General features: G+C 43.5%; 1 protein-coding gene across 1 annotated transcript; it reads left to right on the forward strand.

The window, feature by feature from the left end:
* Nucleotides 1-32317: 32317 nt before the first annotated feature.
* On the forward strand, nt 32318-59172 carry MFSD2A (MFSD2 lysolipid transporter A, lysophospholipid). The gene is made up of 14 exons (XM_051987769.1): nt 32318-32764; nt 35883-36008; nt 43422-43546; nt 49340-49463; nt 50037-50115; nt 50367-50515; nt 52570-52660; nt 53445-53563; nt 53910-53993; nt 54904-54987; nt 55127-55239; nt 56286-56429; nt 56590-56766; nt 58620-59172. Exons 1-14 carry the CDS (start codon nt 32675-32677, stop codon nt 58678-58680), a joined length of 1566 nt encoding a protein of 521 aa, XP_051843729.1. The 5' UTR covers nt 32318-32674; the 3' UTR covers nt 58681-59172.
* The last annotated feature ends 1894 nt before the right edge of the window (nt 59173-61066 follow it).

Below are 61066 nucleotides of genomic sequence, written 5' to 3' on the forward strand. Positions count from 1 at the left end.
CCTTTTCCTTAAAACTGCCTTCCCAAAATTAGGGTTTAAGAGTTTACGTGCTCCATTCCCACGTGCGCGTGGGAAGCCTCAGGGAGAAGCTGCTTTGACCCAGAGCCATAGTGGGATAGGGGAGAGTCCTTAAGAGACCAAACTTATTGTATAGAGGAAACAGATCGTAGAGTGGAAAGAAGCTCACAGTGAACTCAGGGAAGAGTTAAGAATTGTAGGACTTCTGGTTCGTTGTTCTTTCCCCTATATTAAAATGAAATGCTTGTTGACTGACTGAGCCCCGCCAACATGAATGTATATAGGTGGGTGGGTATATGTGCGTGTGATATATGTGTATGCATGTGTCTATTGTGTAGGTGTTGGAAGTGTATATAGAGCGAATGTGTGAGTGTGGGTGAATGTGTGCGTGAGTTTCGATGAGGGGAGGGTGGGTGATTCACTAATTTTTTTCAGGGCTATTTTCTTTTCTTTTTTTTATTAAAGCTTTTTATTTTTCAAAATATATGCATGGACAATTATTTAACATTAACCCTTGCAAAACCTTGTGTTCCGATTCCCCTCTTCCTCCACGCCCTCCCCTAGATGGCAAGTAGTCCAATACATGTTAAACATGGTAGAAATATATGTTAAATCCAATATATGTATACATAGTTATATAATTCGCTAATTTAAAAAATCACACACACACACACCCGACCCCTCCTCCCCCCCCCCCCCAAGATTCTTTTCAATAAGGAAACGGCTCAGAGCGGGACGTAAATTTCTCCGAATCCCAGTTAGGGGTGAAGTGTGGCTGCAGACACACACAGCGGGGCTCCCGACACCAGGACCCGGGGAATCTGTCGGCTGCTGGGACTCGCTGGCCGCCTCCAGCTTAACAACGTGCTTTACATTCACGGTCTCACTGAGTTAATTCATCTCTCAGCCCCGGATTTCTGTGGCTGACCTCGCCGAGCAGTCCAGACCCCACAGCCTCTGAGGCCCTGGGGCGGGGGAGGGGAGGAAGAAAGGGGAGGGGAAGGGAGAAGCTGAGGGAGGGAGAGAGATTCCACGTCTCAGCTCCTAGCAACCACCAGGACAAAGAAATTCCTTAGGGAGGGTCCGGGGGCCTGGAGGATCGGGGCCGAGGACAGAATCCTCGAGGGGGGAGGGGAGGCAGCAGGATGAGAGCCGGGATTTTCGCCCGCGCAGTCAGACCCGAGAAAGGCCAGGTAGCTGAGAGGCTGCCGGGGGAGGGGCGGTGGAGTCCCTAAAAGGATGGCTTAGAGACCTACACTTCGACACTCGATGGGTTGTATGAACGTGGACGAGTTGTTCTCGCTGGGGGTCAGTTTCTTCATCTGCACAAAGTGGGGGAGGGAGATTACTTGGTCTCTCACATCCTTCCCTGCTAAAAAAAATGTTTTGGGGGTCCTCCCCACGCGGACAAAACCCAATTTCGTGCCCAAGTCCAGACCGTAGGGAGTTTCTGGCCCGCCCCCTGGGCGGGCTTTCTCGGAAAAGAGCCAATCATCGGGAGCCCCGTTCCCACCAGGGTTTGGGGCGTATTTTTTAAAAGGAGAGAAAGATTAACCCCTTCTGCCCACGTGACTGCATTTCCTAGCTACTTATGGAACAAAGGACTTTTTCAAGCTTCCACGGGGAGGAAAGCTTCATCTAGGAAATGTTTGCTAATCATTCTAAACCAGTATTTGAAGAACAGTCTATCTGGTTTGATTTTAATTGCTATTCGGTCATTTTAGTCGTGTCTGACTTTTCATTACCCTATCTGGAGTTTTCTTGGCAAAGGTGATGGAGTGGTTGGCCATTTCCTTCTCTAACTCATTTTACTAAAGAGAAAATTGAAGGATTAAGGGATTTTCCCAGGATCACACAGCTAATGGCGTCTGAGGCCAGAATTGAATTCAAGTATTCCTGCCCCCAGGCCCAGTGTTCTGTCTGTTTCACCATCCAACTGCCACTCTATCGCGTTCATATCCCCGATTTACAGCTGAAGAAAGTGACACTACAAAGCAAGTCACTTGCACAAGGATACCTGGCTACTAAATGTCTGAGGAAGAATTGAACTCAATTCTTTCTGTACAACCCAGCTTGTTTGTATGATGGGGAAAAGTGGAGGGCATTTCTGGGGAGTCCAAAGCAGCCATCCTGATTTAGGGGGAAGCATGTGACAGCAAATGGGGAACTTCAAGTTAGAGTAAATTCCTCATCCTCTCTAGGCCTCAAGTAGCAAGGTAGATTAAGATGTGGACAAGGGACTGAATTTGGAATGAGGTTCAAATCCTGACGTTGACACCCACTGAGTGATTTGGGGTAAATCACTTCATTTCTCTAGATCTCAAGTATAAAATGAGGGGGTTGGACCAGATGATCTCTAAATTTCTTTCCAGGTCTATGCTTGTAATCCTAAATTAAAAGTTATGGGAGCAGTTACCCTGGACAAGTCACTTAACCCAGATTGCCTCACAACAACAACAAATAGTAATATATGGGAGCAGAGACAGAAAGGGATCTATTATTTCTTTGAAACAGAGAACTCCCCTTGACATAGCAAATGAGTTTGTGCAATTTATGGTGGCCTGGATCACCTGGAGATTAAGTGATCTTTTTCCAATAACATCGAGACCTGAAGTCCTTCCTAGCCTTGCTCCCCTTCTGCAGAGGCTGCTCTGCTTTGAGCAGCCAGGACCTTCCTTGCCAGGACATATATCAGAATAGGTAGTCAGCTAATGAGGTGGGATTTGGCCAAGGCTTCAGTTTGGTTTAGGAAGTAGAAAAAGTCTCCAATTAGCCTGGAGGAGACCATATCTCCTGGGTCATCAGTCACATCCCCTTCCTAGGCCCAGGGCATTGGCCTGAGCTGGAGCAGAGCATCTCCTGATCGGTCTAACCAGATCTATTTCCAGAAAGTGGCCTTGGGTTGAGCTGCCTCTGGGTGGGGCCTCAATCAAGGCCACCTCCCACAGTCCTAGATTAGGTTTAAGAAGCAAAGAAAGGCCAGAATTTCAGACAAGGAAGACTGATCTTATTTTTATTTTGTATATATGGATTTATGTGATGTTCCCTTGGACTATCTTGCTCTACCCCCCTCCCCACCTCTCACCCCCCCAAATGTGAATTCCTTGAGGGCAGGGGTTGTTTTTACCTTTGTATTTCTAGCACTCAGGAGGCAGCTAAGTCTTGCAGCAGATGGAGTGCTGGTCCCAGAAGTCAGGAATACCTAGTAAAAATTTAGCCTCTCATTCTAGCTGTATGATCTTAGGCAAGTCACTTAACCCTGTTTGCCTCAGGTTCCTCATGTGTACAATGAAGAGGGAGGGAAGGAGATAAAGGGAAAAGGGAGAAGAGAGGAAGAAGAAGGGATAGGGAAGGAAAGGAAGGGAAAAGAAAGATAAGGGGAAGGGAGAAGGAGGAAGAGAGGGAGGGAGACTAGGAGAGAGGGAGAGGGTAAGGGAGGGAGGGAAATAGAGAGGAATAGAAACAGGAGAAGGGGAGAAAGAGAAGGGAAGAAAGGAAAGAAGATAGGAAAAAGGGGAGGGCACTTTTTTGACCCAGAGAAAGATTTTGAGGAAAGAGAGTTCAAGTACAGAAACCAGTTATTTCTTCCATGAACTTTTCTCTGCTCTAAGAATTGTCTCTATTTAGCCCACACCTCTTTCTTTCCGTTGCCTCTGTATAGCTTTATATCCTAAGGATCTGTGTCTTCCTTCTCAGACTGGGGAGCTCCCTGAGAGCAAGATCTTTACCATCAAGAAGCTTTCCACTGGGGTAGGGATCATAGTTGTTTCCCTCTGACTCTGCCTTCTGTCCAGCCTCAGGCTCTTCTATGAGTTTTCAGGAATGGGTTCACAATCTATCTCAGATCCTACCCCACCACTTGCCACAACCACAGACACAAATGGCATGAAGATGTATCTTCAGTGGAAGCAAACCAGCTGAACATGGAGCCAACAGGGCTTTGCCATGAGGGAGTGACATCATGAGGGGCATGCTTCCTTTATGCCCATAAAGATCATTATTCCTTGATTTAAGGCTTTCCACTGTTTCTACCTTCTGGGGACAAAGTTAGGGAGCTCTATCTAGACAAAGAATTGTCTTAGGGAACTGGATGGATAGAGCACTAGATCTGGAGTCATGAAGACCTGACTTCAAATCAATGCTAATTAGCAGTGTGGCCTTGGGCAAGGAAATTTAACTCCCCCTTAGTTTCCTCTTCTGTAAAATGGAAATGATAGGACCACTTTTCCAGCTTTGTGAGGGTCAAATGAGATAATACCTGTAGAGGAGTTTCTAAATGCTACTTTTATTTGTCTGTATCATCACCATATTCCACATACCCACCTCACTCCCCTGTGTTTATTGATGTGCTTTTTTATATCACAGTCATTTCTGGATATACTCCCCTCCTCCGTATCTCCTCTTCTTCCCTCCAAGCAAAACAATGAACCCCCAAATCACATCTAACTTCTGCAATATTCTACACCTGTGGTCTATCACTCCAAGGAGAGGAGAGAAATGCATTTTCTCATCTCTTCCCAGGGGTTATTATAATTACATGGCATTAGGCTATGTTGTATTATTCTTTGCATCTTATTATCATAGTCATTCTATCCTTCTGTGTGTTTTTGCCCCAGGTTAAAAAAAAATTCCTTTGAGACCAGAACATAGCTTATTTAGTTTTCTAATTTTCACTGACCTCATCCTGGGAAAACAAATCTCAAAGATCTCTGTCTAGCTTCATTCTTGGGATGAAAGGTGTTTTAGGAAGCAGTCTATCTAGTTTGATTCAAAAGAAATCTTCATGCTTCATATTATAGGAAGATGCTTTTATTGCCTTACACAAATTTGTAATGAATACTACTCCAAGAGGTTTGCAAAGGCATACTCAGTAATCCCAGAAGCAAGGCTTGGGTTGTTTAGTTAGGTCTGAGGCCCTTCTGGGGGTCGGGGTGAGAGGGTGCAGTCCCTCTACCTCCAGATGCCCCTGCCATGGGATCACCTGGGCTTAATTCATGGCTCATTCACCTGCAAGTACTTCCCCATGGGCTCAACCCAGCTATTTAAGGAGATATGGATAGTAATTCCTTTACGGGTCTGTCACAATCCCTCTCTCCTCCCTCCCTGCCCCCACTGACCTTGGTGGCCAATATTACCAATTGTCACAAATGTCATCGAGGTTCCTGGAACTAGCACTCCTAAATGGGATAAGAACGTAGCTCTCCACTCCCACTCTCTCGGTCTCCAATTTCACCAAGGCAGGTGCTGGCCCCAGGGTCTCTTTTCCATTCCACAACTGGTTGATATTTTCAGGCTGAACTGCTATTTCTCATGCTGTCCTTGTCTCCTCTGCTGACCCCTCCTCCCACCGCACACACGAGAACACACGTTGTTGCTGAGGGTCATATTGCTGCTCGGAGTTGCTGTCTGTGTTGCTCTTTGTAATGCTACTTTTTCTGGGCTTGGAGGGCATCTCGACCACCACAATCTGCCAGACACAGAATCATGATTCCTCTTTAGCCAAAGCAATGTGCAGAGGAAAGACCTCTGTGTCAGAGGACCTGAGTTCGAATTAGAGCTCACCTCCCTACTTCTGTAATCTTTTGGAAATCACTTTTCCAAGCCTCAGTTTCCCTATCATGAGTTAACTCAATAAAGAATTGACTTGCCTGACCTTGTTAAGAGGTTAACTAGTGAGATAGACTAGATGATCTCTCTGGTGCCTTTCAATTATATATCAATGATGGGATTCTTAGGTGATTACCTCCAGACCATAGCCCCTCCATCTTCTCCTCCATGGGATATGAAGAGCTCCATAGTGCTCAGCTCTTATCTCTTGAACAGATCTAGTGAATGAGCACCACCCCTGCCAGGGAAAGACCATTGGTTCATTGTGTTCTCAGGAAATTGGTCTACCTTAAATACACCCCTGTTTCCATGCAAGCAAATTGACCCACTTGTATTACTGTCTCTAAAAGTGACCAGCTTAGGACCATCCCCGAGAAATTTGGCATCCTGGAGCTTTGAAATCATCCTCATAAAGTGAACCTTCGGGAAGCCCCTGGGGAGGGTGGGAAGAATGGGTGAATGATATATAGGAATCTCAGAATTTTGCTAGTGCTCACCCCCCCTAAACTCCTCACTCTACCATCTATTTCAGGCTCCCTCTTAGGGAAAGAAGCACCTTCAACAGTATGGAGTAGGTCAATAGCAATCCACCCCACCCCCAGCTCATTTCTCCCAGAGGCTTCTCTGTAGGCTTGTCCTCCATAGTAAAGAACCATTCTTGCAGGAAAGGGTCTGTTCCCTGGCGGGGCAGGATACAGTCCAGAACCAGTAACTGATTGACTTAGAAAAGTACTTTCTCAAGGCTGAGTCAGGAAATGAATGACTGAGCCAATGAATGAGTGAATGGGTGTGAAAGTGAACAAGTAAGAGAATGAATGAATGAATGGACAGGATGAGTAAGTGAATGATTGACTAAGTCCCATCAATGTTACTGCTGTCATCCATTCTCACTTTTACACTCATCGAGCTCCCATCCCATTCCAAGGATCATCTCTCGACTGCTCAATTATAATTGCCCCCTAATTGGTTTTCCTGCCTCACTCCAAGTCTCTTCTCTTCTTTTCAATTCATTTTCTACACAAGTGCCAAAATATCCTTCCCTTCTTTGGAGACTGGAGATGGTCCCTCCCAGGTTGGAAGTTCAACAACTACTCATGACCCAATCCCCATACTAATCTGCACAGACACTTTAACTTGCTTTGTTTCCCAGTGACCTAGGTTAGTTTACTCCACAGAAAACCTGGTGGCCCACAGTGCATATCCCTTATCAGCTGTAGCCCTACTGAGGCTTAGAACCCCCCAGTTCAAATGATTCACTAGCATCAGGCACGCCAGAGGAAGAGATCACTGACATGTGCCAACCTCCACATACCCCTTCCCCCAATAACCTTCCCGAAGCATGTCTGATCTTTTCACAACCTTGGGTGGTTTATTGGCCAAAGGACAAAATACACATTATGGGACTAAAAATTTAAGGCCCTCCACCACCTGGCTCTAACCAACCTTTCCAGGTTAATTTTGCTTTACTCCATTTCATGCACTGTGTGTTCCAGCCAAATGAAATTACTCACTATTCCCTGATTTTGCCTTGTACTCTCCTACCTCTATGAATTCACACAATCCACTGTCCCTCACCTGCTTTGCCCTGATTTCACTCTCCTAATCTCTGGTGAATTCCTTCTCTTTCTCTAGGTTCGGCTCAGTACTATCTCCTAGTTGTCTCCTCTTTTCCTTTTCAAGCACTCTCTGCTTGGTTAAATGTTGTGAATAGACAGCTAGACTTGGAGTCTTAAAAACCTGGATTTGAGTCCTACTTCTAATAGTTATAATCTGGTCAAGTCACTTTCATCTTCCTGGGTCTCACTTCCTCATCTGTAAAATGGAAGGAGAAAGGAAGGATAGACTAGAAAACCTCTGAAGTTCTTTCCAGCTCTGGAGCTTAGATTCATTGGTATCTTTTGTGCTCCAGTGAAACATCCCCCATGGGTGTGGAAGCTCTTGGAGGACAAGAGCTGTATACCTTTGCAACTTTGTATCTCAGAAACATTTACATAATAGGTATTTAATCAACGAATATCAAATTAACTTGAGAAGGTGGCGAAGTGACTAAAAGAGAGGCTTGCCTCCTTTTCTCTCTCCCTTACTGCTGATATTATCCAAGGTTCTGTCCTTGGTCCTACCCTCCATTCTATCTCCATTATCACTTTAGCAATCTCGAGCCCTCGGGCATCTTCAGCCCTCCCACATTTCTGCAGATAAATAACACAGATCCTTTTCCTAAGCTAGACTCAAATCTCTGTCAGACGATCATGAAACTGCAAGGGACATCAGGGACCATCCTTTCCAATCTCTCATAGACATCTTTACCTAACCGTCCCACAAAGATCTCAAGTTCACACACCCCAAACTGAGCAAATTATCTCCCACTACCCACTCAAACCTGCTCCTCCTAAAGCCCCTCTTTCTGCCTGTGTCATCATCACCATTTATCCAAGCTCCCTATCCTCTTTAATTCCACAGCCTCTGAACTAATATGGGCTCTTAATTGCCACCCAAATGGACTGTTTCAAGAGTTTCCTTCTATAGATTTTACCACCTGCACTTTTAACTTTATCTTTCTTATATCATACTTCCTTATGTCATGTCAGTTCTCTTACTCAGAAATCTTCAATAGTTTCCTATTACTTTTGCCTTTGTGAGACCCTCCAGAGATAAAAGTAAAGATATATAGTACTGTTGGTACAAACTGAGACTGTTTTGCTTTTCCAGATTTATCTCATTCTACTTAAATCAATTCAATTCAATGCATAAGTTCACAGAGCTGTAAGGAATCTCAGAGACTATGGAACCTCATTTTACAAATAAACTGAGGCCCAGGGAAATTGAGGGACTTGAACAAGGTCACTTAGGCAATGAGCCACAAAAGTGCCATACCTTCCATTGCAACAAACATTTATTAAATGTCTACTAGGTCCAAAGAAGGAGGGAACAAGCATTATTAAGTGCCTACTATGTGCAAGGCATTGAACAAAACATTTTGGAAATGTTATCTCAGTTGATCTTCAACAATCCTGGGAGATAGAAGCTTTGGTTATCCCTCTTTTGCCATTCAGGAAATTGAATCAGACTTGCTCAAGATCATGATACTAGTGAATGTTTGTGGCAGGATTTGAACTTGGATCTTTCTGACTACAGGCCCAGTACTCTGTCTACTGTGTCACTTAGCTTTCCAATATACTGCACTGTGCATTGGAGATATAAAGAAAAAAATCATATCTCCCCCCACCACAGAAGTTTACATTCTATCATCATGTGTCAGTGAAATGAAGTATATGCAAATAAGTACATAAAAGATGATTTGAAGGGGAAGAGAAAATATCAGGAAAGGAAGAGTTTGATGGAGGGAATGACAAGCTAAGCCTTGAAGGAAGATAGTATTCTGTAAGATGATAATGAAGAACTGTGAGATGAGATGGTAGAACATTCGGGGTATAGGGAACAAATTTTGCAGAGATAGGCAGAAGGTCAAGGAATGCTGAGCTCAGACACATAGAATGCATGTCCATGCATTTGACTACTTGGTGTCCCTAAACGTGTTTTGTATTGATCTGCTTCCTGGTTTTTACTCAAGATATTGTCTATACTGAGTGCCCTTCTTCCCTTTTTTCTCCTCATTTGAATAGTTATACCAGTGATATTTTCATCACTTATGCTGACTGAAGTCGAGGCCCCCATGGATAGCCAATAGGGGCTTAACCTGAGATAATAGATGAGGAAACTGAGGCAAACAATTAAATGATTTACCCAGGGTCACATAGCTAGTAAGTATCTGAGGTCATAAATTCAGGAAGATGAGTGTTCCCGACTCCAGACTTGGCACTTGATCCTCTGGGCCACTTAGCAGCCCTATTATAGGAATGAGGGGTCATTAACAATCCATCTGCTCTTTCTTCCTGCTCAAATCATTGGCTTCACTATTTACTCAGCCAAAATTCTACTTATTTTTGATTACTCTTTCTACCACCTTTCCTATCCAGTCAGTTACTATGTCTTGTCTAATCAATATTAGTAATTCTGGCATTCGTTCTCTCCAAATCAGAGAACTTCTTGGTTCCCCTTGATAATATCCTTCCAAAGGGAAAGGAAAGCATCCATGTAACATAATAGCTTGTTTTTGGAGCCAGATGAACCTGAGTTCAAATGCTGTCTATGATATATGCTATGTGTAAGACATCTAAGTTCTCCATCTAAGATCACAAGCTTCAAGAGAAGGTGTTGATTAGCATAGGAAAGGGTGTTCCTCACTGTAATCTCCCAAAGACAAATGAAATCACAGGTCTAGTAAAAATAAATAAATAAACATGGAGAAATTAGCAAAGGAAAATTTTATTCTGGGTGTGATTCTCACCAACAAGATTGAATGGATTGTCAGTGTAAAAGTGAATAGATAGTGGAATGGAGATGGGAGATGGAGAGAGTGATTAGAATGCTGGAGGTGGGTGGTAGGGAGAGTGATTGGAACCCTGGAAGGAGGATGACTCCATCTTTGTGCAATACAGAAAGAGAGAAAAATCAGGTATAATGTGATTTGCACTCTAAATTTGGGGAACAATCAAAGATTTAAATAAAGAATAGTCAAGATTCCATTGGAATAAAATTCTTTTTACTCCCTCAATAGTATCGTTTCTTACAGAACAATAATATTCTAATACATTCTTATACCATAACTTATTCAGTCACTTCCCAATTAATGGGCATCCACTTAATTTCCAATTCCTTGTCACTACAAAAAGAGCTACTACAAACATTTTAGCACATGTTCCTTTTCTTGTCTTATAATCTCTTTGGGATAGAGGCCCAGGAGTGATATTCCTACCTAGATCAAAGAATATCCACAGTTTTATAGCACGTTGGATATAGTTGCCCCAATTTACAAGCAAGAAAAGAGAGACTCAGAAATGTTAAATGTCTTTTTCCCAGAGTCACCAATAAATTGTGAAATCATATTTAAATCTAGGTCTTCTGTTTCCAAAACCAATGGCCTTTCTACCATATAGTTCTCAATATCTGACACATAGTAGATACTTAATAAATGCTTTTTCACCGACTATGCTCCAGTTACTTAAAAAATGTTAGTTGAATTGGAGGGAGAGGAAAAGAAGGGGAAAAGAGAGAAGATAGAGATTGAAGGTCATGAAAAAAGAGGGAAAGAGGGAGGAGGTGGAAACGTCTGGAGAAAGGGAGATTGAAGTGGAAAAAGAAGGGACTGATAGGAGAGGTGGTCATTAATAAGTGATCCAGAAGAGCCCTTACATGGGAAGTGCTGCCTCCTGAGGGCCCTCCATGGTTCTAGAGGTTAGGAAATCCTGGGCTAGAGAGCCCTTCAAGTTACAGACATCCTCCCTGAGAAGCTCAAGGGTGCAAAAAGACCCTTCTTAGGAGTAGGTACAAAGTTGACTGGGAGATCTTTGGCCAAGTCGGGCCCAGTTCTCTCAGGCCCTTCTAGGAGGCTCAGCAGATAATCCATAGAAGATGGCTTTCATATCCCCTTAGACAAAACTTACAAAAGTGAGCCCTCACTGCCCTCTAGACCATCCAGAGACTTCCATACCCCGACCATCTCAGATGCAAGTTTAGAGAATTTCAAGACAGATTTCCTGGAAGGTGGGGTGGAGATGGGGGGATGGGGGGCTGAAGGAAAGGCAGCTCAGATAAATCCCTGCTGGGAGATGAGAAGTCACCATCTCCAAGCACCATGGCCAGCTGGCCCAGTTTAGCCTTGGCTCCAGCCTTTGGACAAATTAGCTCTAGTTTGGGAGTTTGGGGCAGGCCATTTAGCAGGAAAGTGAAAAAGTTAGAATGAGTTAGACTCTTCCCCAGTTCAGTCTGGAAGACAAAGCTACCAGACAATAACTAATTCCAAAGGGTTCAGCTCAGATCCTTGATGCAATCTACATAGGGAAGCAGAAAAGAAAGGAAGGAGAGATCTCTCCTCTGGCCCCTTAATTTATCCCTTCCCTAAGCTTTTTGTTTATGTATTGAAGGTGGGAAGAAGCCTATCTCTTCTTCCTTCCCATTTAAGTCATCTTGCTTGCTTCCTTAGCCCCTTCTCAGGCTCTGAAATCTATCTCCAACTTTTAAATTTTAGGTCACCTCCAAGTAAAGTTCATTTATTTACTTACTCATTCATTCCTTAGGAACAAGGTAAAGAAGACTAAAATTAGACTCAGAGAGCCTGAGCTTAAACCCCAAGTCTTCTATTTGCTGGCTATGGAGTCTCCAGGTAGCCCCCTTTCCCATTAAACCTTAAATTCTCTATCTGTAACATTGGACAATTGGGATAACTGGACCCTTCCCCTTCAAAAATCCTACTTGTACAACAGATTTTAGAGAGTTGCTGAGAGCCTCAAAGGAATAGAGATCATATGGTTTTTAGAGCTGGAAGGACCTTGGAAATCATTTGGTCCAAACTCCCTCCCAATCCCCGCCTTTACTTTTTCTTTTTTTTTCCTTTTCTTTAAACAAATGATAAAAGTGAAGCTCATGAAGAGAGGGGATGGGACTTGCCCAACCAAGGCCGTGCAGATGGCAAAGTGTGGGCTTGATCTCAGGTCTCCTGAACTTCTTGTCCAAGGCTTTTCCCTCTATATCACAACTTTCTTCTCTGATCAAGGTCTTGTGCTCAGCCTGTGGGAGGTAAAATGTTGACATGGAAAAAAACCTGAATTTGGAGACAGGAGCTCCAGATTTAAATACCAGCTTTGTTATTCCTGTCTCAGTTTCCTCAATTTTCAAATTGGGGCTTGCAATAAATAACCTTCCTTTCCAGCTTTTCTGATCCTCTATGATCCGCTAAAACAAGAGAGTCCCTGCTCTCAGGATGGTGTCCAAGCTTGGCCTAAATCCTGATGAGGACCTCAGGGGTGTCCAGCCAGGCTGGCCTTTTTGCTGTTCCATCTTCCATGTATTTCCCTCTTCAAGTCCTTGGACTGAATCTCTCCCATGCTAGGAATCCACTCCCTTCTCACTTCCACTTCTTGGAATCCTTCTTTCCACTCAAAACTCAGCCAGGTGCCATTGTCTACATGAAACCTTTCCAGATTCTCCATATCCCCAATTACCTTGAATTTATTTTTTATAGATTTACATTCCTCAGTCAGGAAGAGGGATAGTAGGCAGAAAGTCAGAACATTCCATTGATACCTTCAAGATGGCCAGGAAAAATGAGGAAAATCTGGAGCACATTGGATTCTGTGGCAATCTGACTGGAGGAGATAGATAAGCTTCACACAAAATGTCCAGGCATGGTGGGGCTGTGATCTGTATATCCTATCTGATTGAAGGCAATTTCCAAATTGATGAGATCACAGATATATATAAGTATTTAAATACTGAGACAGCTCAAATTCACTTTTAAATGGTATCTCCAATTCCTAACAGCCGTACGTGTTTAATAAATGCTTTTTGAGGAGTTGATTGATTCACAGCCTTCCAAGGCAGAATTCCCTGTAGATATCTGGTTGCACTGATCTAAAGGGATCTAAAGAGGCCTACAGCATATAACTGAGCAAGACCTAAGGCTAGATCTCCTTCAGACAAGGATTTACATGTATATATAAGGGTTCAAAGGCATGCCAGAGAAATGGGGGCAAAAGGCTATCTCTCTGTAATATTTCTTGCCCATGTACACACCCTATCACCAACCTTGTTATCCTCCTTAGTCCTCCCCCCCCCCACCTAAACCTTGGACTCTGCTCAGGGACACTGGGCTTTGATAAATTAGCCTTCTCCTAGTGCCCAGAACCAGGCACTCAGGTCACTTCTCAGCCATCTCTTACATTCTGGCCATGTCCACACCAGGGCCCTGAGCATAGTACAATCCTTTTTTATGTCTTTTAATTGTTGTTCCCCTTCCCTCACTAGAATGTAAACTTCTTGAGGTTAGAAACTGTGTTACTTTGCATATGTAGCCACTAGTGTATCCATGTACACTACGTATCCTTGGTGCCTGGAACATAGGAAGCATTTAAATATTTCATTCATTCTCTCATTCACAAATCCAGCTCTGGTTGGGTAACCCTAATTCCTCACCCTCATCCTCACTGATTTACCTTGGGTCTTTTTAGAATGAGAAAGATAAAATTGGATCAAGTATTGCTCCAAGAAACATAAAATCTTACAAAAATGAGTATTGAAAACTATCTTTACATGTAATTGCAAAAATGAAATACTACTGAATTTTTTAAAAGTTGCTCCAAGAAGCATGTCCAGGGCTATCTCACTTCTCTAAGGTCTGGTTTCCACTGAAGGAAGCAATAGTGATAATAAAGAACTGCTGTCTATGTTAGTTTATCAGTGGTGATCACAGGTAAATGGGTGTTTGGGGACAATGGAAGCTGGATATGTTCATAAAAGTTAAAGGTCAGACTGGTTTGCAAGACACAAACAATTCTCTTTGTCTGAGTTTCTCCACCAGTTTCCTTGACTGCAAAAAAAATGAGTTTGAACATGGTGCTTTCTAAGATTTTTTCAGCTCAAACATTGTGGGTTCTAAGGTGCCTTCTAGTACTAGCATTTTAAATTCTAAGTTCTAAGTTTTAATATTCCATATTCCATGTTCTCACACCTATGTTCTCAAACATCTTCTAACTCTAAAAATGGATGTTCTCAAATCCTGGGGACTTGGGGACTTTGTAGGACTATGACTCAAGGCTCTAAAGTCTTGAAAAACCAGGACTTCAAAGTCTTAGAAACTAAATTGCTGTTCAGTTCTTTCTTGTTGTACTTAAGTAAACCAATTTGGTTAGATGATAGAGTGTGTAGGGGAGTAGTGTGTGATCCATCCTGCAAAATGAGTCTGAAATAACTTTGGGAAAGATTTTATACAACCGACAAAAGTACCAAGTTATTTTTGCTATGAGGAATCATAGTATCCTAAGGGAAAGTTGGAATGAATACTTGTACATACTCATTGGGTTACAAGTGTTGGTGTCAGACAGTTTAGGATACACAGGGGAAACATACTTTTTGAGAATTCCTGGATTAGATAATTTCTAAGGCTCTTCCAACTGTAAATCTTATAATCAAAAAAGGCAGATCTAAATCTTATGTATGGAAACTTTTTCAAGCAATCATACTTTCCAAAAGAGGCATCGGCAAAAGACAGTAGTTTTCCATCACAGTAGTTCTTCAAGGGGGCGCCCATGTGTGAGGGATGTTATGATGGGGTTTCTGTTGAGGTCAAAGTTGAACCAACTGACTTCGGCATTCCTCCCAGTTCACAGATGCTGTGACTCTTCCACTTTTCTTTTTCAGAAAAAAACAATTCTCAAGATTAAATATGCTGGAGGATTATGAATAATGTTTATTTGACATAGGTGGAACTGTGTTATTTGATGAAGTCTCTCAGGAATGTGCTGAAATCAGTTCTAACTGACTCAACAGCTGATTGTTAAATGTTCAGTAACAAGTATTTGCACAATGAAAATCAGCAAACTACAATTTATTCTTTTGTTGATTTCTAGACTTAAGAAATTAATAGGGGATATATGTTAATACAGTTTAAACAAATGTATGTTGGTCGTACACTTCCCTTCCTTCCCCTGAGAGCTGGTTTTTAAATATTTACTAGCACATCACTGCTCATGACTGATCCTTCTGGAAAAGAGAGATATGGCTAGATGAGAATGCTTAAGTGATTTTTCATCTTTATAGAGATGACTTTTTCCTTGACCTCAAATCCCAGTTTCCTATATCCTATATCCTATATCCAATTGGATGTCTTAAATATCTTTCTGATTCAGGCCCAACACTCTATCTACTCCAAGGTTTCTTATATTTTTTCCACCTGCAATCTCTTTTTGCTCAAGATAATTTTGTGACCTCGGTTTTATAGGTACCTAAAACAAGTATACAAATCAAACATTTATTTTAAATGATTTAAATGATAAATTTGCCACCCTCACATTCATTTATGAGACCCCACATGAGATCATGAAGCACAGTTTAAGAAACTGAATACACTTACTTAAATTTATAAGAATTAAAGCCATTCTCCAATTGATTAATGATTAAAGGATATGAACAGACAATTTTAGATGAAGAAATTAAAATCATTTTAGTCATATGAAAAAGTGCTCTAAATCACTATTGAACAGATAAATGAAAATTAAGACAACTCTGAGGTACCACTACCTCAGATTGGCTAAGATGACAGGAAAAGGTAAGGATGAATGTTGGAAAGGATGTGGGGAAAGTGGGACACTAATACATTTTTGGTGGAGTTGTGAACTGATACAACTATTCTGGAGACCAATTTAGAACTATACCCAAAGGGCTATCAAACTGTGCATACCCTTTGAATTAGCAGTGTTTTTACTGGGCTTGTAGAGATCATGAGATTATGAGAGATCATAAAAGAAGCCACATTGCAAAAATGTTTGTGGCAGCCCTTTTTGTAGTGGCAAGAAACTGGAAAATGAATGGATGCCCATCAGTTATGGTATATGAATGTAATGAAATATTATTGTTCTGTAAGAAACAACCAACAGGATGATTTCAGAGAAGCCTGGAAAGACTTATATGAACTGATGCTGAGTGAAATGAGCAGAACCAGGCGATCATTACACACGGTAACAGCAAGATTATATGATGATCAATTTTGAGGAATGCAGCTCTTTTCAACAATGAAATGATTCAGGCCAGTTCCAATGATCATGTGATGAAAAGAGCTATCTGAACTCAGAGAGAGGATTGTGGGAACTAAGTGTAGATCACAACATACTATTTTCACCTTTTTTTGATAATTGCTTGCATTTTGTTTTTTTTCTCATTTATTTCCTTTTTGATTTGATTGTTCTTGTGCAGCATGATAATTGTGGAAATATGTATAGAAAAAGTGCACATGTTTAACATATTATATTAATTTATACTTTAACATATTTAATATGTATTGGTCATCCTGCCATCTGGGGGAGGGGGTGGGGGGAAGGAGGGGAAAAATTGGAACAAAAGGTTTGGCAACTGTCAATGCTGTAAAATTACCCATGCATATAACTTGTAAATAAGAAGCTATTAAAAAAAAGAAAAAAGAAAATTATCCATGTACATATTTTGAAAATAAAAGGCTTTAATTTAAAAAAAAAGAAGTTGAGTACTAGGCCACCTAGCTTACCTTAACCCTAAGCCAGGGACCCTCTTGTCCTCTCTAGATAGGTGTTCAAGAGTCACTATGGTTGCAACATAGCATTTCCACTCTTTCTGTTATTGTTTGCTTGCATTTTTGCTTTCTTTCTCAGTTTTTTTCCCTTCTTAATCCGATTTTTCTTGTGTAGCAAGATAACTGTATAAATATGTATACATATATTGGATTTAACATAAACTTTAACATATTTAACATGTATGAGACTACCTGCTATGTAGGGGAGGGAGTGGAGGGAAAGAGGGGATAATTTGGAACAGAAGGCTTTGCAAGGGTCAATGTTGAAAAATTACCCATGTATACGTTTTGTAAATAAAAAGCTATAATAATAATAATAATAAAGAATTGCTGTGATTGAAAAAACATCTTTTGGCAGTCAACCTTGTGGTAATAAGCACCAATAAACTCAGTTCTAATGACAAATATGAATCTGTCACCTGGCCCATCCCTGAAACCTTCTAGCCTAGGATACCAGCTTATGTTCAGTTAGTTAATTTTCTTTTCATAATTTTCTTGGATTGTTTTCATTTTTTCCCTTGATCTCTCTTTGATTTTTATTTGAGTACTCTCCAAAACTCTTTTGGGTCTTGTGACCACTGGCTATCTTGGATGGCTTTCATTTTTTCCTTTATCTTTGTTTGATTTTTGATTCTTATTTGAGTTCTTTCCAAAACTCTTTTTGGGTTTGTGACCACTGGACATTATGGGTGGGTTTATTGTGATGGTGTTTTTTTTTTTTAACCTCACTATCTTTCTCTGAATTTGAACTCAGATCTTCTTTCACATTGCAGCATTACAGCTATCTCTGATATAGCTATGATATACCAGATTCTTTTTCCTTTGGTTTATTTTTTATTTTGTTTTATTTTATTTTTGGCAGTTTGTTATTATAATCAGGCTTTAGTTCCGAGTTGTGGGTAATGTTGCCTTAGGCCTCGCTCCTCCCTCCTGTTATTTTCTGAATTCTGTCCAGAGGACTCCTCTCCTCCCCCAAGCCACAGTTGTATTCCTTCTGAGCCTAGCTTTAGACAGACCTGTGCAGTTCAGAACTGGGGGAGGGCTACTGAGGGGTAGGGGTAGAGATAATGCTGGCCGGCAATGCATGGGAATAAGGGGGCGCAGTTAAAGACCACAAAAGCACTCTGAGCCAACAGTGTGACCCCAGCAGCCAAAACAGCTCAGTGAACCTTGGGCAGCATTCATGAAAAGCCTACTGTCCAGACCCCACGGAATAATAGACCTATTGTGTTTCCTTCTGGTCAGGCCCTATCTGGAATAATGTGTCCAGGGTCACTGACAAGCCAGAGCTAGAGTTCTGAGGAGGGTGACCAAGACTGGGAGGGTTCTGGTGACCATGCCATTTGAGGATAGAGCCTAAAGGATCAAAACAGGTTTAGCCTTAGAAAAGAGAAGGCTTAGTAGGGAAAGACTGGTGTCCTTACGTGTCTGAAGGGCTGTTGTGACCCAAAAAAAAATTGTTTTTCTGTTTAGTTTTAGATGGCAGAATTAGAAACAATGAGTAGACATTATGGGAAGAGAGTTTGGGGCTCAAAAAAAAAAAAGGAAAAAATATTTGGAGAGGAGGATAAAGTGGATAAAGTGACAGGTTCCTATTTGGAACCAGAAAACTGAGTTTTGGTGTTGCTTCTATTACTTTTTAATTGCATCAACCAAGTATTTATGTAGGGACTGCTGTGGTCCGGATTAGGACAGCTAGGTGGTACAGTGATTAGAGCATTGTGTTTGGAGTTAAGAAAATCTGAGTTCAAATCCAGCTTCACACACTTACTAGCCCTTGACCCTCATTTGCCTGAGTTACTCATCTGTAAAATGGGGACACTGGAGAAGAAAATGGCAAATGACTGTAAGTGTCTTTGCCAAGAAAACCCCAAATGGGCTCACAGAGTCAGACACAACTGAAGATGATGGAACAGTAACAGCAACAATATGTACCAGGCACCAAGCTAAGTACTGATGATACAAAGAGCTTATATTCTAATATGGAAAATATATATATATACAGATTATTATATGGAAGATTAATAACTCACTTGTGATCCTGGGCAAGGGATCAAACCTTTCTGGGTCTCAGGTTGCTCATCTTTAAAATGGGCTAAAAATATTTGCAGTATTAGCCTCTCTGGGTTAGGAGACCTACAAAAAAGATGTCTTGGAAAATTTTAAAGCAAGCAAATGCCAGTAATGATTAGCCAAATGGCTGAGATGGGGAAGAGTATAGTTCAGTCTTTGTCATTTTTCTAACTTTATTTATTTATTTATTTATTTGTTTTGCTGAGGCAATTGGGGTTAAGTGACTTGCCTAGGGTCACACAGCTAAAAAGTGTTAAGTGTCTGAGGTCAGATTTGAACTCGGTCCTCCTGATGTCAGGGTTGGTAGGTACCCTATCCACTGCACCACCTAGCTGCCCATTTTTCTAACTCTTAACACTTTTTTCCAGGATCCTTTCCCTTCTGGTTGTTGAAGTCTTCAGTGATCCCCTTCCCTCTCTCCATCCTCCCCCACCATTCCCACTCCCACCCCACCCATACCTTCATCCCCACTCATGCCCAGCCTGGCTATCAACAACATCTTAGTGCATAGGATTTCAAACCAGAGATCATTTAATTCAGCTTTACAAAAGAAGAAACTGAGACCCAAAGAAAGAAAAGGGATTTGGCCATGGTTACACAGGTAATGAAATAACCCAGCTGAAATGTGAACTCAGGGTTTCTAATTAAATCTAAGGGTCTTGGATGAACCCCATAACCATTTCTTTCAGCACTCGGTTCCTATTTCTTTTTCCTTTCCTTCTTTCTTTCTTTCCTTTTTCTTTCTTTCTTCCTTCCTTCCTTCCTCCTTCCTTCCTTCCTTTCTTCCTTTTTCTTCCTTCCTTTCTTCCTTCCTTCCTTCCTTCCTTCCTCCCTCCCTCCCTCCCTCTCTCCTTTCTTTCTTTTTCTTTCTTTCTTTCTTTCTTTCTTTCTTTCTTTCTTTCTTTCTTTCTTTCTTTCTTTTTCTTTCTTTCTTTCTTTCTTTCTTTTTCTTCCTTCCTTTCTTTCTTCCTTCCTTCCTTTCTTTCTTTCTTCCTTCCTTCCTTTCTTTTCAATTCGAGTTAAGGGACTTGCCCTGGGTCACACAGCTAGGGAGTGTTAATTATTTGAGGTCAAATTTGAACTCAGGTCCTCCTAATTTCAGACCAGTGCTCTATCCATTGCACTATCTAACTTCCCCTTGGTTCCTGTTTCTCTTATGGTCTTTCCTGGCTCAGGATCACCCAGTGTTATTCCTTTCCATGTCTTCCTTCTGAATTGTGGACTCCCTTGGGGATAAAGACTGATTCTTATTCTGTGGCATGAATTTTCATCTAGAGAACATATGCATATTTGTGCATAGTAGGTGTTCCTCAAATGTTTATTGAATGAGTGAAAGGATAAAACAGAGGAAATGTCGAAGATGCATTCAATTCAGTATAATTTAACAGCTGTCTGCACGATGCTGTACTGGGCAGGGGCAGGGGAAGGGAGACAATAGATCATCCAATCAGCTTTTATTAAGCACCTACTATATGCCAAAGTGATTTATAATCTCTCCGTTCAAAGAATTTATATTCTAATAAGGAGAAACAGCATAAATAAGATGTGGTGGCAAGAGAAAGGAGCTTTGGTCCAGGGGCTCGTGCTTACTGGGATTGTGAGGAGGGGGAATCAGGTAGTCGATTGTCATGGCTTCTCCAGTAGCAATGGGAGTATAGATTTTATTATTATTTCTAGAGCAAGGGAGAAGGGGAGGGAATGTGTAGCAGCAAGGTCCTGGTGTCTGTCTGTCTGGATGGGGGGGGTGGAATGTGAACACACACAATTTAGCTAAAGCGGGGTTGGGCTCCTATAGGCTCTTGGTCCAACTAAAGAAAATTATGCAGATTAGATGACGAAGCCTCTTTTGGAACTTATGCATGTGGATGATAGGCCAGTCTAAATGATGAATAACCATGAGAGCAGCCAGTGAGATCAAAGGAATTCCCCCAGTCTCCCTGGTTAGCCTCAACTGGCCTATTGATGCAGTTGCATTAGAGCCCTACTTGCTTTGTCTAACTGAGTATGAAACCACGTTGCCCTATCTCACTGATTGCTCGCCTTCTGGGAGCAATTTTCTGAGAGTGTGGTTACGTTTCCGGGAGGTTAGCTGTGGAGGGGCTGTGCATGGCTTCTTACAGCCTTCTCCTAGGAGGGAGTGTGGGAATGTGGTTTTCACATTAATAATCGCTAGCATTTCTGGTGTGCAAAGTACTTTACAAAGATTATCTCACTTTATACTCACAACTCCGGGAGGTAGGTGTTTTTATTATCCCCATTTTACAAATGAGAAAATTGAGGCAACTAGAGATCTTGCCCAAGGTCACATACTTAGTAAGTGTCTGAGGCTGGGTTTGAACTTCCTGATTTCAGATCAGGTGCAGTCTCCAGTGTTACCTAGTTTCCTTCATTATCAACAAAACAAATCAATGACAATGCCTGATATTCATGTAGTTCTTTAAAGTTCACAGAATACTTTCCATATCTTCTCTTATTTCAGCTTCACAAACAAGACAGTCAACCTGTGCCAAAATGTTTGTGGCAGCCCTTTTTGTAGTGGCAAGAAACTGAAAACTGAGTGGATGCTCATAAGCTGGAGAATGGCTGAATAAACTGTGGTATATGAATGTTATGGAATATTATTGTTCTGTAAGAAATGACCGGCAGGATGATTTCAGAGGCTTGGAGAGACTTACATGAATTGATGCTGAGTGAAATGAGCAGAACCAGATCATTGTATTCAGCAACAGCAAAATTATAGAATGATTAATTATGGATGTGGCTCTTTTCAACAAATATACTTATATACACATATGTATATCAACAATGAGATGATTAATGACAGTTCCAATGATCTTATGATGAAAAGAGCATCTACATCCAGAGAGAGGAAGGACTGTGAGAACTGGGTGTGGATCACAACATAACATTCTCACTCTTTTTGTTGTTTGCTTGAATTTTGTTTTCTTACTCATTTTCTTTCCTTTTTGATCTGATTTTTTTTTTGGTGCGGCAAAATAATTGTATAAATATGTTTATACATATTGAATTTAGCATATGTTTTAATATGTTTAAGATATATTGAATTGCTTGCCATCTAGGGGAGGAGATAGGGAAAAGGAGGAGAAAATCTGAAACACAAGGCTATGCAAGGGTCAATGCTGAAAAATTATCCATGCATATGTTTTGAAAATAAAAAGCTTTTAAAAAAACAAACAAGGGATTCAGCATGATATGGTATGTATATAGATAAAAGTATAGGTATGTGTGTGTATATGTAATATATAATAATATATAAAATGTGTTATATGTGTATTATCTGTTCTTCATTCTCAAAGACAGATATGACAACAGGAAGATAATACCATGAGAAGCAAGTGTATTGGATTTAAGTGAGGAGGGCTGTGCAAGGTCACTGGCCTCACTTTCTCCTCCAGAATCATCTGGGTGCAGTGGCCAGATATAAATCAGGACAACTGGAGATGGCCCTGGATGTAATGGGAGATCTTGGCCTTTTGACTGAGATAACACCCATTCAGTCATTAAAGCTGGGTAAGAAAGAAATGAGGAAAAGAACAACCTTTTTTTTTAATCCAATCAAGAAAAAAATTGAGTGTGGGGGGAGGGGGAGAGACAGACAGACACAGAGACAGAGAAGACAGAAAGATAGAGAGACAGAGAAAGAGAGAGAGAGAGAGACAAAGAAAGGGAGAGAGAGTTCTTGTCTCAAAGATCTCACAATCTGACGAAAAGAACATATAAACAAATATGCAACAAGATAAATATAAATGTATGTATATCTACATGGATATAATACACCTACACTTTATATATGCATGTAAATGTGTATGTATGTATACCTACATGTATCCTATCCAATAGCTGGCACATAGTAAACACTTAATAAGTGCTTGGTGAAAATCCTGTTATTCTAACAATGGAATGGTTTGAGTTCTGAGATGGCCAACTCCTTGATACTGGAAGGGTTCAAGCAGAGGCTGGCAACATCCACCTGACAGAAACCTTGTAGAAGACAGTCCTTCACTGTTTGCAAGTTAATCCTCTGGGGATGAATGGTCCTTTCCCCTAAGGAAGTCCTGCGATGCTAGGATTTTCACTGAAGCTGTAGATACACCAAAGGATTCCTAACAACTCCATACCTAGCTCCTTCTGCCATCCAAGTGGTTCCTCAAGGCACCAGGGATTGGGATCTTCACTTTTCTTGTTCTATGCTCCTTCTTGGAGAAGCTCACTAATTTCTATCAATCCAACTAGCATCTCTATGCAGATGACTTCCAAACCAGTCTTCCCTGGTCTACAGTTTCCTCTCTCTAACTGCCTCCTGAATATCTCCATCTGGGTATCTCATAGGTATCTTATTTTCAACACATCCAAAAAACAAACTTATTGTCTTTTCCCCTAAATGAAACCCCTCCTCCATTTTTGTTGCTGGCACCACCATCCTTGTAAATCATCCATATTTACAACTTTCTTCAACCTCAATTCCTTCCTCTCTCTTCTCCCCACCCCCTAATATAGCTAGTCAGTTGCTAGACCTTGTTGATTTTCAACATTTTTGGCAGCTTTATTTCTACCCATACCATACCATTTCCATTCAGGCCCTATTCAACTCTAGCCTGGATTATTGCAATAGCTTCCTAATTGGTTTCTCTGTTTTTCCAATCCAGCTTTCACACAGTTTTCAAATTGATATTTCTACAGCACAGGTATAATCAAGTCATACTTTCCTGTTCAAGAAGTTCTTCCTGCTCCAAAAAGTGATTCTCCTTGCCCCTGAGATAAATTAGAAACTCCCCTGTCATTTAAAGGTTTGCCTAATGAATACTTCTGCTGTCTTACGTCTAAGTGAGATCCTCTGCCTGGATTCTGACCTCATCATTCACCTGAAACTTCTCTTTCCAAAGTTACCACTGGTCTCTTAATTACTGTTCTCTAATGGCCCTTTCTTAATCCTCACTCTTCTGGAACTCTGCTCCCTTTGAACTATTGATCACTCTTTTCTCTTTGTTACTCTAATCTCTCTAGGTTTTGGCAACACTGCTCACTCCTGGCCCTCTTCCTAATTCTGATTCTTTGGTCTGACTCTTCAATCCACTTTACTGGATCTTTCCTCAGGTTATGCCCATAGTCCTGGACCTTCTTCTCATCTGCTTCTGTACTATTTCTCTTGGTAACCTCATCAGTTCCCATAATTCAACTATCATCTCTAAGCTGATGATTTTTATATCTATTTATCTAGCCCTAACCTCTTTCCTAACCTCCAGTTTCTAATCTCCATCTGAGAAGGACCAAAAACAACAGTCTCTGACTGTTTATTGGACAATTTGAACTAGATATCTTGTAAATATTTTTAACTCAACATGTTTCATACTGAATTTATTATCTTTTTCTAAAACCTCCTCTTTTAAGTTCCCTCTTGCTGTTGATGATACCACTTATCTTCCTAGGTTCTCAATTTAGGTGTATTTTTTAAATAGTATTTTGTTTTTCCAAATACATGAAAAAAATTAGTTTTCAGGATTCACCTTTGCAAAACTTTTTATCCCACATTTTTCTCCCTCTCCTCCCTCCTCTCCAAGACAGCAAACAATTCTTCTAAACCTATTATCATATTCATCAAGCTGCACTTAAAAAAAAAAAAAGAATCAGATGAAAAAGGAAAAAACACATGGGAAAGAAAAAAAAACAAAAAATAAATAACAATAACAAAAAAGTGAAAATAGTATGCTTTGATCCACATTCAGTCTCCATAGTTCTCTCTCTGGATGTGGAAGGCACATTTCATCATAGGTCTATTGGAATCACCTTGAATCACTGTAGGAATTATTCTTAACCCTCCCCCCTTTCTTTTTTTGTGTGTATCTGTCTGTCTGTCTCTTTCTCTCTCTCCAGAATATCCAATCATTTGCCAAGTCCTGCTATTTTTACTTTCATAACTGCTCAATTATATATCCCCTTCTCTCCTTTGACACTACCACTACTCAGGTCTGAACTTTCATCACCTCACACTTAAACTATTTCAATATCCTGTTAGTTGTTCTCTCCACCTCAAGTCTCTCCACACTTTAATTCATTCTCCATTCAGCTGTCAAACTGATCTTCCTAAATCACAAGTCTGACCATGTTACCCTCCTACTCAATAAACTCCAGTGCTTCCAGGATCAAAAATAAAATCCTGTTTGACTTTTAAAGCCCTTTACTACCTGACTCCTTTCCAAGTCTCCTACTTACTTCTCCCCCACCCACCAGCTCCCATCACATACATCCTCTGTGATTCAGCAAGACTGACCTTGTTGCTGGTCCTTGCTCGTAAATCTCTCTCCTCCAGGCCTGAAATGCTCTCCTCCCTCATCTCTGCTTTCCCTGGTTGCCTTTAAGTCTGAATTTAAATTTCTCGCATTTCAATCCTCCTTAATGCTAGTGCTTTTCTTCTGAGGGTTATCTCCAATTAGTTCTGTCTATATCTTGTGAGTACATGATTGTTTGCACACTGTCTTTCTCATCAGGCTTTTCTCAATCCTCACTTTCCTTGACCTCTTTGCAGCCATTGATGTTGTTGCTACTGCTCCCTTTCTTCCTTGATCCTCTCTTCTCTCTAGATTTTTAGGACAGTACTATCTTCTTACACTTTCTTCCTTATCTTCTGTGATAGATCCTCCAATAGATCCCAGCTTCTAACCTCAGGCCTTCTTTTCTGCCTCTATCCTACTTCACTTGGTGATCTCATCAGTACCCTTACATTTAATTATCATCTCTACACTGGTGATTTTCAACTCCATCAATCTTACCCCAACTTCTCTGTTGATCTATATTACATCAACTGCCTTTCAGGCATGTCCAACTGAATGTCTAAAATGGAATTTTATTTTCCCCTTAAACATTCTCTCTCCTAACTCTCCTATGACTATAGAGGGCAATGCCATCCTCCCAGTCCCTCAGGTTCACAACATAGGAGTCATCTTGGACTCCTCATTATGTCTAAATCCCCTCCCTCTGAATCCAAACTGTTGCTCAGGTCTGCCTATTTCAGCTTTGCAACATTTCTCCAATACATCCCCTTCTCTCCTCTGACACTGACATTTCTCTAGTGGAAGCCTCATGCTTAATTTATTGCAATAATTGGGCCTGCCTGCCCCAAATTTTTCCTCACTTCAGTCTATTCTCCAGTCAGCCACCAAAATTATTTTCCTAAAGGACATTTTGATTATGTCACATACACCCTTACTCAATAAACTCCAGTGGCTCCTTATTACCTCCAGCAGCAAATACAAAATGCTTTCTCTGGCATTCAAAGTCCTTATAACTTAGCCCCCTCCTAACTTTTCCAGTCTAGTTACACCTTATTCTTCAACACATACCCACATCCAGTGACACTGGCCTCATGAATGACCCAGGAATGGGGCATTCCATCTTTCCATTGAAGGCATTTTTGTTGTCTGTCTCCCATTCCCAGAATATTCCCTTATCTATTCCGCCTATTGACCTCTCTGGCTTCTTATAAGTCCCAATTAAAAATCCCATCCAATTATAATCAACTCTCTTAATATCAATGCCTATTATTCCAATAGACTTGTGATGGAGATACCACAATTTACTATAACATCATTATATCATCGAAGGTGTGAATCTTGTAGAATAGGTGTCAATCTTGTAGAACTATATTAAGTACTAAGTACATGTACTGAACTAGAGAACTATTAATCACCATTCTAAAGTAGATAACCATTGTCTTATCAATTCCACTGAGTTAACACCTTTTTTCAGGTATGCTTCTCTAGAGTTCTGGCTCTCTACAGATGCTTATCAGTTGGAGAATGGCTGAGTAAATTGTGGCATATGAATGTTATGGAATATTATTGCTCTGTAAGAAATGATCAGCAGGATGATTTTAGAGAGGCCTGGAGAGACTTACATGAACTGATGCTGAGTGAAATGAGAAGAACTAAGAGATCGTTATACACTTCAACAACAATACTATATGATGATCAATTCTGATGGAAGTGGCTATCTTCAGCAATGAGACAATCCAAATTAGTTCTAATTGATCAGTGATGAACAGAACCAGCTACACCCAGCAAAAGAACACTGGGAAATGAGTGTGGACCACAACATAGAATTTATACTCTTTCTCTTATTGTTTACTTGCATTTTAGTTTTTCCCCCCAGGTTATTTTTACCTTCATTCTAAATCTAATTTTTCTTGTTCAGCAAGATAGCGTGTTGGAATCTTTAAAAACTGCTAACTCAGTAGAATTGATAGATTATTGATCTGATCTTACAAGAAGATGTTTTGGGCCAGAACCAGAAACAAGTTACTAAGTAGAACTAATTGATACAATGCTTGTGTTCACACCTTTAGGTTCTGGCCAGAACCTGAAACAAGGTACTAAGTAGAACTAATTGATACAATGCTTGTGTTCACACCTTTAGGTTCTGGCCAGAACCTAAAACAAGGTACTAAGTAGAACTAATTGATACAATGCTTGTATTCACACCTTTAGGTTCTGGCCAGAACCTGAAACAAGGTACTAAGTAGAACTAATTGTTACAATGCTTGTGTTCACACCTTTAGGTTCTGGCCAGAACCTGAAACAAGTTACTAAGTAGAACTAATTGATACAATGCTTGTGTTCACACCTTTAGGTTCTGGCCAGAATCTGAAACAAGGTACTAAGTAGAACTAATTGGTACAATGCTTGTGTTCACACCTTTAGGTTCTGGCCCAAAACATCTTCTTGTAAGATCAGATCAATAATCTATCAACTCTACTGAGTTAGCAGTTTGTAAAGATTCCAACAATAGCGGTATAAAAATGTATAAATATATTGTGTTTAATATGTACTTTAACATGTTTAACATGTATGGGACTGCCTGTCATCTAAGAGAGGGGGTGGATAGAGGGAAGGGAAAAGTCGGAACAGAAGTGAGTGCGAGGGATCATATTGTAAAAAATTATTATGCATATATTCTGTCAATAAAAAGTTATAATTAAAAAAAAGAAGAAGAAGAATTGCATATGTTTAACCCATATTGGATTACTTGCTGTCTTGGGGAGAGGGCAGGGAGGGAGAAAATTTTGGAACATAAGATTTTGCAGGGTTGAATATTGAAAACTATGTTTGCATATTTATTGAAAAACAAAAAGCTATTATTATTTTTTAAATTAATGTCAATGCCTTTCCTCTATTAATTATTTCATATTTATTCTCTATATAGCTTGTTATAAATAGATACATATATATACAAATACACATATTTTATATATATATATATATTTGTTTGCATGTAGTCCTCCCCCACCTCCAATGGATTGCAAGCCCCTTGAAGGGCAGGGGGCTGTCTTTTGCCTCTGATTATATCCCTGGCACTTAGCCCATAATATTAGTAAATCCTTTTTGACAGACTGACTACTGTCTTTGTGCCTGTACATAGGCCGTCCCACATTCCTGGAATGTTCCTGCCCCTTACCTCTTGGAACTCCTTGATCCTTTAAAAGCTCTACTCAAATGCCACTTTCATCAAAGGACCTTTTTCAAAAATTTTCCTCCAATCACTTTGTATTTACTTTGTATATGTCTGTGTTTACTTTGTTTCACCTTTGTTTCTGACTGCCCCTGGCCTAACATCACACATGAAACATAAAGGTATATAACTGGGATAAAATAAATTCTCCTTGGTTGAATTCATAGGGCCAAAATAAGGCTCTATTATCCTGAGTCAATGTTTCTTCCAGTGTTTATCCACATCTATTTCTACCATTCTAATGGGTGAGATTGGGAAGAGGAATAGCATCCTTCAGAGCCAAGAGAATTATAGGAAATGTGGTAGCTGTCCTGGGTATTCAAAAGAAGAGGTGTATCTCTGTCACATATCAAGAAGGGAAGTGGAAGAAGGAGGCTGGCCTTAGGAAATTTGAAGGTCTTCCAAGTTCATTCTTCTTGGGGTAATAAATTGCTACTAGGAGCTAGAAAGGTTCTGGAAAACAAAAACAAAAACAAAACAGAATGGTGGAGTTCAAAGGTTCTTTAAAGACACAGAATGTGAGAACTGGGAGAGACCTTGGAATACAGAACATCGGAGCTGAAACAACTTCAGAACATAAAAAGAACATCAGTACTATGCCCAAAATGCTCCTTTGTACCCTTTCATCCAGAAGTGTCTCTCTTGCCCCTGTATCCCAAAGAGATCATAAAAAAGGGAAAAGGACCCACATTTACAAAAATGTTTGTGGCAGCCCTTTTTGTAGTGACAAGGATTTGGAAGCTGAGTGGAAGCCCATCAGTTGGAGAATGGCTGAATAAATTATGTATATGAGTGTTATGGAATATTATTGTTCTATAAGAAATGATCAGCAGGATGATCTCAGAGAGACCATACATGAGAGACTTACATGAACTGGTGCTAAATGAAGTGAGTAGAAGCAAGAGAACATTGTACACAGAAACAAGATTATGTGATGATCCACTCTGATGGACATGGCTCTTTGATGATTCAGGCCAGTTCCAGTGGTTTTGTAATGAAGAGAGCCATCTGCACCCAGAGAGAGGACTGTGGGAACAGAGTGTGGATCACAATACAGTTTTGTCATCTTTTCTGTTGTTTACTTGCTTTTTGTTTTCGTTCTCATTTTTTCCCTTTTTGATCTGATTGTTCTTGTGCAGCATGATAAATGTGGACATATGTATGGAAGAATTAAGCATGTTTAACATATATTGGATTGTTTGCTGTCTAGGTCAGGAGGTGGGGAAATGGAGGGAGAAAAGTTTGGAATATAAGGTTTTGTGAGGGTGAATGTTAAAAATTATCTTTGCATGTATTTTGAAAATAAAAAGCTTTCTTTAAAAAAAAGCTCGCCTTGAAAAACCAAATAAAGGAAATTTAAAATTGAAAAAAAAAAAGAAAAGAAAAGACTATTTTTTAAAAAGAAAAAACATTAGAGCTGAGAAGGACTTTATAACACAAAACATCAGAGTTGAGAGAGACCTTAGAACATAGAACATCAAAGCTAAGAGAGACTTCGTGATATAGAATTTCTGTGCTGCAAAAGTCTTAGAATGTAGGATGTTAAAAAAAATTAACTTAGAATACAGAATTTTGGAGCTGGAAGGAACCTCAGCATGTAAAATGTCAGAGCTGAAATGAAACTTAGAGCATGGCAGAGGTAGAGGTAGAGAAGATATTTTTACAACAAACAATGTCAGCACTAACAAAAACATTAGGGCATCATATGCCAGTGCTGAAAAGGACCTTCCATATCATATACTCCAAGCTTTAATTTTACAGATAAGGAAACAGAGATAGAGAAGGGAAATAAACTACTCAAATTTACATAGCTACCAGTCAGTCACTGGTGTAGCCAAGCCAACTCTTATTTCCTATCCCTTCCCCATTCTGAATTCTTCTCAAGATACTCTAATTAGTAAGAATTTCTACTTCGGCTGCAAAGGAGATGGAGAAAGAAGAAGGCTTAGTATTTAGCATTAGTTGCTATTTTGATAGCATTTAACAGATTAAAAACCACTTTTTTCAGTTCTGCAAAGAATGAAATTCCTCCCCTTTTCACAAATTCATTTTTTCATATCTTCATACATCCCACAAATATTTATCAAACTGTCGCTGTAAGCAGATACTCATAACGAGTGAGATTTGTATAAGGTCCCTGTCATCTGGGAGCTCACAGTCCAGTAAGGGGATGAGACACACATAGGTAACATACACCATTACTTGGTAACTGAATTACACTCTAAACATGTGCAGACTAGATGGAAGAAGTAAGGAATAAGGTTTCCTGGAATTTTCCCGGGGTTGTTGCATTTAAGGAAACTGGGAAAGCTCAAAGTTGTCATAGAATAAGATTTAGAACAGAAAGAGATTTAGGAGAGATTGTCACACATTCCCGATTCCCTTCCCCCACTCTCATTTTATAGACAAGGAAACTGAGGCTCAAATGGGGAGAGATATACTACAAGCCTAGCTTCGACTCAAACTTAGACTTCTATCCCTAAACTTACTCTTCCAGGTGTCTCCATCCCAACGAAATGATAGCTGCCATACCAGCAACTGTTTCCTTTTGGAGTAAGGTTTTAATCTAAGTGGGGCTAAGAATGGGTCAACTTGAGTGTGAGTGATCTGTACAGAGTAAAATTCAGAGTTATCTCAGCTCAGCTGGGAGGGATAGGAAGACAATTCTTCGGGGTTACCCCTCGGAGCCGTTACCGGGAGGTACAGAGCTGGCTTGTGTTACGGGGCTGACAAAGTAGTCCTGCTTTCTCAGACTGTTGTGAGGTTCAAGTGAGACAATCTATGTAAAGTTTTTGAAAAACTAAATAAGTTCTACAGGTTATTAATTTTTCAAAATAGATCCTATCCATATCCTATGTTGACATTGCCTAGATTTCTCTTTCTCCCTCCCCCAAACAAAGATGTGATAGTTCTTATCAGAATGTTTTAACATTTGATTAGATGAAGCAGCAAACACCCAGAAGTCGCTTCGATTCAGATTTCATATAGCTCTCCAGTTCTCCAATTTGAGGATAAATGTTTCGGATCGGGACTTGATTTTTAAAACACGCTAATTAAGATGGATGGTTTTGCACCAATTCTTTAATAAGTCAGTTCGCTGCTTCTAGTTCCAAAGAGCAGTAATTACCCTTTCACTCCTCCCGTTATCTATTTCCATATAGTATCCCTCTACAGAATTGAAACTCCTGGGGGTCTGGGGCGCTTTCACTCTCACACATTATCTTGTATAATAAGCCTATTTCCATATGGTATCCCCCAACAGAAAGTAAACCCTTAAAGGGTAGGGGCTGATTTTCTTTTGGTCTTTTTATCCTCCAGCACTTGCCTTTTGTTGTTATTAAGTCCCGTAGGGCTTTTCGTGAATTTCCTTGGCCAAGATACTGAAGTGGTTTACCATTTTCTTCTTCAGAGTGTCCCCATTTTACAGATAAGGAACTGTGGCAAATGGGGTGAAGGGACTTGCCCAAAGTCACATTGCTAGTAAGTGTCTGAGGCCGAATTTGAACTCAAATCTTCCTGACTCTAGGCCCGGTGCTCTGTCCACTGCACCATTTAGCGGCCCAAATTGGTGTTCAGTAGATACTTAATACTGTAAATACTTGTAAGACGAGAGTGCCTTGGGGGGAATGAGAAGACCAGGACTGGGATTCTAAATGGTGGGTGGGCTGGCTCGTTGCTTTAGGAGATTCCCGAGACCGTAGCAAGTGCCTCAGCTCTGAGAAGGAGCCTTTCTCTGGTCCCAAGACTGGGAATGGGATTCTCAGAACTCGGACACCCGGGTCCTTTTCTCTCCCACGGTAGAATTCTACTGTGGTCCAGCTGGCTCGTTCTCTCCCGGCACTGGATCGCTGCTCGGCGTTTGGAGCAAAGCCCCCAGGCACCGCCTATGAGAAAAGTATAAAAGGGCCCAGGAAGTGGGATGGGGTGCTGAGAGGAGCCGTGGGCATCGGAGGGGATCCAGGAACCTTGGGCAACGCCGAAGTCGAGCCAATGCCTGGGGCGGGGCCGAGGGCAGGCCTCGTTGATTGGCAGGGGGCGGATCTTCGAGGCAGGTCTTTAAAAAGGGAGGAGGAGGCGGAGGAGGGAAAGTCGAGAAAAGACCGAAAGGAGGCGGGGTAGAGAAGCACTCATATACGCGCACACACACACACAGGACCCGGCGGAAAAAAAAGAAGAAAGAAAGCGGGCGGGCAGACAGCTCGTAGCCGGCTCCGCCGCGAGGCGCTTTGCTTTCGCTGCGTTTCATTCAAAGCCCAGCGCGGCCCCAGCCGCCCCAGCTCGGCTCGGATCCCGGCCATGGCCAAAGGCGAGGGCGCAGAGAGCGGCTCGGCCACCGGGCTGCTACCCCCGGGCATCCTCCGGGGCGAGGAGAACGGTCGGACTCAGGTGAGAAGGGCTCAGTAGGGGAGCAGGATGGTGTTGAGGGACTGGGGCAAGGATGGCGGCGGCCCAGGGTTGGAGAATCTTAGGTCCGGGGATGGCAGATAACTGGAGGATTAGAGTGGCGCGGCATGTAGGGGCAATTGTGTGTGGGAGTGGGGGGATAAATTGGGGAAAGGGGGGCATAGTAAGAACAGAGAGGATAGAGCGGGTACAAACGTGGAGGCCAGAGGCTGGGAATGGGGAGTCCCGGGTCTGGGGGGTAAAGTCAGGGACACAGACCTGAGAGAATTGGGGACGTACAACACGGTGAGAGGGGCAGAGATTTGTAAGGGAAAGGGAAGCAGGTGGTGGTGGTGATTGTGGATCTGGGGAATAAATTTAGGGTAGATGGGAATGGGGAAGGTAAAGGTCTAGGGAAAGAGGATCAGTTTGAGGTTGAGGGGGAACTATGAAAGGACACAGGTGGAGGCAAAGAACTGGTGGAGATGGGGAAGATGATAAGAAGGGGTGGGGGACAGAATTCTGGGGCGCCACGGGGTTGGAGGAGCAGATATCCGGGTGGGGGTACAGATTTGGAAAAGCGAGAGCGTGACGCTTAGGGCCAGGATGGGGAGGAAGGCAGTTTCCATTTCGGGGTCAGGGATGCAGCCGTCCTCATTTATTCGGTGGAAGGGGCGGTCGCTGCTGGTTCCAGGAGACGATTAGCTGGGACTCCGGGCAGGCTGAGCGATCACACAGTTGGCCGGGGAGGGGGAGGGGGGGCGGGGAGAGTTAGAGTTCTACCCGAAAGGAAGAATGATTAGTAGAAAGCTCCCGCTGAGGGGAAGAAGGTGGCGTCAAGTTGGGGGTACAGGTTCAGTTCCAGCTCAGGTGGGGCGGGGGACTGGATCCGCGAGCTATCTCACCCCACCCCCTTCCTCTCCTTTCTCGGATAGCTGGGCAGCCGGCTGCCAGATCCATGTGGTAGTGAGTGACTCCGCTACCTCATCACGCCCGGCTTCCTGGCTCCCGAAGCCCTGTACTTACCAATTGGGCGTCTAAGACGCTGGATCGCGACTCCGGGACCCGGGACCTGGCCTTCCCTTCCCAGTCCGGCTTTACCCTCAAATTCATTCATAAGAACAGAGGCATCGTTCTTAAAGGGGACAAGGCTGAGTAGCGCTGAGCGGAACAGAACAGAACGGAGGGATGCAGAGATGGAAAGGAAGGTTTAGCTCTGCGAACCTCCCTAGTTTCCCTGCTCCATCTGAAACGGGTTGGGGTGTTCAGAGGCTGCACTGGCTCTTGCCTGCTTATATCTGAATACCGGGAAAGTCGTGGGGTTGCAGAGTTCGGACCATTGGAAAGCACAGTCCTGTCCCGTCCGGGTGTCTGGGCCCGAGTCCAGAAATGCTCAGCTCAGACCCTGAGACACCTCAGGCCTCCTCCTGCCTCCTGTCCCCCTCTCCTACCGGGCCTGGGTGGTGTCCCCACCACTCCCTATCCCCGCCCATTCCTGGGGCTCTCGAATTAATTTTAGAAGCAGACTACTATGCGTTGGGTTGGGCTAGGCCGGGCATCTGTCTCTTGTCTGCCCCTTGCGGCTTTCTCCAGCCCCTTCCCCCCACTCCCTTCCAGGAGCTACTTGGAGCCTAGATCTGCTAGGGCAGGGGTCTTGGGCAGGACTACTTCCCCACCACCACCCCAGCAACAGCTCGGGAGGCCTGGCAGGGAAGCTGGGCTTGGAATTCTGAGATGACTGTCTTTACCTTTTAATTTCATTAATTGCTTCTTGAAGGGGCTCCCACCTTAGCTATTAATCCTCCACGATGAGTAATCCTAGTTTTCTGCCCCTGTGGTCCCGCCTCAACAATCCATTCCAACATTAGCCCCCCCTTTTCAGAGCTCAGAGCTGGAAGAGACCTTGTAGAAGATCATTTCAAATTTATGAAATGCCTACTGGGTGCCACACCCTGAGAAAGAGTTTAGTCAAGTCACCCCTGCCTTCATAATAAATTGGAGGTTATTCAGTCCATTTACAGAGGTAGAAATTGAAGCCAGAATAGAATGAAAGCTGGTGGCAGAGCTGACAGAATTCAGGGTTTGGGTTTCCAGACCTCTTGGGAGAGGTAGGTGCAGGTTGAAGCAGGAGGAGCCCAATGTCACTAATAAATAGTATTTATTAAATAACCACTAAGGATAGTGAACAGCCTTTGCCTTCATCGATGCAATCTTAATCTTTCTGAAGGCAACCAAGAGATGTCAAGGTCATTTTGAGGGGCCGAGGTAAGGCTTGTAGCATTGGGAACAGTTCTTAATGATCACTTGGGATGGACTAGAGAACATTCTCCACCCCATCTTTTGGGGAACTCTCCACCCTCCCCCATCCCCAGTGAAGTCCCAGGGGCCTGGAGGTTCCTGAAGGCTTGGAGTGGATTTGCCTTCTTGGGCACCAGCCCAACCCCCACCCCTGGCTAGGAACTGTGGAGACCTTGATCTGACCGTATGGAAGAAAGCAGCTGTAGGCCCAGGCTCATAGAGCAAAGCCCCTGCCCCACTTCCCTTTACCCTCTATAGACAGGTCTATTCAAGATAAGGGAGAGTGGGACCTAGTCCTGGGTGGGTGGGTGGGTGGGTGAGGGTGGGGTTGGGCCCAGGTCCCAGATGCCTTGGAGAGGATTTTCAGGTTGTGGCAGGACTAGGCAAGGGACTGGTTGGGCTGTTGGAACCTGCTCTGTTTCCCTTTCCCCCCATATGTCTTCTTCTGACTAGAGCCTGTCTTTGGTCTGGGAGTAGGAGATGGGGGGAGAAGAACCCTTGGGTTAACCCAAAGTTGGAGATCCTGTTTAGGAGAAGTGATAAGCAAAAGTCACAACACTTTCCTTCCTGTCCCTTTCCTTTTATTTTCCATTTCTCTTTTCCCTGTCCTTAGTCTCTAGAAATGAACATTTCTTTCCTTGTTTCTGCTCAAAGTGAGGAGTGTTCTGTGAATGAGAGAGGATGGAAAATCAGGGAGCCTGTTGGACTTGGGGAGGTATCCCACAAAGGGAGCTTGCTGGTCCTGGGAGAAGGGGGCCGGGGAATATGGGGTCTGATGGGGACTTGCTAGACCAACCCACTGAACTGCTTCTTGTCCCTACAGAAAGGTGGGAAGAAACAGCTGACCATCTGCAGTAAGCTCTGCTATGCTGTGGGGGGTGCTCCCTACCAGATCACTGGCTGTGCCCTGGGCTTCTTTCTTCAGATCTACTTGCTGGATGTGGCTCAGGTAAGTGCTACTGATTCTAGGGTGATGATGCTGTGGACTATGTATGCCAAAGGGATGAGCTTGCCTTCCTCTCTTCCTTTCTCCACTTCTTTCCTCTGAAAGTCACAGAGCTAGGAGAGACCTGAGAGCATCAGATCTTAGAGTTGAGAGGGGCCCAAGAGTATAATGAGCTGTTAGAGCTGGGAAGGACCAAAGAACTTAGGATTTTAGAGCTGAGGAGGGCTTTAGGATATAGAATGCAGAGCTGGGAGAGATCACAGACCTAGATTGTCTAGCTGTTACAGGTCTACTGACAGATGGGGATACTGTGGCCCAAAGACCTTAAGTTAGTTGCCTAAGGTCTTAAAGCCAGTTAATGACAGAGCCTTCTTTCAAGTGCTGATTTTAAAATGGTATATTTAACATTTAAGGTTGTAAGGCACTGTGTGTGTGTGTGTGTGTGAGAGAGAGAGAGAGAGAGAGAGAGAGAGAGAGAGAGAGAGAGAGAGATCTCATTTGATTCTCACAACAATCTTGGGAAGTAGATGCTTTTATTACCTCCATTTCAAAAAAAAAGGAAACTGAGGCTGAGAAGGGTTAAGCGCCTTGCCCAGGATCACATAACTAGTTAGTTTCTGAGGTAGAGTTCAAATATGAGTTTTTCTGAGTCCTAGATGCTTGGCAACAGAAGACTCTATCCCTCAAAAATAATGTGTGAGGCGGCTTCCTGGGCCTTGGGTTATAATTGTTCCAAAGGCAGACGTAGATGAAAATGGGGGTGGGAGTGGAGAGAGGATAGGAAAACTAAAAATGATTCCTCCCTTCCATTTCAGTTGGTGAAAGGAAGCAGGAGGTGTAAGGGAATTGGGATAAGTGTGGGCCTGGTGAGGAGGGGGTCAGCAGAGAAAAGCTTGCCTGTTGGTATTGGTTGATCGATTTGTTCCAAGAAGAGATGGGCACACTGTGTCCCTGGCTTAGGGGCAAACAGGGGCCTTAGCATGGGGATTTCAGGGAGTGGCTGTTAGCTGATGGGGAGGGGTGAGTCTGACCCCTTTCCCCTCCACTAGAGATGGGGGGGGGGGTGGAGGCTGGGAGCTGGAACATTGCAACTCTGACAGGGCAGCAGGACCTGAACCCATCCGGCTGCCATTTGGTGCCAACCCAACCTAAGCCCATCCTCCATGCTTCTGGCAGGGGTACTGCTTCTTCTGGGAATACATCATTTATTCTTCTGAGGAAAGGCAGAATGTGAGGCTTAATTGATTTCCCCAGAAGGTGATGGGACATTGCTTGGAGGATGACCGGCCCTTTTTTCCCAGGAAGGGAAACCCAGAAAAAGGGGCAGATCTAATTTATGCTAAAAAGTGTTTTCTTCTTAGTGCTGGGGTTTCAGATGGGAAACTGAGGCAAGCAGAAAGAAAAAGAGAGAGAGAGAAAGAAAGAGAAGAGAAGCCATAGTGGATTCAGCAAAGATATATTGAACCCCCCCTAAGGAAAGGACAAACAGAAACATTAAGTCTGGCCCTCAGGGAGTTCATAGTTCAGCAATTCAATTTTGCACTTCAGTTGACATCAGATGTTAATACAAATATTGAGAAAATCAAGGCTGAGCTTTGACCAGAGACCTCCACAGTGAATGCTAGGAGAGCAACTCCATTTGCTATGGTGATTTAACAGTTACATAGTGGTTTTTTTTTCCCATCTCCCTAGTCCTTGGATAGGATTATTAAGCCAATTCTAAAAGTGAAGAAAGCTGAGATTTCAGGAGGGGAAAGGCTTGGTTAGGGATCACACAGCTGTAAGAGTGAGATCCAGGATGGCCACCCCTCCTAAGTCCCCCAGGACTTCTGCTATTCCTACTATGACTTAATCAGCATCTATTAAGTACCTTCTTATAAGGCAGGCACTGTGTTATGCCCTGAGTCTACAAAGGCAAATTTGACTCTAGTAGCTCCATTCTTTCTGGGTGAGACAAACGGTTTTATTTAAAGTAAACGCCAGATATATACAAGCCAATTTAAGGGGGAGGCACTAGCAGCTGGTGGGGAAGAGCAGGGAAGACATCCTGTAGGAGGTGGCATTGGAAATGAGTTTTGGAAGAAAGGAAGGATTCTCCGGGAAATCAAATGGGGTAATGGATAGAACACACGACCTCAGACACTTATTAGTAACCCTGTTTGCCTCAGTTTCTAATCTGCAAAATGAGCTGGAGAAGGAAATGGCAAACCACTCAGTATCTTTGTCATGAAATCGTGAAAAGTCAGACGTGACTGAAAACAAAGCATTCTCAGAGTAGAAAGTGAGGATGACATCCCATTGTATCTTCTTCAGGGAAGCTTAGATAAGGCTTTGACAGAGAAGAATGGGAGGAGGAATTCCAAACTTAGAACATCAATGTGAGCACAGAAATGGGAAAGTTATAGAGATTGTAGAAGAAACAGAGTTTGAGTTGGAATATTAGCCTTATTTTTAAAGAGAGATAATAATAATAATAGCTAACATTAACAGCACTTTAGGGTTTACAAAGCATCTCACAAATATTACTTTATTTAATCCTCACAATAGTCCTGGAAAGTAAGAGGGGTTATTATCCCCATTCTATAGAGGAGCTAACTGAGGCTAGAGAGGTTGGGATTGTCTTGGGTCACACAGCTAATAAGTGTGTGAATCAGGATTTGAACTCAGGTCTAATTCCAAGTTTAGCACTCTATCCATTGTGCTTTGTTCTTGTCGTTCAATTACATCTGACTTTCTTTATATATATATATATAACTTTTTATTGATAGAGCCCATGCCTGGGTAATTTTTTTACAACATTATCCCTTGCACTCACTATCTGACTTTCTTCAAAGATGCTTGAGTGGTTTGCCATTTCCTTCTCTAGTTCATTTTACAGATGAGAAACTGAGGCAAACAGGGTCATACAGGTAATAAATATCTGAGGCTAGATTTGAACTCAGGATAATGAGTATTCCTGACTCCAAGCCTTGATACCCTTTTCACTGAGCCACATAACTGCCCCTACTATGCTCCCTAGCTTACTGCAAAGAAGGCTCAAAGGGTACAGTAGTATTCCTTCCCTCCTATTCCTCCTCCATTCACTGCAAAAGCAAGCATAACGTTATGATATGAAGTCATATGAAATATATTTCCATACTAGCTAGAAAGTTGCAAAAAAGCAAGAAATATAAAGAAAGCAAAAAAAAAATCTTCAGTCTGCATTTAGAATTCATTAACTCTCTTTGGAGGGGCTAGCATTTTTTATCATGGGTCTTTTGCAATGATAGAGACTTGGTTTCAAATCCTACACACATATACACTCACCCCGACCCCTACTAGCTGTGTGACCCTAGAGCTGTCCCTACCCTCTGGGTGCTGTAACTGGCTTCTTCACATACTTCTGTTGGCCCACTCAGTGAAACTAAGTAGCTATTAGAGAGAAGGAATTTCTATACTTGGGATGGAGAGGATTTCTGTACTTATGGGGAGAATCCTTAGACAGGAGTTCTCTCAGGCTGTCAACAAAATGTAAGAAATGATTACTACTATGCAGAAAAAGTCCAGGTGGGAAAGAGAAAAGCCAAATTATAATTATTATAATTATAGGTATTAAAAGCTCTCATTTCTGTAATAAGGTTTCCTTAAGGATTCTTTTTTAAAGGTTTTAAGTCTTGTGATAGAGGGGGTGGGAAGTATTATTTTCCTTTTTTTTCAGAAAAAGAAACTCAGGATTAGGAAAGGAAGTGACTTATCCAAGATCACATAGGTAACCAGGGCTTGAAACCAAGATTCCTGACTTCAGGTCAGGATTCTGTCCTTGACATCCCACTGAGGGCTGTAAGAGAACAAAGAAGGAAGAGATCCCCGTGAGCTTCCTGGGCGGGCTTCCTAGAAAAGGTGGGACTTGTGTTGTGTTGGGCTTTGAAGGGCAAGTGTGATCTTTGAGGATGATAAAGAAGGGGGTAAAGTGTGAGAGCCAAAGCCTAGAGTTACCAGGGAGTGTGTGTGTGTGTGTGTGTGTGTGTATGTGTGTAATTTGTATTGTCAATGAATAATTGACAAGCTTTTCTCAAGCATTTCTATTTTCCTTGGACAGAAATCTATTGAAACTATTGAAGGTTTTTTAGTAAAGAAATTGTTGAATTCCAAGTTTTTCTTTAGGAAAGGTTACACTGGTAGAGAAACCAGTTAGAAGGCACTGAAAAATAATGGAAAGCTCCCTAGGACTATTTAAGCTTCTAAGTGGTACATCATGCCAGGAGTTAGGAAGATAAGAAGTTCAAATCAGACAATTGCTAGCTGTGTGATCATGAGCAAGACATTTGACCTCCGTTTCCTTAACTATAAAATGGGAATAATAGTACCCACTGCCCAGTGTTATTGTAAGGATCACATAAGATAATATTTGTAAAGTGCTTGGCACATAGAAGGTACTATATAAGTGTTTATTTCCTTCTCTTTCACTTCCCCTATCTCTCTGAAGAAATACCTACCTCCCATGACACCCGCCTCTCCTGGCTGGTGTGAAGAAAATACTTTACAAACCAAAGAATTCCATAGAGTCATTATAGTATTGTTAGGTAAAGTGTTGGGAGAGTCAGAAAGCTTCATTAGATTCATGTGCGGGCAAATCAGAGCAGCATAGTTTTGGAGCTGGAAGGAATTTCAGAGACTAAACCCCCTGATTTTACAGGTGAGCATATGAGGTCCAGAAATGACTTGCCCATAGTCACATGGTTAGTCAGTGGCAGAACCAGGATTTGAACTCGGCAAATCCAGCACTTTCCCCACTGTGTGCTTCCAAGCTTCCCTTAATGGTTGTGTGTCTTTAAGAGGGTCTCTTAGTTTCCTGCTCTGTAAAATGAGGTAATAATACTCTATCTTGCTTGGGGTGGGTACAATGAGGCAGAATGGAGGAAAGAGAACTATGCTGATGGCTTAAGTCTGGGCAGATCCTAGATGAGCCTGCATGTGTAGACTGAAGAAAAGTGGGAATTTCCTGAAACAATGATACCTCAAGTCCTGTCCCTCCAGTGCCCTAACACACAAAACTGTTTGGATCACGTGAAATTTAAGTTCTATGAAGATGATTTCTTACTTTTTAATATATATATTAGCTTTTTACTTTTCAAAATAGATGCAAAGATAATTTTAAACATTCACCCTTGAAAAACCTTGTGTTCCATATTTTTCTCCCTCCCCTAGATAGCCAGTAATCTAATATAGGTTAAATATGTGCAATTTTTGTTAAGATGATTTTTAACCATGAAGTTTCCTATCAGAGTAAGCAAGCAGGAGTGTTCTGGAGCCAGCTCAAACTGTCTCTTAGATCTGGTTGTTAAATTTCCAAGGTGAGCTTTTAGATGCTGGAAATTGGTAAACGCCACAAACCAGGACTTGATTTATTGCTTATTGATTGTCTAAAGATGTTTTTCATCTTTAGAAAGATGGAGACAATGTTAAAAAAGCAAATTAAACTTAAAAGTATGTCCTGCATACAAGTTGTACCTCTTCTTCCTGAGCTGGTTGTTAAACATTGAATGGATGATGTGTATTGGAGAGGCTAGATTTTCCTTGAATAATTTTTTTCAAGAGTAGGAATTATTTCCTTTTTTTGGACTTTGTGTCCTTGGTGCCTAACACAGTGTCTGCATATAGTAGCTACTTTAAAAAAAATGCTTGTTGATTAATTGAATTTAGAGTTACAGAGGTGGATTTGCCACTTAATGTTTGTGTGATGTTAAGCAAATCATTTAACTTCTCTGTAAAATTATGGGGGTGGGTGAGGTGACCTTTTTAAAGATCTCTATGTCTTTCTGTGTCTTTCTTTTTTTCTCTTTCAATTTCTCTCTCTTTACTCTATTTCTCTTTCTCTCTCTCTCAAGATATATAGATATATACATACATATATACTCACCCATATATATAGATGTATGTATGTATGTATGTATATACTAAGATTACTACTAAATCAGTTAATCATTTTTACTCTATAGTAGTTGTACTAGTAGAACAGCTAGGTAGCTAAGTGTCTTTTTTCCCCCATTCCATGTTCACAGACCCTCTGAAATCTATGCAAGGACCCAATAAAAATCCCTGCCCTAGGCAATTCATGATCAGAGCCTCTTCCAAGATGGTGGCTGTAGGTATGGGGATGGAAAGGGAGAATAGAAAGAAATGATTTTACCAAGAAAGAATCGGGGAAGCGGGAAGGAAGAAAGGGAAACAAAATCAGTTTGATTGGCTGGAGGAAATGAAGTCGAGGAAGGCCACTGAGATTTCCAGTGTGAGGGCTGACCTGGTCCGGGGTCTGATGTCACACAGGCATGGGGATGGTGTTCAGCTTGGGAGTCTGCAGCTATAGGCCTTCTAGAGATAAGAAAGCTCTCAGATTTTCTGGATGGGACAAAAGGAAGCTTGTAGGAGTTATATGATTTACTCAAGCTCAAATAGGCACTCACTGAACATGGAATCCTGGTTTTCCCGTTTGAAATTCAATCCTGTTTCCTGAAAACAAGGCTGAGGCTTTTTTTCTCCAGCCACAGCCTCTACCACATCCCTTATTCCTGTTGCTGGTGGGCACTTCAGGGCAGAACTGTCCAAAGAAGACAGATGAACTAGATATCTCTCTCTGTGATCTGGCAAGGTAGTAAGTGATTATCTTTGTGATTCTGGATAAGTCACTATCCCCTCAAATGTTGGACTAGAATCAGAAAAAACAAAACAAACATATATATATAGTGATGATCAATTATGAAAGACTTAGTTCTTCTCAGTGATTCAATGATCGAGGCAATTCCAATAAACTTTGGATAGGATGCCATCTGCATCCCAGAGGGAGAATTATGGAGACTGAATCAACACATGCTTTGTTCACTTTTTTTCTTTTTCTTCTGGTTTTTTTTTTTTTCTTTCTCATAGTTTTTCCCTTTTGTTCTGATTTTTCTCTCCCAACATGATTCATAAAGAAATGTATATTTTTAAAAATTATTGTACATATATAACCAGAAAAAAGAAAATAATAAAAAGGGAAATATATATGTATGTGTATATATATGTGTGTATACATATTGTATTTCAATATAATTGGTTTCCCAGTTATCCTATGCATTTTAATTTATGTATTTAAAAACATGACTGAGATTACAGCAGCTTCTCAGCAGAATAATACACTATGACCAAGTGGGATTTATACCAGGAATGCAGGAATGGTTCAATAGTAGAAAAACTATTGCCATAATCCACCGTATTAATAAAAACATGACTCTGAAAGGGCCCCACATACTTCTCCAGGCTGACAAAGGAGATGTAATCTAAAAAGAGCCCTCTCTGAGATGTTTTATAGCTTTCTGTGACTGCTTTGATTCATGAAGAACCTTCAGCTCTAGGGTGATTCCATGAGTTCATTTTTTTCCTTTCTCAACCTTGTGCCAGGTGGACCCCTTCTCTGCTTCCATCATTCTGTTTGTGGGCCGTGCCTGGGACGCCATCACTGACCCCTTGGTAGGATTTTGCATCAGCAAATCTTCCTGGAGCCGTCTGGGACGTCTGATGCCCTGGTAAGAAGATTCTAACAGAACTTTTGCCTCCCCCATTACTTAAGCTTTCCCCTCTGGCTCTAGCCTTGCTGGACAGCCTGTGTACCTATTACCTGTACTGATGAAATGAACTCTAAAGTTACAAGTGTCCCCAGGCATGACACAGGAGCTGGGCCTGGAATGACGTAAGCAGCTGGGGGTGTCGTAAGCCTGTTCTAGGACCTGGATGACTGTTCCCTAGCCTCCCCTCTGCTTATTCACAGGGAGTTCCTGATCATTCCCCTGTGGTTGGCATAGGAGCCCAGCCAGGATGTCCTTTTCCAAGCCAACTGGGCGCAGCGCCTAAGGCCTACTGATTTCTCTTTCTTGCTTATTTGGCTAGCAGGCTAAGATTTGTCCTCCAGTCATATACCCCAGTATCAGCTGGGGCAGTGTCCTTTGCCCCAAATAATGTTTGGGTTCAAAGTCTTCCCATCCAATCCCTGGGGCATTTCTGAGCCCCACAAGGGGATGAACCCCAGGTGCTCTGCTCTTTTGCTCCCCAGAGTTCCCTTACCTCCTGTGATAAGTGAGGGAATGGGGAGACCTACTTTTATTCAGCTCCCTTCATTTAGGGGGATTTGGTTTTGGGGAAGAGGTCTCTCTCTGCCCAGATCCTTCCCCTCCTCACCAGCCCCACCTGCCGTTTCTTCCATGTTGACCACTATACAGCAAAGTCCTGGGCAGTTGGGGTTAGTGCCAGGGGGTGAAGGACTTGGCTGGCAGCCTTCAGGCTTTCTCCAGTCCCCAGATTTTTTCCTTATAGAGCTTTAATCCATTGCCTTATTGTCTGAAGAATATAGAGGGAGGTGGCAAAGAACAAGGTGTGGGCATCCTGCACCAGGACATAACCTGGATGGATGTGAAAAAGTGGATTTGGCATCAGAGGTCCTGGGTTCAAATCTCGACCCTGACATTTACCCTCTTTGTGATCTTGGTCAAAACATTTCCCTTCGTTTGGGTCTTGATTCCTTCTCTTTAAATAAGAGGGGTTTGCATGAGGTTAAATTTGAGTCCTTTCAAGCTCTCCAATCCTATGATCCTTGAATGAACAGATGCTGGATGGCTGGGGGTGGGGGGCCATGGTTCCCTACAGGACATCCTGCCTGGAGCTTGGGGGGAGGCAGGGTGTGCCTCCTGTTTGTTGAGCCTACCCGCTCCTGGGACCCCCCACTTAGCCCTCCGGCCTTCAAAGGTCTGGCCAGCCCTCCCCACCCCTGGCCCGGCTTCCTTTCCCATGCAGTTGCCCCAACTCTGGGCCAGGTCTTGAGGCCGACAGTCTTTGATCCAGACCCCCCCAGGATGAGCAGACTTCGGGGGCGTTTATTTTTCTTATAGTGGTCATTCTTCACCTGCTTCCGCAGCCCCCTCCTCCCCGACTGCGTGTCCCCCCAGGCTCTGGGGGAGGGGGTCAGGAATCCCACCTCCACCATCTTCCAACTGTGGGACCTTAGAGGAGTCACTGCCCTTTCGGCAGAGCCGTGTTTACATCTCCGTAAGAGGAAAGAGTTGGATTCGGTGATCTCGCCCCTTCTGGCGCAAGAAGCCCCATCATCCCGTGATTGTCCCGGCTGGAGCTGGGGAGGGGGCACCGGGCGAGGGAGGTCGGGAAGCCGGCTCTGCGCCGCGTTGGCGATGACTCAGGATGGTCTGGAAGAAGGAGGTGTGGTTCGGCCCCTAGGCATCTCCCCACCCAGCCCAGCCAATAAGGAGGCAGGGTGTGTCAGGGGCTGGTCCCCGAGCTGGGCGAGGTCAGGGGTTACTCCCAGTCAAACTCCTCGGCTTGGGTGGCTGAGGGTGAAGCTGCGCCAGCGCCTCCTGCTCGCTCCGGACTCGCTCCTTATCCCTGGAAGGAGTCGGGGTAGAGGCTTGCAAAAGGGGGCGTAGGAGGGGGCGGGAGTGCCAGCCTCAGCCCATGCCCAGGAAGAAGCCTGGAGACTGCCCAGCAGGGCTGTGTCCTGGCAAGCACCACTCCGACCGTGCCCGAGCTTTGAGAAGTATCTCTCGCTGGTTCCCTGGTCTTGGGAAACCTAAAACCGGGCTGGCTCCTCTCTGCATTGCAAGCCGGGTCCTTCCCGTACACTTCCCGGGGCACGGCACCCTCTCCCTCCTCCTCCCCTCCACAGGAAGGCGGCTTGTGCTCTCAGCTTTTCGGGGGCTTTTCCTGTCCTGCCCCTCACCCAGCTACAAGCCCCTTCCTTTCCCCTGGACTGTCTTGTGCTGGTGTTGTACGCGGGCCATCTTCTCAGATGGAACAGAAGCCCCTGACAGAAGGGACAGCTTCCTTTTTGTCTTTGTGTCTTTAGCACCTAGCACGGGGCATAACATCAGCCATAGTAGTAATAGAAGTACTACTCCTAAGTAATAGGAGTAATAGTAGTACTAGTGCTGATACTGGTAGTAGTAGTAATAGTCCTAGTATAGTAGTAGGAGTGGTGGGAGGAGGAGGAGGAGGAAGAAGGTGGTGGTAGTAGTAATGCTGGTAGTAGTAGTAATAGTAGTAGTAGTAGTAGTAATGCTGGTAATAGTAGTATAGTAGTAGTAGTGGTGGTGATAGGAGGAGGAGGAGGAGGGGTGGTACTGGTGGTAGTAGTAGTAGTAGTGCTGGTGGTGGTGCTGGTAGTAGTAGTATACTAGTAGTAGTGGTGGTAGTAGTAGTAATAGTAGTAGTCGTGGTGGTGATAGTAGGAGGAGGAGGGGGGTGGTACTGATGGTGGTAGTAGTAGTAGTAGTGCTGGTGGTGGTGCTGGTAGTAGTAGTATCTAGTAGTAGTGGTGGTAGTAGTAGTAATAGTCATAGTCGTAGTGCTGGTGGTGGTGCTGGTAGTAGTAGTATCTAGTAGTAGTGGTGGTAGTAGTAGTAATAGTCATAGTCGTAGTGCTGGTGGTGGTGCTTGTAGTAGTAGTATACTACTAGTAGTGGTGGTAATAGTAGTAATCATAGTGGTGGTGCTGGTGCTTATAGTAGTAGTAGTAGTAGTAGTAGTGCTGGTGGTGGTGCTGGTAGTAGTAGTATACTACTAGTAGTGGTGGTAATAGTAGTAATCATAGTGGTGGTGGTGGTGGTGCTTGTAGTAGTAGTAGTAGTAGTGCTGGTGGTGGTGCTGGTAGTAGTACAGCAGTAGTAGTTGGAGGAGGAGGAGGGGTGGTGCTGATGGTAGTTGTAGTATAGTAGTAGTAGTGGTGGTAGTTGGAGGAGGAGGAGGGGTGGTACTGGTGGTAGTAATAGTATAGTAGTAGTAACGGTGATAATTGTAGGAGGACGAGTGATACTGGTGGTAGTAGTAGTAATAATAGTAGTAGTGGTAGGAGGAGAAGGAAGAGTGGTACTGGTGGTAGTAGTAGTACTAGTAGTACTGGTGGTGGTGCTGGTAGTACTAGTAGTGGTGATAGTAGTAGTAGTAGTACTGGTGGTGGTAGTAGTAATAGTAGTTGTAGTATAGTAGTAGTAGTGGTGGTGGTAGTAGTAATAGTAGTAGTAGTGGGAGGAGAAGGAGGAGGAGTACTGGTATAGTAGTAGTAATAGTAGTAGAAGTAGTATAGTATAATGACAGTGGTAGTAGTAGTAGTACTGGTAGTAGTACTAATGTTAGTGGTAATAGTAGTGGTGATGATGGAAGTAACAGTAACAGAAGTAATGGTGAGAGTTAGTAGTGACAGTAGTGTAATGGCAATGGTAGTAATTTAATAATAATAATATAGCACATAGTAGGTGCATAATGTGCACTTGTTTGATCAGTCTTCTGGGAAAAGATTGTGGAAAGAGCACTAGGTTTGGAGTCAATTTGAATTCTGACTGTCATCTGGGTGACCTTGGGTCCAAACCCTTCTCTACTCAGGGCCTCCTCCTCAGTAAAATGAGGGAAGAGATAAATAAATCGGTCATTAATTGCTTAGTATGTGCCAAGCACTGGGAATGCAAATACAAGCAAACAAGGCAGTTCCTGCCCTCCAGGAGCTTGCCATCTAATGAAAGAAGAGAACAGCTGAAGGAGAGCTATAAAGTGGGAAGGAAGGAGAGGGTGCCCAGCAGGGAAGTGCTGCCAGTGAGTTGAACCAGGAATAAAATGAGCATGGGGGGGCCCCCACAAGAAAAGCTGGTCCAGGCAGGGTATTTATTTACCAATCAGGGAAGGAAGCCACAAGGAAGAGGTCTCTTTAGAATGGGAACATTTATCTACTATCTTTAAAGCCAAAGATTTGATAGGCAGGGAAACAGGCTTGGAGAAAAGTGATTTATCATCACATAGTTACAGTCCTAGAGCAGGAAAGAATCATCCTGAGACCCTAAATCCTTAGAAGACCGATGACCTCTGAACCTGTTCTTGGGGATCCCACAAGTTGGAATTTCCTTGGTTAGCAGGCAGGCTGAGAAGCTATCAGTCCCTGCTCTCCTCTGGCCCCACTGCTCAGCCTCAGCTGCTTCTTACCAGGATAGCTTGGGGTCCCCTATAGGGAGGAGGTAACTGACAACCTCTCTTTTTCCAAGAAGGTGCAGCTTTCCTCAGAAAAACAGGGTTAGCCCCACACTCCTGAGAACTGTAGGATAGGCAGGGCCCACCTGTGGGAAAGTCTGCTGCATCCTGGTTTCCCTGGTCCAGTTCTAGGCTGGCCACCCTCCCATGTTTCCAACTCCTTGGAGGGAAACAGGACTAGCTTAGAAATTTTATTCATATAGGAACCAAGGAATCAAGTGAACAGGATCCAACTTGGAAAACATTTTCCCCTTTTGCATGTTTGCTAGCTGGAATTTTTCCTTCCTTTCTCTCTCTCTCTCTCTCTCTCTCTCCTTCCTCTCTCCCTCTCTCTCTCTCGCTCTCTCTTTCCTTTTCTCCTTCCCTTCCTCCCTCCTTTTCTCTCTCCCTTTCTCCCTCTTTCCCTCCTTCTTTCCCTCCCTCTCTCTCTGTTGCGCTCTCTCTCTTTCTCTCTCTGTCTCTCTCTCTCTGTTGCTCTCTCTCTCTCTCTCTCTCTCTCTCTCTCTCTCTCTCTCTCTCCCTCTCTGTCTCTCTCTCTCTCTTTCTCTTACAGAATCCTCCCTGAGAAACCAGACTGTCTAGGCCCTCTCTCCCAGTGCATGTTGGCTCAGCTTAAGGAATACTATATTCCCTGAGGTTCTTCACTGAGGGGTTTAAGGCCAGCCGGACTGGGAAATCATCCATCTACAGAGAACAAGAAGGAAAGGAATGGTGTCAGTCTCCTGACAAAAATCTAGGGTTTTTTCTCCTGCACTATGCTCTTTCACAGCATTGTTGTGAGGAAAGAGATTTGTAAATCTTCAAGGACTATATAAATACCGTTTCTTGTTTTTTCTAACATCCAAATTCTGCCCCCCCCTTCCAGGATTATGATCTAGCCTTAAACCCCATTCCATACTCCAGCCAAGTCCATAATAGGATTTAGAGCTGAAAAGAACCTTAGGGATATTTCAACCCTCTCCTTTTTACAGTTAGGGAAACTGAGGCCCACACTGGTAAACTATATTTTCTGAGGTCACACAGCCAGGCCGTATCAACAGTTGAGTTTGATTTTCTAATGAGGTATTCTTTATTGTTTAAGGCCTCCTCAGCTTGGACTCTGGGATGTATGACTGGCATTGGGGGCATGAGGGAAGACCCTTGCTTTTCTGGTTTTCTTCTGGGGACAAGGGAGGGATGGGGATCTGTGGTGCTGAACTTACTGGATGGTGAGGGAGGCGGATGAAATAGAAGAAGAGTTGTGGGGGGGTTTTCTCTGTTCTTAGTCACTGGCTTACCAACTTCCCTGCTTCCTCCTCCAGGATAATCTTTTCCACGCCACTGGCTGTGATTGCCTATTTTCTCATCTGGTTTGTTCCTGACTTTCCCAGGAACCAAGCTTTGTGGTACCTGGTCTTCTATTGCCTGTTTGAGACACTGGTGACAGTAAGTATATGTGACTTGAATCTCTGAGACCTTCTTACCACTATCCCCTCTGGGAGTCTCTCACTTAGGTGGGCTCAGGGTGTCAGGTCTCTTAAAGCCTTCATTTGGCAAAAGAGGAAATTGAGATACAGAGAGGAGAAACTAGCCCCCAAATCACATAGATTAGCCTGTAGTCCTTCTGCTCCCTTCTGCTGTCTTCCACTGGCCTGTTTGGAGAAGTTCCCTTGGACACCAGCATAAGAGGGCTCTGAAGAGAGGCAAAGGGCCTGCCTCAGCCGGGGCTGCTGCCCTCTTGGTTCCCTGGTTAGGTCCCTCTGCCTGGGAGGCTGGATCACAGCAGGAATATTGGGATCGGTTATTAGAAAGGGTATTGAAAAGCTAGGAGGAGAACCAAGAAGAGCAGAAGGACCAGTCCAAAGGACTGGGGTGTTTAGCCCGGATAAGAGAAGGCCTAAAGGGGCTTGTGATTGCTCCCAGAAATCTTACCTGGAGGAGGGGTTAGTTATTGTCCATGGGGCCCGTGGGCATCCCCATGCCCACGGACAGCGACTGACCTCCGATTCTCTCTTTCAGTGTTTCCATGTTCCATACTCAGCTCTCACCATGTTTATCAGCACGGAACAGAGTGAACGTGATTCAGCCACAGCATACCGTAAGTCTTTTCTCTCCTTAGCTGCAAACTCCTTTGATGCAATCCAGTGGCCCTTTGCCAAAGGAGGGGAAACAGGCAGGCTCAGAGCTACCCCCTCCCAAGTCCATCTGTCCCAAATCCCTGCCTTTCCCTAGGGTGGGATGGGAAATAGGAACTCTGGAGATAGTCTTAGCCTTGACCTTTGTCCTGTGGGAATCCCTTTTCCAGGATGGACCTCAATACTACCCCTGCTTTTTTTTTTTTACCACCAGGGATGACTGTAGAAGTGCTGGGCACAGTGCTGGGCACTGCCATTCAGGGGCAAATTGTGGGCAAAGTGGACACTCCCTGTATTCAAGATCCTGACATACTTGTGGAAGAGGTGAATCAGACTCATGCTACCAGCTCCCTGAATGATACGGTAAGACACCCCCCCAATCCTCTCCCAGAAGCCAAGACTTAGTTTGAGACCCTGGATATCAGGGGGCTCAATAGAACTGGCAATAATCATAACTCACTCAATTGTGTCCGATCTTCATGACCCCATTTGGGATTTTCTTGGCAGAGATGCTGGAATGGTTTGTCATTTTCTTCTCCAGCTCATTTGACAGATGGGAAAACTGAAGGTTAAGTGACTTACCCAGGGTCATCTAGCTAGTAAGTGTATGAGACCATAATTGAATTCAGAAGAGTCCAGGGCTGGCACTTTATCCCCTGGTAGGCACCTAGCACCCTAGCTTATGTATGGTATACTATTTTATGGCTACAGAGCAGGAGTAGAAGTAGCAAAGGATTGTCACCCTATTTTGCGAGGAAACAGGTCTAGAATAGTAAACTGTCACTTGCCCAAGATTACGCAGCCAGGAATATGATCACGAGTTTTAGAGCTAAAAGGAATCGTAGAGATCATCTTGTCTAATTCCATCATCCATCAGAGAGGACAGGTGAGGTTAAGTGACCTTTCCAAGGTCTCAGTTATATGTATTCCATTAAATAACCTTCCAACTGTGATTCTTTGAAAAAGTGAAGCTCATTCTCCTACACAGCCTGCTGCCAACTAGAGAGGAGAAGCTTATCTCAAAGACAGTCCCTGTACTCAAGGAGCTTACTATAATATAAGGGGGACTCAGCCCAGGGGAGGGTTGGAAAGTACTTGGGAGTTGGGCACACGGTGGTAAAGTCTGGGCAAGCAGAGCCAGAAGCAAGGAAGAAGATTTCAGTCACCACAATGGAGACCCTCATGATGGAGGAGCTCATTAGAAGCAGCAGAGCCAGGGATGCTCTAGGCTGAGAACTTTCATCAGAGCTTGGGGCAGGATTAGAATGGCCTCTCCCCAGATAACAGCAGATTCCTCATCAGATTGCTCTTGGTGGTTCCTGTAATTTCTTTCAATTCTAGGCTACTGTGGTTCTGTTGAAGCAGCAGCCCATTGTTTGGACCATTGTTCAAATTCTCCCAATTCCTTCTCTCCACTTTCCTCCTTCCTCTTTCTCTCCTCTTCCTTCTTCTTCCTTCCCTCTTCCTACCTTCTTCTCCTTCCTCACTCCTCCTCCTTTCTCCCTTCCCCTTCTTTTTCCTTCCCTCACATTCTCTCTTCCTCCCCCTTCCTCATTCACTCCCTATGCCACCTTCTCCCCTCCATTTACTCTACCTTCCTTCCCTCTTTCCCCTCTCTCTGTCACTCATCCTTTTCCTTCCCTCTCCTCTCCTCCCTTTCTCTCTCACTTTCTCCATCTCTTCTTTGTCTCTCCCCTTCCTTCTTCCTCTCACTACCCTTCCTTCTTTCTTCCTTTCTCTCCCCCTCCTGTTTACCTTTTTCTCTCCCTCTCCCCCTCCTTTTGTTCTTCCTTTCCTTCTCCCCTTCCCTTCACCTTTTCCCCTCCCTCTCCCCTTCCTTTGTTCTTCCTCTCCTAACTCCCTTCCCTTCCCTCCTTCTTTCCCTCCCTCTTTTTTCCTCTCCCTCCCTCCTCCCCTTCATCTTGTCCCCTCCCTCTTCCTCTCTCTCTCTCTCTCCTTCTTTCTTTCCCTCCCTTCTCCCCTTCATCTTTTCCCCTCCCTCTTTCTTTCTTTCCTTCCCTCCTCCCCTTCACCTTTTCCCTTCCCTCTCCCCTTCCTTTTTTCTTCCTCTCCTAATCCTCTTCCCTTCCCTCCCTCTCTCCTTCCTTTTTTCCTCTCCCTCCCTTCTCCCCTTCACCTTGTCCCCTCCCTCTTCCTCTCCCTCTCCTTCTTTCCCTCCCTTCTCCCCTTCAACTTTTCCCCTCCCTCTGTCTCTCCCCCTCCATCTTTCTTTTTTTCCTACTTCCATCATTTCCTGGGCCCCAAGCCCCTCCATAGAACCTTCCCCCTTCACTCTTTCTCCATTCTCTGACTGCAGAAGTTCACATCCTTTGCATGGTTTGGAACGGGCTGGAGCTGTTGGGGCTGATCTGCTGAGGGGCCCTCCTCACCTCCTCCCCCATGTTTCTCCTCTACAGAAGAATGCCTACATGCTGGCTGCCGGAGTCATTGCTTCCATCTACGTTCTCTGTGCGGTCATCTTGTCTCTGGGTGTGCAGGAGCACAGAGGTGAGGGGGCTGGCCTCTGGAGAGGCTGAGAATCGGAGCAGGATGAGGGACAAAAAGGCAGCGTCTGAGGCCCTGGGATTAAACTCACATGACCCCAAACCAGCCCCTGCCATTCATTCTCAAGATCTGGGGCTGGGGTCCTCTCTTGCCTTGGGCTCAAGTCTCACCCCTGGTAAATAGAGAGTTGGACAGATGCCATTTAAGATCCAGGCCTGGCTTTGTAATTAACTTGCTTATTCTGGCCAAGGCCCTTCTCCCCTGGATCTGTGTCCTAATCTCTAAAATGAGACATTAAGCAATCTAAGATCCCTTCTAGCTCCAAATCTTAAGATCTAACTCCAAAGTTCTTTCTTCATCCTCACCCAGCAGAGATTCTTATCCCTCCCCCTTTCCCAAGGGTGGAGCCCCTCCTCTGGCCTTGTTACTCCCTTCCCATGGCTTCTAGGCCCCCAGAACTTGGGGAGATCAGAGCTTTAGAGCTGGTCCCCCAGTCCCTCCATCCTGGGCTTGGCTTAGGCAGTTTTTTACTGGAGGAATAGCCAGTGCTGCAGAGACTAAGACGGGGAGGGGCTGGTGGTCCTCAGCCAGGGGAGGAGAAAGGAAGCCTGTGCCCTGTACCCTCAGCCTGAAGGACAGGTCCTGGCAGGACCTTGGCTGGGAAACAAATGGACTTGGGGCATCAGTAGGAGGGGGGGGACTGAGGCTTTGCCCTGAGGATGTGGAAAGTGGAGGCTTGGTGCTTATTGTTTACTTTCCCCTGACCATTCATCTCTTTGACCCACAGAGCCCTGTGAGAAGAAGGAGCAGCCCCCTTCTTTTTTCCGAGGGCTCCGACTGGTCATGAACCATGGCCCTTATATCAAACTCATTGCAGGCTTCTTGTTCACCTCTCTAGCCTTCATGGTAAGATGGTGGGAGAAGGGATGGAGGGGGAGGAAGGGAGGGAGGGAGGACCAGAACAGAGTCCCACCCCAGGTCCACTCTAGTGGGTACAAAGAGAGATGGAGCCCAAGATGCTCAAAGCCCTGGGGGGAGGGAGGGAGGGAAGGAGAGAGGGGAAACAGAAGGGAGGGAGTGACCAGAACAGATCCCTCTCCCCCAATTCCTTCTGCCCGTCTACTCAAGGAGGGACAAGGACAGTTGGAGCCCAAGGCGCCCAGAGCCCTGGGGCTGGGGAGCATCATGCTGGGGGAGCAGCACTGGAAGAGGAAGGGCTAGCTACTCAGAGTATCCTTTTCTCCTCTCCCAGCTGGTAGAAGGAAACTTTGCTTTGTTCTGCACCTACACCCTGGGCTTCCGGAACGAGTTTCAGAATCTGCTCCTGGCCATCATGGTGGGTCCTACACACAGGGGTGCTGCTAGGAGAGCTGGGTCAGGACTCTGGGGGAGGGGAGGCGGAAAGCTGGCCGGGACCGGTGGGCAGGGCTGCTGGGGGAGGGGGCCAGGGGCCCAGAGGGGGAGAGAACAGGGATTCCTTTATTCCTGCCTCTAGCAGGGAGGAGAGGTGGGAATGAGAAAACCACACGGGTGTGTGTGTGTGTGTGTGTGTGTGTGTGTGTGTGTGAGAGAGAGAGAGATTTGGGGGGGAGAGACGAGAACCTGGTATAAGCACCCAGATTGTCTAAATAATTGCTCTTATTTCCACAGTACTGTATGAAACGGTTTCCTTGTAATATCTGTGAGGTCATGTGTATAGGTAGCGCTAGCCCATTTTATGACCAGAGAAATGGAGGCTAAGGTCACTCAGTGAGTGTTGGAGCTGGTTCTATAATCAAGGCTCTCTCTCCCAGGGCCCTCAAACACACGTACTCATGCTCCAGGTCCCCCACACTCTTGGGGAACAGAGATCCGTCCTCTTGCTAGGTCGCGCTTCCCAGAACAAAAGTTTATTCCCAGCTTACTTTATTGGATTACACGGTCATGGCGGGTGACTTTTATTCCCTTCCCCAACTCCAGTCTGTTTCCTCAGTAAAATTCAGGTTCTTCAAGGTGCTTAACTTGAGTATTGGACTCAGTCAGGCCCGGTTCTGTGGCTTTAGGCCAGTCCCTTCCCAGATGGGGCCTCAGGTTTCTCATCCATAAAATGGGACCTGCACTATCTCTTACCCACGGGATTGTTAAGTGAGCCCAGATCAGTGAAGGTCCCAGTTCTCTCAGCATCTTCCTTGTCCTTGCACCTGTCAGAGCTTCTGGCTCGGGAGCTGCGCTTGACTCACCTGTACTTGTCTCTCTCCTGCTCCCAGCTCTCGGCCACTCTTACCATCCCCATCTGGCAGTGGTTCCTGACTCGGTTTGGCAAGAAGACGGCCGTGTATGTGGGAATCTCGGTAAGTGAGGGGGCAGTAAGAGGTGGGGCTGCCGGGGGAGCTGAAGGGGAAGGACAATGCAGAATGTGTCAGCTGGGTTCTGGGAGTGCAGGAGGGGCAGGGAGCTGTTCTTACTGACCCGGACTTGTTCCACCCACAGTCAGCTGTCCCCTTCCTCATCTTGGTTGCCCTGATGGAGAGTAACCTGATTATCACCTACGTGGTGGCCGTGGCTGCTGGGATCAGTGTGGCCGCTGCCTTCCTCCTGCCTTGGTGAGTCAGAATTCCAGGGATGCTTTGCAGGGCCCGACAACGGGACTTGTAGCCTTCCACAAACCACCGAACACTTCCGGGTTTCAGTTCCACCTCAATAAATGGGAGTTTAGACTAAACGCTCCCTAAATCTACCTATAAGTAATTGTCTACTGATCCCGATAAGCCTTTGCTTCCTTATCTGTGAAATGAAGAAGAGGAAGATAGAGCCATGGCCTCTAATCCTCTATGGTTCCCTGTAATCCCCTTAATGCTAAACTGCCTTATTTGTCACATGAGGAATCTGGAGAAGTAGGGGATAATGTTAGGTTGGATGGTGGGTAATATGAGAAACATATAAACTTCCACCTCTAACATTTTGTGAATACCTGCATATGAAAAGAGAGATTAAGTATTCTGTAAGGCTCCAACACCCCGCCTTCTCCCTCTCACCCCACCTTCCCCAAGCCCCTGTTATTGGAGTCTCTTTTTTTTTTTTCTGTAAAATTAAAGATCTGGACTAGATACAGTGAAAAATTGCTGGACTCTGGAGACGTGAGTTCAAGAGTTGCCATGACACTTACGGGCAGTGTAAACTTGGGCAAAATCACTCCTGTCCATACTTTGAAGCATGGTGATTTTATTGAATTCTTGCTAGAAAAATTATTTGTTACAGAAATATGTTTTTAAAAATTGCACATATTTAATCTAAATTAGATTGCTTTCTGTTTTAGGGAGGGAAGAAAGAAAAAAGATCCAGGACACAAAATTTTACAAAAGTGAAGGGAGGGGCAACTAGAAGGAAAATGGATAGAATACCAGCCCTAGATTCAGGAGCACCTGAGTTCAAATAAAGCTTCAGTTACTTAACACTCTAGCTGTGTGACCCTGGGCAAGTCATTTAACTGCAATTGCCTTGACTAGAAAGGGGGGAAAAGTTGAAAACTATCTTTACATGTATTTGGGAAAATAAAATACTGCTGAAAAAAAGAGAAAAGATATTTGCAAATTTCATGTTGATATTGAAGTAGGAGCTGCTGTTCTCACCACAATCTTTGTCCTCTTAGGTCTATGCTGCCCGACGTGATTGATGACTTTCATCTAAAGCAGCCCAACGCAAGGGGACATGAACCGATTTTCTTTTCCTTCTATGTCTTCTTCACCAAATTTGCCTCCGGTGTCTCCCTGGGCATCTCTACTCTCAGCCTCGAGTAAGTGAATCCCTGGGATGACTGGCTAAAGGCTCTCTCCCTGCCCTGTCAGGCTCCCTTGGAGGAGGGAAATTTGGGGGGGGGGAGAGTACTGAGGCTGGAAGAGCTCTCAGCATTTAACCTTACCCTCTCTCTCTTCCCCTCCCCAACCTTTCTCCAGCTTTGCAGGTTATTTGACAAGGGGCTGCTCCCAGCCCGAAGCGGTCAAGTTCACTCTGAAGATTCTGGTGACTGTTGTCCCCATCGGCCTCATCCTTTTGGGTCTGTTTCTCTTCAAACTGTATCCTATTGATGAGGAAAAACGTCGGGAAAACAAGAAAGCCCTGCAGGTGATCAGGTAAGCGCTTGCACTGGCCTGGCAGATTGACATGGGCAGCTATGGGCTGCTGGGTAAGCAGGGAGGGTCAGGGATGGCTAGAGGACAAGTCTAAAGAAAAGAACAGAGTCCATTTTTCTGACACTTAAGTTTCCAAAACTGCTATCCTCACAGAATCCTTGTGAGGTTAATACTTGTAAAGATTCTTATCCCCATTTTACAAATGATAAAATTGAGATTCAAGAAAGGGAAAATGACTTGCTCAGGGCTACAAAGTTTTTAAGAGTCAGAACCAGTGTTCAAATACAATTCTCTTGATTCCAATTCTTAATCTCTTTCTGCTAAACCATTCTGTTTTGCAATTCACACCAATATAATTCAACAAATATTTATTTTTGGTTTTTGTCAATATTTTTGTTATTACATCACCTCCATTTCTTTAATAGAGAAAGAGAAATTTAAATAATGTCATTTCAGTCACATCTAACTCTTTGTGACTCCATTTGGGGTTTTCTTAGCAAAGATACCAAGATGGTTTGCCATTTCTTTCTTCAACTCATTTTACAGTTGAGGAAATTGAAGTAAGTAAGATTAAGCGATAGATCCAGAGTCACACAGTTAGTGTCTGGGGCCCAATTTGAATTCAGATCTTCCCTACTTTGGGCCCAGTCCTCTATTTATTGTACAACCTACTTGTCCTTGAAGCCTTGTTACAAAGAATAAAATAAAATAAAAAGCAGTTTAGAAAAATTAACCAGACTGAATGTGGATCACAACATAGTATTTTCACCTTTTTGTTGTGATTGCTTGTTTGCTTTTTTTCTTCCTCACTTATTTTCCTTTTTGATCTGATTTTTCTAGTGTAGCATAATAAATGTAGAAATATGTTTAGAAGAATTGCACATGTTTAACCTATATTGGATTACTTGCTATCTTGGAGAAGAGAGAGGTAGAGAGGGAGGGAAAAAAAATTGGAACAGAAGATTTTGCAGGGATGAATATTATATTGACAACTATCTTTGCATATATTTTGAAAAATAAAAAGCTATTATCATTTTAAAAAATAAGCTAATCAGTAAATCAATTGATCCTTGACAATATATGCAATATTACATATCCATAATCCCTCACTTCTGCAAAAAAGGGAGGGAGGTACAGTTTCCTATTTCTTCTTCAGGACCAAATTTGTTCATAATGATTACACGTTTAGTTTGGGAAGTTGATTTATTGTTGTTATCTCCATCCACAGTGATATAGCTACTTATATAAATATTATTTTCCAGTTCTGCTAATTTCAGTTCGTCTTCCATGCTCAACAAAAATTGACTTTTAGCTGAGCATTGGAGAGATACCACACAGCCCTTGGGCCTCGTGGAGATTACAGTCCAGTCAGCTAACTGTATTGTATGGAATTACATAATGTACATTAGCGAGGTACCAAGGGAGATGGGAGGGGGAACAGTCCTGAGATGCCCAGGGAAATCCAGGTACTCTTCCATGAGGAGTCAGCTCTTGAGTTAGACTCAAAAGAATGTCTGGAAACCAGAAGATGAAGAGCAGGTAGCAGATAATTCCAGGTGCAGAGAACTGAGGTGTTAAGAGTGCTGGGCATTCATGGGATAAAAAGTAGGTGGGTCTGTCTGGAGTAGAATGTAGAGAGGAGAAAGTAGCATGACCCTGGGCTGGGCAGGCTTGTGGTCCATGTACCAGACAGAAGCATGTGGGTTCTCTATACACATGGAGAGGCTTGCAGAGTTTCGGGCTCCTGGGGATAGGGATGCTCAAAAACATATCTCTTGGCAAGAGGTGGGGGGCAGGAGCACTAGGGACATTTTCTATGACTCCTCAGCTCATTGTCTCTCCTGGTCACATAGGGAAGAAGCAGGAAGCTCGGGCTCTGACACGGACTCTACAGAACTGGCCAGCATCCTCTAGGAACACGTGATACCACCTGGAAGCCCACCCTCTGCTCCTTGGGGTTTATTGAGGAGCCCTACCAGCCCAGGTCAAGGGCAATGAACTCAGGGCTGAAAATCATGCTCACTTGTACCCAGGCCACCCTAGGGAGCCATCTGGTCTCTAGGTCCCCAGGGGGCCTCTAAAAGATGAGGAGTGAACACTACAGAGACTACTGAAGCACTTGCTGCTCACCAGCACTCCCCAAAATGGGCTCTCTTTCCAAAGGAAACAGGCCCCCAGCCAGACTGATCAACCCCAATGGGGTTGTGACTGCAACTACCAGAGACTGATCCTGTTCCAGGATCCCAGACACTAATGTAGAAAGAAGTTTTTATAAAGAACCTAATTAATAACTTAATGACTGTGTACATATGAAATGTTCTCCTGTTTTGTATATGTCTGAAAAACTAGGTGCCACAGTGCTATTAATATTATTAATTTACATAAAAAAAGTTGGATAAATGGTAACATTTTCAGACTTGCTTCTTTTGATGTTATTTTATAATTTGTTTTCACACTGTATAATGGATTCTGTGTGTGTGTGTGTATGAGAGACAGAGACAGAGAAAGAGGGAGAGTGTGTGTGTCAAAGAGCTCTTCAATCTGTGACACTATGAAACAGCTTTGACCTGGGAACAAGCCTTGATTACTTTGACAAGCTTTGGGAGGTCTTCATTCACACATCCTGAGAAGACCGAAGATCTCCCTAACTTGTTATCAGTTCTTCACACAGCTCCCTCCAGGCCCCTCAGCAGCCAGCCCAGTTCATCTCCTCCTCTAAGTCTTCCTAGTCACAACTGACAAGCTCCATGGCTCCAGGATTGCTCCAGGAGACAGCTGTTTCCTCTTCAGAAATGAGATTCCCTTTCTACCTGATCTTCAGGTAGATGATCCTTTGTTGTTTTTTAAAGGATCATTTCATTCTTTCTGATCACCTAGAGTATGAAGATATCTCCCAGAAACTCCTTTATCTTTTCTGCTAGAAGCTTATACTTTATGAATAGACACTTGGGGTCAGACTGTGACAAATGCAAATATTGAATTCAGCACCTGATATCACTGACAAATTGGGAATTATCCTTGCTTTCCATATTTAATGAGAGTGAATTCTGTAGTCCTGGTCTTATTATTTTGGTTCACCTGAAAAATTGCTAGGATGATTTTTTTTTCTTTTTTAAATGTCTTATTCCTTTCTCTATCAATTACTTCCCAGTGACTCCCCCATCTTCCCTTTTACTCTGTCTCTCATCCCCTGGAATCTTCCCAATCAAGAAAAACAACTTATCGGGCCCTGACAGTGAAGGCTCATTTCACACTTATGGTCAAACACCTCTGTGCCAAGAGGAGGGGAGCATGGAACCCTGCAGGCAGTTCTTTGAAGTCACAATCAATAATGAAGTGATTAGAGACCGAAAATGTTTCACTGTTGCTTTCCTTTACATTATGGAGGTCCATAGAATGTTAGAGCTGGGAGGGCCAATAGAACATGGAATGTCAGAGCTGTTGGGGCCTTAGGATTTTAGTGCCTTAGAACTGGAAGGGCTTTGAATGTCAGAGATGAGATAGACCTTAAAACACAGAATGTCAGAGATGGAGGGGCTTAGAACATTGAATGTCAGAGTTGGAAGGAACCTTAGAACATGAAATGTCAGAGCTGGAAGAGCCTTAGAACTGTAGGGCTCTTAGGACACAGAATGTCAGTTAGGCAGGCCTTGGAAAAGGAAAGGCCCTCAGAAGAAGGCTCGAGTTTAGAAGGACCTTAAAGACATCCTGCTTATTCCACAGATGGCACATGAGAAGGAGACAGACCTCTAGAGGTTATGCTGTAGTCTTGGCTTTTATAAGTCTACAGGTCCATGCTTGAAGGCTTCCCTCGTCTAGAACCTGTGCTGACCTGTTCATGCAGTTGGGCTCATATTCAAGCTTAATTTAAGTGTTCTTCCTCATGGATCTGGAATGTCTGTCATCACATCACATAGCTATCTAGGGAGAGTTCTGGGTGGTTAAGTTTCAGAGAGGAAAATGGTGGTCAATTAGGGAGGAAAGGAATGAGGTAATAGTAGGTGGAAAGTAGAACAAGTAGTGAACTCCCTGTCACTGGAGGTGTTCAAGTGGAAGTGAGAGTTTTGTCCAGATAAGACCCCTCCATCTCTGAAATTCCATGTTCTAAGGTCCTCCAGCTCTGACATTCAAGGCTCTTCCAGTTTCCTTAATGCACTTGTCATTTCAACTCTTCTGCAAAGAGCACAATTGGCCACATTGTTGAAATGCCAAATAAGCTTGCCCAAAAGAGTATTTTAGGAAAACTCACATAGGGCAAGTGCTCACAAGATGGTCAGAAAAAGCAATACAAAGAAACCCT

The sequence above is a fragment of the Antechinus flavipes genome, chromosome 3, assembly GCF_016432865.1.
Source record: "Antechinus flavipes isolate AdamAnt ecotype Samford, QLD, Australia chromosome 3, AdamAnt_v2, whole genome shotgun sequence".
Taxonomy (NCBI): Eukaryota; Metazoa; Chordata; class Mammalia; order Dasyuromorphia; family Dasyuridae; genus Antechinus; species Antechinus flavipes.

Bases quoted from the DNA above. Each gene is read 5' to 3' on its own strand.
- MFSD2A (XM_051987769.1), top strand. From the start codon at position 32,675: ATGGCCAAAGGCGAGGGCGCAGAGAGCGGCTCGGCCACCGGGCTGCTA. The intron at 49,464-50,036 runs GTAAGTATATGT...TCTCTCTTTCAG, and splicing joins TGTTTGAGACACTGGTGACA to TGTTTCCATGTTCCATACTC. The intron at 56,430-56,589 runs GTAAGTGAATCC...ACCTTTCTCCAG, and splicing joins ATCTCTACTCTCAGCCTCGA to CTTTGCAGGTTATTTGACAA.